The 52,697-nt window shown below is 41.5% G+C and overlaps 1 protein-coding gene across 3 annotated transcripts; it reads right to left on the reverse strand.

Moving 5' to 3' along the window:
- Nucleotides 1-3,027: 3,027 nt before the first annotated feature.
- On the reverse strand, nucleotides 3,028-52,107 carry znf608 (zinc finger protein 608). 3 transcript variants are annotated; one of them, XM_044196980.1, is made up of 10 exons: nucleotides 50,803-52,107; nucleotides 29,481-29,751; nucleotides 18,876-18,963; nucleotides 12,526-14,989; nucleotides 11,023-11,491; nucleotides 9,414-9,583; nucleotides 7,589-7,736; nucleotides 6,325-6,381; nucleotides 4,655-4,713; nucleotides 3,028-4,440 (listed from the first exon to the last, which is right to left on the reverse strand). In XM_044196980.1, the coding sequence occupies exons 1-9, from the start codon at nucleotides 51,724-51,726 to the stop codon at nucleotides 4,700-4,702; spliced, it is 4,605 nt and encodes a 1,534-aa protein (XP_044052915.1). In that variant the 5' UTR covers nucleotides 51,727-52,107; the 3' UTR covers nucleotides 3,028-4,440; nucleotides 4,655-4,699. The 3 variants fall into 3 exon arrangements, with proteins under 3 accessions (XP_044052915.1, XP_044052912.1, XP_044052914.1); XM_044196977.1 differs by having other exon boundaries at nucleotides 4,655-4,736; XM_044196979.1 differs by lacking the exon at nucleotides 4,655-4,713 and having other exon boundaries at nucleotides 50,803-52,106.
- Nucleotides 52,108-52,697: the final 590 nt, after the last annotated feature.

The raw sequence follows: 52,697 nt of genomic DNA on the forward strand, positions 1-52,697 counted from the left end.
TTAATCAAGAAAAAAACAGCTGATCAATTAATTGTGAAAATACCTTTCAGCTGCAGCCCTACAGTCAATCATTACAACCTTTTCAACCTACTGCCTAACCAAATCTAATGGTAATTCTTGAGTCGTAAACCTTCTGTGACTCTGTTTTTTTTAAGGCATACAGACGCAAAATTAGTTAGTGTCCGAAATCTCAATTTACTGATTACTAATGAGTAAACTATTGAGTGTCCGTTATATAGGGAGCGAGCCTAAAATTAGTGGCTCTGCTAAACGATCCTGCTAACTAGTTAGCTAGCTGACAGTTATTTCCACAAAAATACCGCAAACAGCTTTGTTTATGTTACTTGAAAGAACTTAGTTAGCCCATTAAACTGGCAGTATACGAATTTAGCATGTTTGTGTCGAACATGTTGTGTTGTGAGCAAATATCAGCTGGATAGTGCAAGTAACAATGTCAGTGCCGGATGGAGGAACTTCAGAGTTGCAGTGGGAGAAAAGGACCAACTCGGAAAAAAACCAACCAGCCAATCACAGGTAGCGAGAAGGACTTGCCCCAACATTGGTCTAAATGTTGCAGGCCTGGTTGCTGGGTCCATGATGAATGACGCACCAGAATCAGCCCAATTCTTGTTGCTAACGCTTTGACATTTCTTTGTTTCAGAGATGAGGCAGTGGCACCGATGGTAAAACCTGACTGTCTATCAGAGGCTCTGCAGTGAGCTAGTTAGCTTGTAGGAGGCATGGGAGCAGGGGCGGGGCAAAGGACTGTGGGTCTCCTGACAAGTATGCATCCCCACTGGCATCCCCGTCAGTAAAAATGTGGGCATTTTACTTAAAAGACAATTCCAGTGTGATCAGAGTTTCTACTGAGTTCTTACCACCGCTTTTATCCTGTTAAATTATATTTTTATTATTATCTTAGTTGTTAAGAAACACCATCTTATAGTAAGTATAGTGAGAAGAAAGCATCAATTTGGAGCTGTGTACTCAAAACTAAATTGAATTTAGCATGTTCTCAAACTACTGTTGTTGAATATGACACTGCAAGAAAATGCTTTTATACACAACTTGTAAGTTCCTAAAAACAAGACATAAACATACGAAAACTGGTATAACTATGAAGTAAACTAAAAATATATTGCCTAAGTTTGACTGACGAACAATGAATCCTCTTTTTGGTCATAAAATTCACTATTGTACCTGAGCAAGCACACCTAATTCCATTTAGTTTTGAGCGCAGTGCCGGCTTTAGAGGTAATAATAAAGAAATGGATGTAGAAAATGAGCAAAAACTCATGTTAACACTAGAATTGTCCTTTAGAGGTAGTGTGACTAGAAGTTTAACTGGCTCGTGTCTTTCATGTCTGTAGCACGCACTCACTGGCATCCATCATTCATTCACCTTGCCCCAGGTTGTACCTCTGACTTGAGCACAATTTTTTACATTAGAAATCTCTGCTGATGATTGTTGATCATATTCAAGTCAAATAATAAGAAATAAGACTCTGTTTTAGTGAAAACCCAACCAAACCAAACCCATATCCAAAATCCTCGCACTCTCTTTTATTCTATATTTTCTCTGGTGTACACTGAATGTGACACAAGGTGAGTCTCCCTTCTTTGACCTAAACAAAGATGGCAACTGTAAATGATAGCTGGTTCCAGTCCCACCCCAGTTGCCATCTTTGTTTGGGGCAAAGAATAAAGGAAGGGGTCGAAATTCTAATTGTGCACCAAAGCCGACATCTGTGTACTGTTGATTCTAATCATCATGCAAAAGTCCAACAACAAACTAAACAACAAAATATGTTGTTTCTCATCTATACGAGCCATATTAGCGTTTCCTGATCTTGTGCCACAACAATCAACAGGACAACACTGTTCGTCAGTGCCTTCCGAAACTGATACAAATCACTGTTGATTCATTTGACCATTTCCACATCTGACAGCTGTGGTTAAGGTTTAGGCACAAAACTACTCAGTTAGTGCCGCGGGAAGATCAAGAGTTGGGTGAAAATTACCGACTTGGTTAATGTTAGGGAAAAACAATCTCACCATGAGGTCCATTTAGTAGCTGTTCTGTAGCTTTCAGTCATATCACACAACACCCGGTTGCCATGAAATTGTAGTTGGACCGCAAGCTCCATTCAGAGAATCAACTTTCAATCTCAACTTTGCTGCAAACATGGACAAGAAGTCCTTAAAGTGCTCAGAGGGATGGAAATTTGAATATTCACAGTTCCATGCCAACCGGGCAAACTCCATCTGCTGAGGAAGATGGTGTGATTTACACTCCATCTGTTTACAGGAAGGGCCAGAGCCGCCTCTATTTTCTGAGGAGGTTGAGGTCCTTCAACATCTGCCGGACAATGCTGAAGATGTTTTATGAGTCTGTGGTGGCCAGTGCTATCCTGTATGCTGCTGCATGCTGGGGCAGCAGGTTGAGGGTAGCGGACGCCAACAGACTCAACAAACTGATCCGTAAGGCCGGTGACATTGTGGGGGTGGAGCTGGACTCTCTGGCGGTGGTGTCAGAGAGGAGGATGCTGGCCAAACTACACGCCATCTTGGACAGTGTCTCCCACCCACTCCATGACGTGCTGGTCAAGCAAAGGAGCACCTTCAGCGAAAGACTCATCCCCCCACAATGCACCACAGAGCGCCACAGGAAGTCATTCCTGCCTGTGGCCATCAGACTCTTTAACTCCTCCCTCTAAGTGTCAGTCTGTATGACCCAAGTCACTAAACTGGACATTGATCATTACATCTCTGCCATACTTGAGATAATTGTGCAATATTCTCTGTTTTCAGTTTAATTTATTGATATTTATTCATACTTCTATTACTGCTGTGCAATATCCACCAGCTCATAATCATCTTAATAAGCTACACTTAACTTGGCAGTTCATGCACTATTACTTTATACCGTATTATTATCATCATCAACAACCAGTAAACCCACTTTGTACTTCACACTTATTTTAATTTTATACTTATACCCACTTGGTACTTAATTCATTTTCTGACCTGTATTATAGTGTATTATATTTTTGGTTAGTACTTCTATTCCTGTGTGCACTGACGTAAAGGCAAGCTGCTGTAGCAAAAGAGTTTCCCCTCGGGGATCAATAAAGTATTTCTGATTCTGATGATTGAAAGCTCTAGATCAGCTACTGAATGGACCCTATGGTGAGATCGTTTTGCCAACTGCTGTACCAACGTTAACTGTAGCAGTCTCCTGTGTCAGTAAGCATGCTTTGTTTGTCCATCCCAACACTGTCTCTGAAGTTTTGAGGCTCTATATCAACATCACGCTACTTCCACCTTTGCTCCTGATAGACAAGAGTCATGAATCACACAGCCACTAGAGGTCGCTTGTCGGTTACAACTGAACATCGATCGCATTGGATTGTTTGTTTTTCGCGAGGACAGTCTCCAAAAGCCGCCAATCTAAAAATGCTGCTTACACAAGAGGCACAAACTGGGGCTAACATTCACTAAATGACACACTTACCCTTAGCTCTAACCACATGGGATACGTGCAGCAACATCATATGTCCAAAATAAATTACGTCACTGGAACATGTGCCTAAAGGACAAACTGCTGCAGATGAACTGAAGTCAGCTAATAAAGAAATGGGGGTTCTGCTTCTGTTGCTGTTTCCCGCTCTGCCCGCTGCTCCACTGCATGGCTGATGGAGATCAACATAGAGTACGATAAAGCATGTTAGTGCTCTGCCATGAATCTGTACAGAATATATACACCACTGGGTTCCTACATGGCACTGGGCAGGTCGATGTGAAGGTTTACTCTCACATAAAGACAATACAATCAACATGGTTACGCTCAAGTACAGGTTAGTAATACAAATGTAGCGTCAGCACTATGGAGGGAGGAGGACCACTTCAATAATCATAATATAAGAATAATAAGGAGCTTCCTAATGCTGTTTCCCAATAGGAGTTTAAAAAAACGATCAACACTATTAGGAGCATGTAAGTCATCATCAGTACATTCAGTCATATCATCATCATTATAACGATAAATGTGCATTTTATAAAGTTAAACACCACCGCTGCGGCTGGGCTAAGTGCATGGCGCTCTGGGATGTTGAGTTTTATACGCGCTGCCTGCTTCTGTCAAAATCCTGCAAAACTGAAAGCTTCAAAAGTCAGTGATCTGGATTTGTACAGATAGTTCCTCCTTCAAAAAGGTCCCGATCCTGCTTTCTGTCCCTCTGTCGTCCCGTCTGCTCCTCGATGTCGTGTTATAAAACAGGTGGTTGTCATTAGTAAGAAATGAAAGGAGGTTTTATAATTTTTGTTCTCTGCCTCTCAGCGAGGCGAAGCTTATTCAACACCATGGAATTGATGTCTGATAAATCTGCCACTCCTCATGTGAGACGTGGTCACATGGTCCTTACTTCTTCCCTTCACTGTCTGTGGAGACAAGAGGACAAAACACAGGCTTTCAGAACTAGAGTCAAGACTTTTGGTGTGTTCAGACTAGAAGTGGTGCGATTGCTTACAAAATCAATCAAAAGACAGAAGTGCTTGTGGTTTTGCTTTAAGCAGGGCAAATTGAAAAATGAAACAATGAAGCATCCATACAAGTTGAAAATGTTTGAACTTGAGTAAAAAAATTCATCCAGACCTCTGAAGAATCACCCACATCTTCAGTGTTCAGTCTGAACACACCTTAACGCTGCATTCCTGACAAATCAATCCAGTTCCAACTTGTAAACATGGGCAGAATTTGGGAAAAGTTTGTTATATAAGACTCAGAAGGCACTAAGAGTATGTAAGTACATGCTCAGCGTAAACACGCCCGCAAGTTTCAGGCTCATGAGATACAGGAGACTTCCTGCCTCTTAGACCAGTTATCTAGAGTGCTCGTATTCAACTTTTAAACCCATTTTCACGACATACTGTAATGATTTCATTATAACATTAACAAGACACCGAACATTGTTTTCTTGTGATCGCAACATGAATGTCATTCCTTTAAGCCTTCAGATAAAGTGACCCTCAAATGCAAGATGATAACATAAACAGGCCTACACATACATTAATATAACCGTTATGACCAACCTTTGTTATTAAGAGATAATGAGATAATTAAGTTGCAATTGTAAGAAAACGGTTTGTTCACAAGATAGGAAGATAATTCATTAGTGATCTTCAGATAGCAGGTCTAAACATTAGCAGCCAGTGCTGCTTTTGGCTCCCATAGAAAACTCCTGGTATTCTTCATTCCTCGCCTGTTGTGTGCTTCCACTGTCAGCATCACTGTTAATCTCCTCTATTTCACAGCAATTGCCATTTATAGATAACTGCAGTCTTTGCACCAGTAAGGTAATCATCACATTACGCTGTTAAACTGCCTGGCAGGTTCCCTCTGCTTTATTTCACACATTCAAACAAAGGCAGTGATATATGGCCTATGAAAATATATGGAGAACACTGCAAAGTGGGTAATGATCTACTGAATGATAATTTAGGCAACAAGGCACGAACCTCAGAGAGGTGATTACGCAGTGAGCTGTTATTCTCAGGAGAGACGGTTTAGATATTTGATTTATTGACCCACCAGACGGCCTGAAGACGAGAAAATTCTCCGGCTTATTCTGCTCCCGGTTTGCATTTTATGAAAGAAAAATTTTGCCATTTCACTTCATGAGATGTAAACTTAGTGGATAATCTATGAGTCTGTGATCCACACTGAGAGCACACCTGAGCTGAAGAAGATATTCAGCACAGAAACTGACAAATCATTTACAAGTGCGTGTGTGTCATGGTTTTAGCACAGTGCAATGCATGTTAGGGGAGCACAGCATGCTGCATTTACATGCAAGCTAATTATTTCTTGATTACTTGATTAAGTGAACACTATTGAAATTGACATTTTAGAAAATACCTTTATTTAATGATCTTAAGTAACGTGACACAGCTGCATTTATGCTCAATTTATCCAATAACTGAGGCATGAAAAAACCTTTACCCCATTTTTATTGTTTATTTCACATGTTTTTTAACACATGAAAAATGTAAAGTTAACAAAAGAACTCCAGATTTTGAATTGACCAAGATACTAACATTGCAGGGGCAATGAATTCATGTAAACCAGCTGTTATTTACCAGGTTAAATGTCTAAGCTATCTAAACATAATTCAAATATTGCCTTGACGCACAGACTCTCCCTGGGCTCCTAAAATATCTTTAAGGAACAACGGGAAACTAGAGGAGCAGCAGACGATTATGCATTAAGCTCTGACTGTCACGGTCTGGTATTAGCAGCACATAGTTTCAGTGTTTCAAACTTACCAGTAGAGGAGTGTCCTGACACCTGCTGACTGGAGACCAGCGACCTGGAGCTCAACCCTTCAACACAGAGCGGTAAGAACAGAGGGAGAAACTCAGCTGTGAAACATCTAATTTCAACAGAATAATGTCCTGTAATGAGACAGTGCCACGGTTATTCGAACTGTTAGCAGCGGCCGGTGTGTAGCTGCTGGTTCAAAGAGAGCTAAAGTCCTGTCTGCCTTTTAAGATAGATTCTGTTCAGCTGGCCAGAAAATATATTTTGTTTTTCACTGGTCTTCCTGACAAGCTGAATGATATGATGGTTGTTCATATTAAACACCTTGTAATTTAAAAAAAAAAAACCCTATTATTTTGTTAGCATTCAACAACAACATTCCCCATGACCCACAAAAACGCTTTCAAAGCAAAAGGGAAATTATATATTTATAATATAAATATATACATATATATTTCTTTTTTTGTTGTTATAAATCAAAACTACCAAACCGTATATACAGTTGGAGCTGAAACGATTGGTCAATTCGACTGACAGAAAATTAATTGGCAACTATTTTGATAATGATCATTTTTCATCATGTAAAAATGCCAAATATTCCAGTGATCGAGCTTCTCAAATGTGAGGATTAGCTGCTTTTCCTTTTAATTATTTTAATGTATTGTTAGTAATGTTGAGGTCTGGACTGTTGGTTGGACAAAACAAGCATTGTGAAGGCGTCATTTTGGGCTCATTTTGCTCATTTTGGGTCATTGTGACGGGATTTTCAGAATTTTTACAAGCCAAACCTCTACAACAGTAAAATGCTGCTCAAACATGAATACATCCATATAAGGGACAGTAGACTGCACCGAGTACTTTCACTTCAATACTTTAAGTACATTTTCCTGATTATACTTAAATACTTTTACTTAAGGAACATTTTCAATACAGAACTTATTTATTTATATTTTTACAGTGTATAATTTGTACTTTTACTTAAGTAAAGGATCTGAGTACTAACCAAAAGTATGCGATCACCTGATCATTACAGCCTATGTGATAGCTGAACATGTCATTCTAAAACCACGGGCATTAATCTGCTGCTGTAACAACCTCAGCTCTTCTGGGAAACACCAGCACCTCACTGAGTCCTAAATGTGAAATATATTTCAGCTTCAGTTTCACATATGATTCAGTTCCTTTTCAGTACTTCACACTTGGACACTTAAATTAGCCAGTGCCAGTCAGTTTCACTTGACGCATTTTGGGTTCAGTGTGTCGTCGTACCTTGGTAGATGTCGTACTGTCCTGACATCAGATTGTAGCTCATACCCAGGTGTGTGTGATGGTGTGTGTGGAGGTGTCGGGCGAACGACACGTGGTTCCTCTCTCGCTCCGTCTCTCTCTCTCCCTCGGGGGAACCCTTCTCGCCGGGCTGCACGAACACATACACACATCTGGATTTACATTTTTTACCAAACTTTTCCCTTCTCCAACCCCGCTCCAGCTGTTCCTTTGTGTGGTGCATGTTAATGAAATATCGGAGTCTTCGGCCCTGTAGCATCATTACTTCAAGCCCACAAACACAAAGTCACGTTAAGGACGTATTCACTTACTTGATGATATTGGAAAGTACTGAAAGAAGTTGTAATGTGTAGTCGGTTTGTGTATATTTCTACATGATCCTGTAGTAAAAACTAAACAGCAATGCTGACATTTCTTGAGCTGCAGTTCCTCTAATGTCTGCTTTACGCTGCTCAAAGTGGTGAATGGTGAAACCACAAGTTTGCTCTACAGTTTCAAAGTCGAGACATTTTTTTTCAAGATGAAGTTGGCTCTCTATAGCTGATTTCAAGTCTTATGTTTGTTTCGTTAAGATTTCTAGATGTCATGTGTTTTCTGGCGCTGGTAGCCGAGGTGATGGCAAATGTTCCCAGGCAGAATGCAACTCCGTATGATGCAGTTTGCAGCCACGGCAGTAATAAAACGTCAGCCGAAGTGTCTTTTCATTATCAAGTGGTAGTACGATACATCCACATCATTCACACGAGTAATGAGTCACTTAAAATCTGAACAAATTAAAGGATCATATAAGAATATTTTCTTGTTTTTCTTATCTTTTTGTCAACTGTTTTCCAAAGTGAACTATGGTATGCCAGACCTGTAAAATGTCTTTCCTTCCAGGCAGCAATCAGTTTTGATCTGTTTCACTATGAAAATCAATTTGAAGACACTTGCATACTTGGTACTCAGTCTCAAAAAATGCCACATTGCCTTCTACATTAGCACTGCATGGTGTTGCAGATGAGTGTGTATAAGCATCAGTGTGTATCGTCTGCGCTGCACTACAACAACAAGTGTTTGAATATTTAGCTCAAACAATTCTCAAGTTTCCACAAGTTGAATTTCATTCTGTAGTTAAATGAATAGAAAGCAACAGCTGGCTGGAGAGAACAATACTAAAGGGTTTTCAAACATTGGCAGTGTCTTGTAAAACGGTCAGCAGTGATGTTAAGCATCCTTAACTGGTTATAAATGGACTGATATGTCCCAAAACTCTGGTTTATTTACAGGATACACTTGTGTTTTTGTCAAACATTGGCTAACATTTTTTTTTACTATTTCTACATATTCTGCTAATAACAACAGATTCTGCAAATATCCTCTCTGTAATATTTGTTCCCTCTTGTGATGAGTGTGAAGTCTGAGTTTGTTGTTTGCGTCTGTTTGGGGCTTTGACATTGTATTTATTGATTTGTCCTCATTCTTTGTGTATTAATGTAACAGGCACAGTATGTGAGTGTCACGCTGGTGTATGTGATGTATGTTCTTTACTTTAAAACTAAATAAATTATTTTCGTCACAATTAGAAACATACTTGTCCAGAGAGTGCAGTTACAGCAGTTGTGTATCAAACATTTCGCCTGTAACGTTTACATTACATTATTAAGTTTTGATTCCTGTGTTTGTCTTTAAGCTTCTTTTATTAAAATCTTTTTTGTGTGTTCATCAGGAAACATCAGCTCTGTGTTGTGTGAATGAAAACAAACATCAGAGGTGTGACGCGGTGAGCTGCAGTGTGGATGTGGCAGTAAAGTGAGCGGTGTCTCACAGCAGGTGATTTTCCGTGGTACTGATGGCTCTGCTGCTGCAGCAGCTCCATGGCTGAGGACGAGGACGGGTCGCTGCTCTGCTTGCTGCTCACCACTCCTCCTCTGCTGGGTGGAGTCACCTCCGACTCCTCCCTGCCCGCTGTCTTACCGTACAGAGGGTAGTGGAAACCTGGTGGACACACACACAAACACACACACACACATGCACAATGACTTTACATAGACATCTAAAACAAAAGAGTTGTACTTTTTGAGGCCTTTGCTATATTTAAAGATACAGTCCCTGAATTTGTCATAGTGCCTATGGGCCCAGCACCCTATTGGGTGCTGGGCGCTATATCAACATCAGGGAGTGTATCCCTGTCCTGTTTCCTGTCTGCCTCTTCACTGTCAAACTGTCCAATAAAGGCAAAAATGCCAAAAACATTTCTCATAAAAAGGTGCAAATTGCGGTTACCTAATACATTAATTCATGCTTTATATCATATTAAGGAGTTTTTAAGAAGGTTTGTCAATTAATTAAGGGGATTTAAGGAGTTAAAATCCCTACATTTCCACTGTAATTACAAAATGAACCTCAAGGTAAAATTAAGAGATGGCTTTGATGCTATTTGGTACATTTAAAGTGATCCTTAAAATCTCTTAAACAATGCAGAAACCCCATTAAAAATACAGTACAAAACATATATTACAAAAAGTTGCCTCATTAGTAATGGGGAAATTAATCATATTTAAGGTAAAATATAGACTGCATATTATGTTCGCGGCCACAGGTAGTTTACAGGGTCGTTTCTCAGAAATACTGTACGAGCACAAACTCTTTAAATTCGGCTTTTAAACTGTGACCTTTCCATGAAATACTCACAGCATTTATTTATTATTGTTATAAGGGCCTTACAATGAGCTAAAAAAGGACTGCTTTCAGTGCTTAACCATCGGCTGACATTTCGGCTGCTTTCATCTCTTAATCTTCAAGTGTTAGGTCAACTACTTTCAGCACTCATAAACAAACTGATAATTCAACTGTACACAGGGTTTAAACATGAAACTGGAACATAAAATACTTACACTTTAAATGACATTTCAACTCGTAATTCCTTCGACTTAAACTGCAGCACCAATACAATATTTCACAAACAAATAATATGTAACTATGATATGTATATGACATGTAACAGTTTTTAAACCTGCAAATTTCAGCACATTTACATTTTTTTTTTTTACAGAAAATGTTGCCTTTTCTAGTTCCCTGAGTGTTCGTCACTGTCAGCTATTTTATCTATTGTCAATATAAAAGGTATTGGTTGGTGAAGCTTTAAAGGAATAATTCATTTTGGGAAATACGCTTATTTGCTTTCTTGCTGAGAGTTTAATGAGAAGCTAGCTTGCCTCTGTTCAGAGGTAACAAAATCCACCTACCAGCACCTTTAAAGCTCATTAATTAACACGTTATTGCTCATCTGTTTAAGTCCAATAAAAATCGAAGTCATGAGAGTGGTTATCGATCTTCTCATCTAACTCTCTGGAAGAAAGCAAACATTTGTGTATTTCCCAAAATGTCAAAATACTCCTTTAAAAGTAAACCCAAACCGTTATTTAGACTCTTACCTGGGTAATTGTGGACCAGGGTTGGGGACACCCCTCTGTAGGAGCCCCCGCTGCTCTCACACATTGCCAGGTAGGGCGGGTAGGAGGAGTGTTGGTACTGGATGTAGGGCTGCTGGGGGGTCATGGGAGGAGACACCGCTGCCCGGGCACTCTGGGACTCCTCAGACAGCCCTCCCATTGGCTCCTGGCATTGATCATCCAGCCCCTCCAGCCTGTCTGAATCCTCTGTGTCGATAGTGGCCGGGAGATCGTGGGATCCATGGACCCTGGCTTTTTTAGCATCTCCGCTCACACCTCCTCCCCTGTCTCCTCCACCTCCTCCTCCTGAGGTCATCTTGGCCCCGGCAGGCTCCACGGTAACTCCCCATTCTTTTCCCCTGTCTGCCTCACCCTCCTCGGCCTCCTCCCCATGCAGCTCTGAGTATTTGCTGTGAGCCAGGCAGTGAGCCCAGGCCGGGCCGTCTGAGGGCTAGATCGATGAGGACAAGTGTTGGTGCTAGTTGCAGTGTTTCCCCTATAATTCTTTGTTAACAGTGGTGGGTGGGAGTCATTTTGGGGTCAGTTCAACTTCGGTCCACGTCTCTGTCCCAGTTTTTGTTTATATGGCCAGTTGCAGAGCTAAAACTAAATACCTATTTTATAAGTCTAAATGTTAGCCCTTTAGCGTTTTGTCTCTTTTGTGTTTTTTTAGAGGGAAAGGAAGGCTAATTTATGACTTTCATTTGCACATTTTCTTTTTAGCAGGGGTGGAGAATTTCATGCTGCGGTGGCCCACCGCTGCTGAATGACTATAGAGGAAACACTGTGTGAACAGAACCATAGACAGACCATCTATCACTGGCTCAGGGTGTGATGCTGATGAAGGATGACGACGTTTCAACAGCAGGCGGCCATTCACAGGTGTGATGTGAGGAGTGTGGCGTCCCTCTCAATGATACCAATCAAGACACGTCTCACACATGATCAACTGTAGAATTTAGGCCAAAATGAAGAAAAAAAAACAACCTACCCTCCCAAACACGGCTTTCATTCAATTCATACAACCTTTTTACATGACCCAGCGTGGCTAGAGTTAGTGGTTAAATGCATCGTGAGATGACATGGTTAAAAATCTGTACAAGCTTTCTGAAAAAGCAGCTCATATAAAAACCAACACTTATGTATTAGAAATGTTTCTTTTGTTCCTTTATGTGTTTATGTTTTACATTTACAGCTAAAGTTGGAATTACACAATTCCCCCATTAATTCTTACTCTAAACATTAAAAACATTTGCATCCATCAAATCAAACCGCACAATTTTGATTTCAACCAAAATGACTAAAGTAGTATCTCAAAGTACAGCTACAGCACCATAGAAGCCACACGGTCTTTGTTGTTAGCACCTATTGGTTTGGCTGTACACAATGTGTGATTAATCTCTTTGCGACACTCAACAGTCATTAAAGCACACCAACAACACCATCAGCGGCGGCGGCAGGTTATAGACAGAGGGAGAAACTTACACTGGAATAGGAAACATTTGAGTCCAGATCTGTCTGACTGTTTGGGTTGTGGAGTGATGAAGAAGAGGAAGAGGAGGGTGACTTGATGTCATCACAGTCTTTCATCGAGACCTGGTGCTGGTCCACCATGCCACCGTGCACAGCCTTTACGCACAGACTCTGTCCCCTTTCTCCCCTCTCACTCATCTCCACGTAGGACAGGACGGGTTTGGGACAGCAACCCTTAGCACCATCTGGGCCTTTACCTAGCATGGGTCCACCGGCTGAACCCCCACTCATATGTTTATCGTCCTCACTGTCTCTCACCCCCTGTCCCCTCTCACCCCTCTGCTTGGCACTGTGTGTCTGGTCACAGCATTTGGAGGCCAGTAACAGTTTCTGGTCCATGTACAGTCCTCTGGAGTACTGGCCGTAGTACAGCGACTGGGCCAAGGCGGTCTGGGTCTGACTCATAGCCAGCTGGAGCTGAGACTGAGGTGGCCCGTCGCCTTTCTTTGAGTCTGAGAACTCATGTGATGAGTTTTTGTCATCCTCTTTCATTTCTTCCTTTCTGTCTTTCCCTTTGCCGTCTAGGGCAGAGCTTTTGTGGAAAGCAGCGCTGCTGCTGTTTTGCCTGTCTGACTGCATGTACCCCTGCAGGTAGTAGGGCTCGTAGCTGTGGTAGTATGGGGATTGGGGGTCTTTTGATGATGGGGCCGATGCTGTGGGCGGGGTTTTACCAGAGTTACCATGGTTACTGTTAGAGCTCACATCTGAAGAGGCCGAGGAGCCAGACTTGGATCTGATTCCATCCGAGCGACATTCGGAAGATCCCCCATCGTCCCCAGCATCTGAGATGTCCGAGTAGGCGGGGCTGTTGTTCTTGCTGTCTGCTGTTCCCAAGCAACTACCACTGGAGTCAAGCCGCGATGAACCACCAATGGAGGGACTGGGGGCGTTGTCGGTAAAAGTGTAAACCTTGTCAGCCTCCGCTCGGATACTGGCCATCCTGCTCTCCTGGCTCTCCGTGAGCCCGTTCATTACATCCTGCTTACTGAGGTGCTCCTTCAGAAGGCTTCCAGAAATTTCCTTGATACCCATTTTAGAACCACCACCACCATCTTCCATTTTGATTATGCTGCTGTCGCCATTAGGCGTTCTGGTTGGTGCATCTTTGTTATGTTTGTCCTTCAGCCTCCGTTTCTCTTTCTTCCTGGTCTCTTTGTTGCAGGTAACCAGGGTGGTTTTGACAAGGCTCGGTTCCACAACGATGCTCAGCTTTGGTTTGATGGGTTTCAGGGGAAGGTTTTTACTGGTGAGGCCTACGGCTGCCATGGGTGAGGGCTGCTGTGAAGTGGCAGTATCTGCTGTGCCGGTCGGATATGCTGTGTTGGGTATGGCGATCAACTTGGGAGGAGCAGGAGCCGGAGCGATCGGCCGGTTGGTCCGTGACTTGGACAGCTTCTCTACCTTCCCGTTGGCCTTCTTGCCTTTGTCTAGTGCACCTCCCTTTTTGTCGATCAAACCTTCGGCTTCCAGCTTGGGCATCTCTACCGTGGAGTTCCTGTCTGGCACCATGCAGTTCTCCAGAACCACGGTCATGTTGGAGATGATGGGCAGATTGCTAAGGTCATCAATCAGCCCATCTTTCAGCAGTGAGGTTTTTCTGGTCTTGGAGTTGGCTGTGGGGCTGTGGTCAGTACTGAGGAGTAGCCGTCTATTCTTAGGAGACCCCACCGTGGTCACCTTATACAGAGGAGCAGGTTTCTTAGAGGAGCTGTTGGCATTAGTGCTGTTGTTTGTCTCAGAGAGGTCATATGTCATGTTGCTAATGGTGTCCTCACTGTCTGATAATCGTTCTTCACTCTCCCCATCCTTCATGGGCTCCAGCTCAGGCTTCCTCTGCTCCTCAGCCTCCAGGTGTGCATGCGTCTGGTGGTAGCGCAGGCCGTTAATGTGCTTGTAGCGTTTAGTGCAGTTGGGGTGGGGACAGTCGATGAGGATGGGTGGGGGAGGTGGCGAGGAGGCACAACCTCCTCCAGGGTCCATGAACGAGGGATCGGATTTGCCCTGCGGTGTGGATGGGGCGCTGCGGGATTTGGCTCGGATCCTCTTCCCGTTCCCGTTTTTAATGTCGTCAGTGGAGACCAGGCTGAGGTCCAGGTCAGCTGGCGGTTTGTTCTTTCGTTTCCCAGAGGAGAGAGAGGAGGTGCTGTTGGCAGGTTTCACCTCCTCCACAGTGAAGAAAGGAGGCGTTCGGCAGTTGCTGTTGATGAGGTTCAGGCTCCCTCTCCGTCCCTTGCTGTGGATGGGTGCAGTGGTTCCAGCCACACCACCTCCACGGCTCCTGTGCTGTGATAGACCCCTGACTTTGGCAGCAGGGGCCGGCTCAACGCAGGGCCGCTCGGCCATGGCCATTCGCATCCGTTTCCCCCGGCCACGCCCACCTGGCAACTCAGGGTCACTGGAGGGAGACTCACAAAACCTGGACAGAGGAAGAGAAAAACAATGGATATAAAAGAGAATTCCTCTTAATATTAACTTACTGACAGCCTGGATGTGCTTCAGAGATGAGACAGATTGTGTTGCGTTGTGTTCTGTTGTATTAATACAATATGTATTGTATCCAGTGGCGGCCGGTCAATAGAGGGGGCATGTGTGGCGCCCCACCAGCCACAAAGCTTAATTCAGAGTTAGCTAGCTTAATAAATTATTATTAAATCACAGAAATGAGCAAATTAATTAGTTTATACCGTCCCAGTCATGCAATACACTAATTCAACACTAGCTTCCTCCTGATGCTGCCTCCATCTAATACAAGTGTATGGGTGTAAAAGGACGCAGCCCTAAAATCATTAAAACAATGCGATTCATGAGTGATTAGCTGTGTAACCAATCAAGACCTCACACAAGGGAGGCCGTCCCTGTTCGTATTTCTCGCGCAGTAATTGTGGCTTATCGTTAGAGGAACAGATACTTTTAGCCACTGTATTAAATTGGGTCTTAGACTTGTGTTATCAGTACGAGGGGGAAACATTGTGATAGTTTTAGCCTTGACTTTATTCAACTTCTTCCTGTTTACCACATAGTACGGTAGCTTCATAAGACACACAATAGCCATTACCACAATATTGGCCATTGCTAGCTCTACTGGGCCAGTCCAGCAGATGGCAACAACATGACAAAAAAGAAGCGGACAATCATATCATCACACATTTTTAATCACACTGTATCGTTTCACATTGTATTATATAACAGCATATCATATTGTATGACATCAAATTTTATCATATCACAGCTTATTGTTTCAAATCGTATTGTATCTTATCATATTGCACCTTATCGTATGACAGTGTGTCGTATGACATTGTTTCCTTTTGTATTGTTTTTCATTGTATCATTCTACACTGTATTGTTTTACATCCTATTGTATTTTGTCGTGTTGTACTGAGTTCATGAAAGCATTTTAAATCCTGATGAATAAACTGAAGCCATCAAGCAGAAAACAAGCCTGTTTTTCTTGTTGATGCTGTTGTTCTTGAAAGGTTTCATCCCAAGAATAACTTGTTCATATCGTCACCCAAATTGCACTCTTGTACCATCAGACAAAAACCTAGGAAGATAACCGATTATCATTCAAAGCTCATGTGGACCACTTTACCCAGACGTCAAGGACAAAAATTGATTTTTTTCTGTACAAAGCCTGCTTCTCTTTTGATAACATAAAAAAACCTGTACAATCCACAGTTATCTCTGTATTTGATATTGAGGCATTTTGTATTCACATGCCGTCCCTTCTACTTTGAAGTCTTTTGATGCTGTTTACCAGAGCGCCTCCCATCTTAACACTGGAGATGCTTTTCCACACTCACACATTGTTACGTACATATATCAAAAACTGCTGCTGCTGGGATGATGAAAATGCCTTGCTTTATACTGTATTTATCTACAGACTAAGGCTCTATTTTCGAAGTTGGACCCTGAACCTTGCATCTGTGCTGGCCTTTTAATGCATTAATTATGACACTACATCACAGGAGTGGTTGGTGTTAAATACTCAATGAATAAATTCTGACCTTGGAAAGACTGATTTGGGTGTTAATCACTTTATTAATGGAATGGACTGCAAAGCATGTCGGGACTAGACTTTCTTGTCCCCCTCTGTGATTTTAAAACGATGATATCTCACATTTCCTATGATGTTTGTAATTGCTTTTTTACATCAATGTGTCCCTGAATGTCACTGAAGCTGCTGGAACGTCCAGCTGAAATTTTCTTTGGCATTTCAAGGTTATTTGTTGCTCTCATGCCACATTAAAAAGTGATTTCAATCAATTGAGTGATCTAGCCGAGATGATTTCCTACAATTCAACTTTGTCTAATAAAGCTCAGTCCTGTCAGATGTGTTTTCCATATGTATTTGTTATATTCTGTGATTTTAATTTCATCACTGCATCTTTTATCTTTCCGTTAAAGTTTCATTCAAAGACTGATAATGAATCATCAATAAGGAAGCATTTTATTCCATTGAATTATATAATAAAACAGCATTCAGTCTCTTCTGACAGACGTCCGCAGTGACAGGAGTCCAAATGAAAAAAGCTGTTTAGTTCCTGGTTTCAGAGATTAAGCTGTAATTGCCATGACAACAATCATTTACATACAGGAGCAATAATTGAGAGGCTTCAGACCCGCGAGGAGGGACTGTCACATTTTCCACTCAGCAATTACAAAAACCACTCTCCATTTGTAAAACAGTTGGGATGCAGAGTGGAGAGTGTTTTTGTTAAAGCTCATCATGGAAGAACAGCTGACAGCCCCAGAGCCAATTTAGCCTTTTTTTTTATAATTTTAGCAACATTAAAGCCTTTTAAAAAAAAACCAACAAGTGCTCTTATCAGTTAATCAAATGAACAATCAGCAGTAAATAAAAGCCAATAAGAATAACTATCAAATGGTTAAACATGATAGATCAAACCGGGAAATACACCAAGCGGCCTGTCCTTAAAACATATTTACAGTTTGAATAAGAATTGATTTCAAATATAATTTATAGCCTGATTTCACCAGTCTGAGTGGCGGGCACTCGCAAGATGTCTGACACTAGTGCTGGACAGAAACACGGCTGCTGTACATATAGACATTACTGATGGAAACACGCTGCAAAGCATCAACTCGTCATGCAGCTTGGTTGCTTGTCCTAATTTTTTACTTCTGTGTTGCCCTGTGGCGACATGACGAGCCAATCATAATCCAACTCGAGCAAAATGGTGTCCTATTTTTAAAATTGAAATTCATAGTCAACGGCAGCTGAAACTGGGAACAAACACATAACAAACGTCATGGTAACTGTAATAAGCTGCCAAACAGGAAGCAGTGCTTTCCATATTAATATTTTACCATGACAATGACCTTTCCCTAACCTATAAAAAAAATACTATAGCAAAAACCTATGTTTCCAAATAGACACTGATTGGTTGTAAGCTTGAGAAGTGGCTCTGAAATGTGTGTTACTGGCATAGTTGGCAGTTTACATTTTTCGTTGGCGACCATATCGTGATATTATTTTAGGGCCATATCACCCACCCCTAGTCCTCAGGTTTATTTCGGCATATTTTGGGCAGGGTTTGGTACATATACTGAGCTGCAAACAAACAATGTGTGGTTTGAGAAGTTTCTATGGACATTTTGATGCTGGAATCCATTTTTTACTGTTGCAAATCCAAGCTGATGCTAGCTGCCGTCCTCCGCTAAGGAGCAAAATGCTAACCAGTGTCACTTGTCTCGTACATCAGGGGAGTACAAGGAAACATCACTAATTTTTCAAAGACTTGTTTTTCTGTTTTGGTCTAGAGGACAGAATTACCCAATTTTCTGGAAAAATCTAGGAACTGCCATTGCAAGCAATTCACACTATAGACTGTAGACTGTGGAATCAACTGATAGTTCAATAAAGTGACATATAATTGACTGACTCAGAAAAGTTGATTTATTGTTAAGTTCCTCATCTATGCCTGCACGGTCATCGTCACTGGCGCCATCTATTGGAGGGATTGGGTTTTATGCCCCCCCCCCGAAAGTTAAGGATGAGTGTGTTGAAACAGACGGTGCATTTCATTGCTTATGAACTTTTCATTTGTAAGGCGAAGAATATGTCTTCTTTCAAAAATCTGCTTTAAAAGCACACTGTGATTTTTTTAAAGCGACCAACAGCTCCAACCAAACCTCCCAGCTCACTGTATTCTCATCTAAACTCCACTCATTTGGAGATTTTTGGGAATGCTATAAAATATATTATAGTATGTCTTGTATGCTGTGTCTCTCTGCAAAGAAGCACAGAGGCAGAGAAAGAAAAGAAGGTGTAGCATTACCTTGGAGGAGCCCAGTCGTGTTTGGTGCAGTCTAACAAAGTTCCCACGTAGGTTCTCTTCCTCCACGTCACATTCACCACCAGCACACCTGTCAATCACACAGGGCAGAGACAGAGCGGTTAGCACTGGATCTACTGGGATCGTGACAGGCTTCTTTATCAGAGAGCAACACAGGGTTCAGGACTTAAATAGGAAATACGGTTTGTTAAATGCAGTTTGTTATTATAATATTATAACAGCCTTCAATGACAAAATTATCTTTTGTCGTGCGATTCTTTGGGACATTTACACTTACATACACGTTTTATCCCAATATTTATATCCTTCTGGAACAGAAGCATGAAATGAATTTTAGTAATTAAACAGATGAGAGGAATTCAATCATTTTTAGAGGAAATAAAGTCTTAAAATGCATATTTTTTTATGCTGAGGGATTTTCATATCTATCACAGAATAAAAACAAAAAGTTTGACTATTACAGAATCAGACATGGATGCAGGTGTGTTCAAAGATGCGATTGGTTTGCAGAAACAAAAGACAAGTTACTTTACAACATATCCAAACCTGTCTGACTGTCTGAAAGGAGCTTTTCACCTTTTTCAGACGTTCTGAGCAGCACTTCTTTTCTTGCATATATCATCACCCTCTGGAGCTCTGCAAAAATTCTCATTTCTTTGTTCTCACTTGGATCTAATGAGGACACTAATGAAACACCGATAAAAGACAAATGTGCAGAAACAATAGGAGCACACTGCACCTTAGAGGAAAGGAAAATGAATCTGACGAGCAGACGTCTGAGAACAGAGCTGCGGCAACCTGAAGGATGCAGTTCACAGCTTTAAGAGGCTAAAATTGTTTTTCAATTGGTTCAAACTGTTTGTTACAGCCTGTCAAATTACTCAAACTGATATTGGTCAGCAACTTCTGAGGAGGAAAATACAGTCTTCGTTCCCGTCAGGTTTTTAGTTGGAATGAAAGTTTAGTCTTCAAGGTTTAAACTCTAATCTGGGGATTGACAAACCTTCAGCCATCTGAAATAAATGTCTCTCTCTTCCTCTTTCTCTCTCCCCCACTCTCAGACTGACATTTGAAAACCATTAACCTCCGCTTTGTGATGCGCCAGCGGCAACGGCGAGCAAATCAAATTTTGGATGCATTACAGCTTTAAAACGAGGTTTGACTGCAACATACGACTCCTTTCTCTTCAATTAAGCCTGAAGGCCGCCACCATCACAAAAACACTCTCACAGACATGAGAGCTGGGAACTACGGCTAAGTGTGTCGCTCATTTTAACAAAAAGTGGATGGTGATCTGGCAGATTTTAGTTTAGTTTGGCCCAAAAAATCTCCAATTAATGAGCTGGATGGATTCAGTTAGTCAACAACTTAATATTGCCAATATTCTCATCAAATGCTCCCTTAAGTAGCTTTTAAGTTTGATAAAATACATTTTCTACATTGTATGACAACCTCACATTATTCAGTGAAGCCATAATGACATTTTTTACAGCTGCAATATCACATCAAATGGAAATATTGTACATAACGTTAACACATGTAAACAAAATATCCTGGATAAATATGCTTGTTGGAGCTCTACAACTCCAAACAAACTGCAGCATGTAAACACCTGATCCAGGTTTTTGCTCAATGTCTCCAGTCTGCACAAGTGGCACTAAAACTGAGTCGGCAGTGTCTTCTTAAGTGATTGGCCCTCTCAAGTTTTCTAACACAGTGCCAGTCGAACCAAATTCCAGTAACCATCTTTTGAACTCCTCCCCATGTCTTCAGGGTCAGGCTTGGATGGAGCTGTTGTCGGGTCTGTTTGGTTTTTAAAAAATCCCTCTTGGGTTCTGTAAAGACAGTTGAAGGTCCTTTATGGGTCAGGTACAGTTTCTGGAACCCCAACAAAGCCCTGCAGTGTAGCTGTGCACAAAGCCTGGAGTGTGGTGTGCAATCCAAATGACGATTTTATCACTTACTCGAAAAGGACCTTTGGTTTTCCAAACTAAGTTTCCAAATAAACGCTCACTGACCAACATCCATCACTGCCGGTCTGGCTAACAATGCAGCTGCTGAGATGAGGTCGATGCACGATGCTTCAGTCAAATAAATCAAGCTCAGTTTACAATTTATTGTCATTCTTTCCATATGAAGTATAGAGTACAATACTAGCTTTACTTATTAGATAAAGTGCAACGAATTATGATAGTGGGCAGTCTCACATATAGGGATGTGCACTGGTTTCATTATGTACTTAAAAAGTAGGTCAAATCTGGTTCATTTATGTCTGTTTTCACGCACAATCATTCATTATTGAATCACTGATGATATGAAGATTTAATTCAGGTTCATTTCAGTCACTGTGCAGTAACTACTGTCCCAGTTCAGGGTCAGCAGCAAACAGTGGAGGTTTTCCTCTTCTCTCTCACGCCCCCTAAAGCCTTGTTGAAATGTGACAGTCGCTATTTTTAGTCAGCGTGACTCTGCCTCTTCTTGAAAAGATGCCAACACACTCGATAGCTCATCAGTTTTCGTCTCATTGTCATGAATGTGGGTGTCCATGCCAGTATAATGTTCCTCAGAACTTGTATTGACATTCAGAGCCTGTTTCTAACTTTTAAACCTTCAAATAAATGCCCTGCCTGAGTTTTGCGTCACAGATGCTGCGTAGAAACAAACAAGTCTTAAATGAAGGAGAGCAGCGCTCAGAAAATCCTTGAACCAACTGTCCCGGAATCTGAGCATCTGTATCTCAGTGACTTCAGGGTTTGTTTATCACTGAGTGAAGAAGAAAATGTTCTCTCTCTTCCTTCCTGGCTCGTCTACCTTGTCTGCCTCAAAACAAATTATCAAAACTAATTTAATGAAAAAATTAGAAATGAATGTTCTTTCCTTCAAAGTTCACATTCATTCCTTCTGTAAGCTGATTTTATAGCCTCTCTATTGTCTAGTCTGTCGATTTTCTTCGATTTTCCTGAACTCTGTCAGTAACAGCTGCTGACTCTGCTGCTAAAATGGAAGAAAAAGATCGCAGAAGTGGAGCAAACCCCGCGAGCCAGTTAAGGCAGTAGCTGCTAAATTCACACGCGTCATGCCTCATCTCTGCATCACCTATCCAACACACTCTCTCAATGTGGAGGTCTATTTAAGCTCAGAGCCCATCTTTCCCTCTGCGCTGCCAATGTCGCTGCTGCTTCTTTGCTCTGCAAGTATTTCCACAATCATGTTTTCTGCTGCTGCTTTGCTTTAAGCTCTCAGCCCGGCTAAGTACCCAGCAGGCTCTGCTGCAGGCTCTGCTGCTGGGTACTGGGCTGAAATGAAATTCCCCCCTCCGCTTTATGTGTATATCTATGAATGTGTTTTCGTGAAGGAATTGAATGAATGGGCGTGAATCTAGACATGTCAGGAAACAGGAGGAAGGGGGAGACTCCCAACGGCTGGGAGTTGGCTGGGTACTGGTTCCCAGTCAGCCTTCGGTTGGGAGTGGCTGCCACTGTAAGTGAGGGACACATTTATGTACAATGTATATATGATGGTGGGCGCACAAAGTACAGGACTGTGACACCAGAGACCAGGCTTCACATCCTGAGTCCCGTCTGTGGTCAGGTTTAGGCATCGAAAGCACTTTGGTTCAGATCAGGGAAAGACAGTGGTATCTGGTCTTTCCCTAACCTTAACCAAGTGCTACGAGTGCCTAAACATAACCATAATAGAGTTTAATAATGCTGTTGTTATACGTAGTCAGTGAACATTTTACTGATACGTTCAATATCAACATTTTCGCAACTTTCCTGATACGTTAATAAACAACGTTAATAAACAACATTTCCTCATTATATTCCTAGAAAATGTAATCCGGTTGGCATTATGTCTCCTCCAAAACGGATTTGCAAATTAGCTGTATATAAATGTAATCTCTAGGAGACCGTTTTGATCTACAGCAAGCACCCAGGAAGGCCACATTTACAGTGGCTGCATGTCGCTGTTTGTACGGCATGTTTGCTGTTTTCTGCCTGCCCCCTTCTTGTCTTTAGTTAGTTATCTGTTCGCCGGTGTGTCCTGGAGGCAAAAAGTGGCAAAAAAAAGTTTCAAAAATGTGCGCGTCCGCAGTTACTTCCTGGTTCTTCTCAGCTGGTTGCCTGGCAACTACTCAGAGAAAAAAAATAATTGTTCGGCACAAACCCCCCCGAAATTGGTGAATTCTCAGTTTTACACGGATTCAACTAATGAGATATAACATGTTAATTTGTGAGCTTTAAAGATGCTGGTAGGTGGATTTTGTTACCTTTGGACAGAGCCAGGCTAGCTGCTTCCACCTGTTTCCAGTCTTTATGCTAAGCTAAGCTAACATCTTGCTGGCTGTAGCCTTATATTCACCGTACAGATATGAGAGTGGTATTGATCTTTTCATCTAACTCTCCACCAGAAAGTGAAATTGCTGCACTATTCCTGTAAGGACAAATAACATCAATCAGCTACTTTACAGTGGTTATTACGCGTGATTATTTTATATGTGTGTTTACAAGATGGAAATCACGTTCCAACAGTAATTATTTACAGTCCTCGTCATTGACTTTGTCTCTGGCATCCAGTCAGACAGACAGTCTTGAAGTCAGACAGTCTGGGGAGCTAAGAGTCGAGCCAGTCAGCATCTGATTAGCGCTCATCAGACTCTGGTCTCCTGCAGGCAGGAGGAGTGAGAAGAGGAGGGGGTCTGAAGCTGAAATGGTGGTCTCGTCTTCTCCTTTCCGTCTTCGCAATTAGCATTCTGCTTAATTAACATGCAACCAGCATCTTCCCCTCGTATCCCTCCGCCGTCACGAGGAGGGGGCTCCAGTTGTCCCTCCGCCTCCTGAACGATAGTCCCTGAGCAGCAGGGAGGACTCCTCTGGATGAAAAATACTCTCTCGTGTCTCTTTTTGTCTTTGTCGTTCTTCGTCTCTCTTTGACTCTGACACTGTCCATCGAAATGATCCTTCTTCATCTCTCCGTCTGTCTCTATCTGTCTCCATCTTTACAATCCTCTCCATCCCGCTGGTGGTTTAGAAATATAGACAAAACCTCTGTTGTCATTCTGTCCATCTCCCCACTTCTCTCTCCCTCTTCCATCCATCTACCCGTCAGTCCTGTCAGCCTGTTCAGACACAGACTGAGCACTACATCCATTGTCTCGCTCCTTTATCCCTCTTCTCTTTCTGCTTGTTCTTCATACTCTCCCTGTATATTATGTAAAATACATACTGTACGTTTGCATGTTAGTATTTGGCAGTACATTACGGTGTATCTCTGGGTGTTAGATATATTTGCTAGAAGCAGTGCATATGTACTCCAGATTTATCTTTCATATTATTTATGTATCCTGTTGCTCTGCTTCACTTCACTGATGCTGCTGCTGTTTGTTTACTCACACAAACCTGGAAACACGATGCTTTGATGTTTTCTGTTTCCATTTATTTCCTGCACCAAGGAGGAAATAACAAGTCCTGCTGGTTTGTTTGTTTCTTAGGAGGAAATCTCAAAAATATGTGAACAGATTTGAGTGGAATTTGGTGGAAAGTTGAATATAAGTGATTCGCCTTTTGTGTGAATCCAAAAGGACTTCTTTACATTGTGAGATACATTAGGGCGTTATTGAACAGTTTTCTCATGAACTACTGCTCTTAAATCAAATCTGCCACTGGAATAATCTGAAATAATATTTGATTTGTAGGTCGTGAAAGGGAAAATGTTCCTGTAAATGCTGAAAATGTTTTAATGTATCGCCTAAATATGCTGGTATATTATGAATTTTTGTAATGAAAAAGATCGCCAAATACAGTTTTAAAGTTGAATGTTCTTGAAAATCTTATTTTGAACGTATCAACACTTGAATATTAATGAATATTAAAAGACAGTGAAATGAAAAATACATTTTCCAAGTTTTAAACCTGAGTCCCTGTCAAGTTATGTCTTGCTATATGTCAAATGTTAATCCAGTCAAATCTGCAGGATTTGATGTAAATCCCTCTCATCACGTCACATTACTCATCACTTCGGACACTAATCTGCCTCACGTGTCCCATGATCGACTGTCATGATGTGTATTTTGATGCAAATGAAATATTTTAACATTTTCTTAAAACGGCAACTAACGATTACTTTCATTTTCGACTCATCTGCAGATCATTCATACAATTAATCAATTCATCTTTTACTCTTTAAAATGTCAGTAGGTAGTAAAAAGTTCCCAGAGCCCGAGATGACTTCAAACGTCGCGTTTTCTCTGAGCAACAAAACCCAAAGAGATTCCGTTTACAAAGATATAAAACAGAAAAGCAGCAAATCTTCACATTGGAGAACCAGAGGATATTTGGCTTTTTTCCTTGCTAAGTGACTTAAATGATGAATGAATGATCAAAATTAGTAGTTGATTAATTTCCTGATGATCGACTAATTGCTCAGCATTACATTTTTTGTTATTAAAATTTAGGAGGAGGTTTGCTTTAAATGTTTCGCTTGACTATTGAAGCTTTATTCGAATGATTTCGGTGTTTATCATCTACATTTTGTTCCTTCTTGTGTTTGTTTTTTTTCTTTTTACCTGTTTAAGGTTGTCAAGGACTGCAAATCTAATTTCAGTGTTTTCACTCTGCTGAGAAATTTTATCCACCGTCTGTTTTTCTCTCACTTCAGAGTCTGAAGCAGAAGATGTATTATTAACTGTCTATCTTTCCTTCTCTCCTCTCTCCATCTCTCTGGCCTGTTTAGGAGCACTCTTCGCCTAGAATATATTCCCCTGTGCTGTGTTTGTTTTTTCTTCTTCTTCTCCTGTTTTATTTTTGCCCGGGCGGAGTGAGTAGCTCCAGTTAATTAATACTGGGCCTGGAAACAAACGCCTCTCCGCCAAACTCAACACTCCACTTCAGAGGCCCAGCGGCTGGCAGAGCGAGATGGGCACCGAGAGATGGGATTTATTCATTAACAGCCTGCAGTAAGGTATTACACCTCCACTGAGAGGCCGTAGTGCTGAGCGCTGTCCTCGTTAACGGCCTATCAAAGTGCGATGGCGTCGAAATCGGCGGGTGAATCATCAGGCCGTCTGATCCATCGCCCGGTACTCCCATGGTATCATTTTGTAGTGTTGGACGGGTTTCTGGTTCTACTTTTCTTCTTGTGTTGGACTCGTGATTATGTGCAGCTCAACGCCAAACCCGCTCTTGTGAGGATATCCAGTCATATTTAAAAATAAACTAGATTTTGGTTATTTTTTTTGGAAAGTACAAAGCGTCTGGAACGATAAGATAAGAACCATCTATTTGTTCTGTGGCATATGTTTTTCAAACCCACACTAGTTGTAAAGACGCCCAATTGAAATTCGCCAAACAGTGAATCTTTTAAGGAGGCAAACTGAGTTGAAATATAGATTTTTAAACCCACGTTTTCTCTACAAAGAGGTAATATTGCAAGGTGATGTTCTGGCTGTGGTGTCCTGTAAAGGCTGAATGAAGAAGTAGATGTAACACTGTTGTTTGGGCAACAAGTCCTCCAATGACAAAACACAACATGGGAGCATATCGGCAGGACCACACGGTTTGTTACTGCCTTCAAAAACTTCTGATCAGCCACCTCCATGGTTAAGGTTTGGTGAGATTTAGATACAATAACTACTTGGTTAAGGTTTGGAGAAAGGTGGTTGGTCATCTCACCAACATCAGCTGATGCTCAAACACACATGGCACAGCATGTCATGCAGACAAAAGAAGAAGTCAAGGTAAAAACACTGCGGCATCTTGCGGGCTTGACAGAGTCTTTAAACTTCCCACTGATAAAATACAGCCAACATTCAGAAGGATAAACAACAGAAAGCAGCTGCTTAACAAATTAAACGTGACTCACCACTTTGCCTTAATGTGAGACGAACAGATGACAAAAAGCACAACAATCTCCAAAACTTCATCAGCGTTAAATCCATCAGTAACAAAATGAAAAAAAAAAAAAAAAAAGGAGAAAAGGAGACAAGACTATTAAATTAATTGATAGAAACAAAAAATATGGAAAATTAAACTAAGACTGTAACTTAAAAGAAAGTACAAATAAAACAAAACATAACAGAGGACTAAACAAAAACCTACAAGAAGGAAACACAAACCCAAGATCAGGAAATTAAATTTGGTAAAAGGAGGCTCAAAACAGCCCCATGATTTAGCAGAGAGGCAAAAACGATATAGATATATAAATAATCGGGGCTGTTAACAGTATTTTACGATAGACTAACCATCTGTAACGCTGCTGGGACCGGGGGGCAGTTTTACTGCATCTGCTTGGCTCGTCACCCGTAGTACAGAGGCCAGGATGTGCAAATGTGGTACAACTGCTTTTCTGGAGAGTTCACTTGGGAAAGCAGGACAGTGGCATATCCTGATCATTTGACAGCGTCAACCAGCAATGACTCGAGAAGCCGTCGCTGTGAAGGCCTACACAGAAAACAGCGGGTGCACGTCACCCGCCGCTGGTGTGGTGTCGTGGTGCTGTAACATAGTACACTACCTCATCCCTTGCTTCTGACACACCAGAGTCAGCATTTGCATGGCAACAACAGGATGCTCGACCGATCGATCGATGCTATCTGCAAACACCAGAGCCAAACCACCCACAGCACATCAGTCATCAAGCAGGAGGCAGCTCAAGGAGGACATTCACATCTGACTCCAGAGACATTTGAACAGAGACAGGGGTTAACATCTTCCCTCATATACGCCCACCCGTTATCACATGACCAAAGTTCCATATTTGGGTCACATGATAACAACCGAACCAACTCCATCCACTGATTAAGACTTTGAAATGCGGATAAAAGCTCCGGAAATATAATAGACTTAAGATAATTTTGTCAAACAACCAGTGGTGTTGTTTTTATAGTAAGGCCAGTCTCATTTTGGAAACACAGAACAGTCCAGTGAACCTGAAAAGCACTTCTGAGGAGGTAGAAATATTTACTCAGAGTCCAGACACACTGTTTCCCGGGAGCTGTCAGAAATTTGGATGCTGTCCTGCTACAGCTTCTAAATGAAGAGTCTCCAATTATTGTCTCCCTTGTTGAATTTATCCTGCAAACAACACTGTCTTTAGTTTAATGAGAAGGACCAAAACAAACCATTTGTTGGAAACGGAATTTTCACACCTCTCAGATTTTGGGGGAATGGCCAAAGTGCAGCTTTCACTCAGCCGGCGTTGAGTAAAAAATAGTTTCATCCATCAGTCTCTCAGTCTGTTTGGAGTCAGAGATTAAACGAGCAGGACAAACACTGATCCTCAAATGGGAAAATAATGGAAATAAAAACATAAAAAAAAAAACGCTGCACCTGGTAGAGTGCAGTCAATTGTAAATCTGGGCTTTTCAACACATCAAGGCAAAAAAAGTCTTTTGTCAAAGTCAAGCCTGCGGATCAGAAAAGCTGCTGATGCGTTTCCACCATCTTGGCTTTCACTGAGGCATGACAAAAGTATTTTATTTACCCGTGTTTGACAGAAGACCCTTACCATCACAGACCGCTTCACTGCAGACACTCAGACTCACCACACAGCTCAGACTTTCGCGTTCACTTACTTTCTGTTTCAAGACGTTCACTTAGTTCAAATCTCTGCTTATTTCTACACACACACACACACACACACACACACAGTGAAACAGTTGAAATAATATCACTGCTTCGACATATTAAAAGGACATTTAACCAGCCATTTGACCGCTGACCTCTATAACTTTATTTATGTGGCACTTATAATAACATAGTTACCTTCTTACGCAAAAAGTAATAATAACAAAATAAAACAAACAAAATTTTAAAAAATAGGGAAACTTTAAGACTTTTAGAATGCAAATCCACTTTTAGAGCCTTAAAGTTTTAAGAGTATGAAATTCATCATAGTGAGCATCATGTGCGCTTTTAATCTTTGTCTAATTTTTGTCATTAAAATGTTTTTAAACAGACATTAAAGGTAGTCAGCCATGTCGTGCCCATTGCAGATTGTGGATTCAGAATCGGACTGAGAACCAGTTTCCCTTAAAAGCCGTTGGGCCGGGTTTTGGGCCAGTGTCAGCACCCAAAATCAGACTTGTATATGAGCTCGTTTGGCAACCCAGCATGCCAGATTTATGCCACTGTTGGGCTCAACTTTTTTTGCTTCCTGGGATGACGTTCACCATAATCACTTCATTTAATTTGAAGCCTCCGCAAAGCTGTTTTTATTACTATAGAGATGGAATGAATGGAAGCCGGTGGCTATCTGGAGGACGGGAAAACACACTCAGGAATCTAAAACAATACTTTTACGAACGGCAGTTATGAAAAGTATACATGCAAAAACACTAGTATAGTCCTTTAAGTCCTTGACGCCTTAAAATCAAAAGGTATGCACTATTAATGCCCCAGTTTACTACTTAACTTTAGTATGATTTAGCCATGTAGATAGTTCTGGTTCTATATGGAGACGTTTTGCGTTTTTTGTAATTTTGGTGAACAAACCCTTTAAACTTGCTACCAGAGTGTTCACTAGTGAGATATCGCCATTTACAACCCAGGAGGATCTTGCATGCCCCACTTTTCAGATTATGCTCCTCACCTTCCTCAGTCTCGTGCCAGACGATGCCCTCCAGGTTGACGCTGGTGCCGGGCTGGCAGGGCCCCAGACAGGCCGAGTCGCCCTCCAGTGCCCCTGAGATGGCTCCATCCTGGGTGTTGGTGCCTATAGACCTCGTTCTCACCGCCAGCTGCTTGGGGTTAGAGGTGGGCAGGGCCGGAGGGGAGAAGGAGGGGGCCAAAGGCAGAGAGGATCCGGGGGCCCCGGGGTGGCCTGGAGCAGGGGGAGCTGGCACCATGAACATGGGGTCCACCTAGAGGGAAAAGGAGAGGATTCTTAAAAATCAGAGAAAGAGAGTGCCATGCATGGTAATATGTAATTTTACTTCAGTTTCACTTTATGTTTGGTATTAATCAGTTCTATTGGGCCGTGGCTGTGCTGAATACTTCTCCAGAAAAAAAGTGGAGGAGGAGAGAGAGAGATTATTAATGTTATCTTAATATTACTGACGTGAGTCCAACTGACATTTGATTATTTGAATGTTGAATCCCACTGTACAATGAAAGGACATTTCAGAAGAGGAGACATTTTCTTTATTCCATCTGCAGTCTGCACTCTGCAAACTTCCTAATATTGAGTGGCAGCTAATCATCTCTCAACTATATCCAGATTATATATTAGAAAATCTTTTTTTCACCCCGTCTATTTTGATTCATCTTCATCTCTCTATCATGACTGGTGGAGTCCGCAAGAGGCAAAGCTTTCACCCTCGTTTACTAGTTTCTGGGAGGAGAAACTGTTTCCAACCTACATACACACATATAGAAGATGCACATTATAATTAGCTGCCTCTTTTGCACAGAGCGACTTGGCAAAAATCTGCAACAGTATAATAAGGCAACATTCCCGGAGCTCATCCAGTGTGACTATAACAACATAAATGGTTTCTCTGTTGACACGTGAAATGAGATTTGTATGCTGTTTAAGTCTGCTGTGGGGATCAGCTTCTCCAAAATGGGGTTCAGCAATATGCAGATTATGTATTGATTTTTGTGGTCTAAAGCTTTAACAAGACATTAAAGGGAAACTCAACCTGGCTGTTATTCTCATATTTTTGTCCTTTGTGTCAATTGTTCATTAAACATTTTACTCATCACCTCCGTTTGGGAAATGCAGGAATGATGATTTGGGAAAGGAGCCTCTTACAGCTTTCCAAAAAAACAAACAAACTATGTAACAGACATCATGTCATACAGCAGCTGCAAGGATTTCCAGTGTTTACTTTTGATTGGACTAAAAGACAAGATCATTTCTGTTACATTGATGTTTTTCGGAAAGCTGTGGGAAGCACTTGCTCCTCGCCACGATCAGCGTATTTCTTGTTGGGGTCCACTTTATTTAAAAATAAGTCAAATACCAGAATTTCCCTTTAAAGTGAGTTTATGTAACTTTTACTGAACACTGGCCCCTGTGGCAAAAATAAAATGTAGTGTAACTGTAGCACAAGCTGTAGTCAGTGAACGGACTCGTTAATGTTTGTTACTCAGAAATATCTACTTACATTTTGCTATTATTAGCTAACATTAGCCACCATAAGCTACTGGTCATACCAGACCGAGTGAGGCTGTATCAGCAAACCCCCTGTGTGTATTGAATTGTGCAACAGTGCAATTTATTACTTATGAATTAAACTTTTCATTTGCAAGAGGAAGAATATTATTTCTTCTTTCATAAGTTACACTATCTTTATTTTATTACAGGGAGAAACAGTGGGCAACAACTAAGTCAAAGAAGAAAAACTGCAGATCGTCCCAGAGGCTATGAAAAACCTGACTTCAGTTAACCTAAACAACTGATTCAGGACTGGTCCACATTCATGATTTCCTGTTTAATGAGGAGACGACAGAGATCTTTCCTTGTTGTTGAAAGCCCTAACGACTGGACGGCCACACTGGGCGCCGTTTAGGAGGGAAGCTGCAGGAGAATATTAGGTTTCTCTAACTGAAGATGTGCTGTCCACGAACATAAATGATAGGAAAAAAACATTTTTTAGCCGGGTGCAATGAAAACGTTGAAATTAAAGCTGCATTCTTTGGCATCTAGAGGGCAGAAGAACTCGACAACAAGCAGAAACACACAGCGCTGACATATTGTCACCTTATAGAGTTGTTATGGCTGTTGTGTTGGCAAACGATTAACTGTTTATGCCTCCGGCAGATACAGAGCAACATTGCCATGCCTTTGGAGGAGTGGTGTTGGATTTATTATTAATATAAATAAACTGATTAGTTGAAAGACAAAAAACAAAGTGGAACAAGATGTATTTTCCAATTCCACCTACGTGTAGGATATTAAATGACCTTTCTACCATCTTATCAAAGACATTTTGCTGTGTTCGTAAGTGCTGTCTTATCATGTAGTTCAGCATTAGCGCTGATAGGGTTTGAAAATACACTCACACTGCAGTGATCAATGATACATTTTCATGCACTCATGGCAGAGGTCTTCCGAAAGGGAACCAGGGGCAGTCAGACCTCGTTCGAATACCCCCGAAGATAATTAGATCCGATCCAAAATGAGGTCCGTGAAGACGTCTAACTGATGGTACAGACACTGCGTGCAAACACTCACTGCACGTAGGTGAGAGGACCGGCGTCGTATCATATTTCCAGTCTCCAGCGGTGTTTCATAAAACCAAGAACAATGTTTTCAGTTTTCAAAGTGTGTGAGTGATCTTAACCGCTGTCATCGCCATGGTTACATGTAATGAAATACTAAGTCACTGGTGCCTGTAAGAGCCTCACTCTTATCTTCACCACTTATTATGGTCCCAATTACAACAGCTCTGGGAAATAATTCTGCTGAGAGAGCAGCAGCAATCAGCAATCTAGGACTTTTCTCGCCGTTATGACTCAATAAAGATTACAGGCTTGACAGATATCTCACTGCACGATATTCTTGAGTGATTTCCCAGTTTGAAAAAACTTTCTCGCCAAGCCGAGGCTGTAAATTCTTGAGAAAACAGCAGCTCTTTGTCAAGTCCAACGCAGAGCTCGTCTGTGGCGTTTGGTTGCCCAGATAAAGGAGTTGTGCTTCTGTTGTGTTATTATGAAGATCAATCAGTTACTCACACAGGTCGCTCTCGAATCTGACGAGAAAATTAGTTTTGTTCTTACTTCTTTGGAGAGAAAAACAAAAGACTCAGGGGTGCTCTGTGCTTTTCTTTATAATCCCTCTGCTATTTTTCTCCTACAGCAGCTTAAACTGACGGGTTACTGCCAAGGATACAAGTGCAGCTCCAGCTGTGGACTGGAGATCAGCACATATGCAATATTGAAGGACTAGGGTCAGAATCAGGGCCAAAAAAACTGTGCTGCTTTCCATGATTATTTTATTGATCTGCCGTGCAGCTGTTTGTCAAAATGTTAATGAACGAAACATGTGACAGCCTCTTATACTTTCAGGGAGTTAATTTAGGGGGACAAATACTTTATGTGAATTTATTTGGGGTGTTTACCATGTGTGACTACAAAGTTACACCTATGCATGCGAGTTGCAAAACAATTACCTTTCCCTCCTCTGGTCCCTGTGTGGCTCAATAGGTAGAGGGAACTCACCAATACTTCAGGGTTCGGGATTTAGTTTCTACTCTACGGTCTCCCGTGCTGACAGTGTCTGTACTCCAGGTATTATGAGAGCTTTGTTTGTTTCACGAGGATTTATGTTAAAACCTTGATAAACAATGCAAATTTATCATGCAGAATAGTAATAAAACAAAAGACAGACGATCCCCTGTGCTTCCTGAAACCGTTTGTTAACTCCCACACAGCTGCTGACAAAGACCACCCAGGACTTCTTCCACCATACCGCAAAGCAAATTAACTATAAAAGAAGAATCATGATCCCCGGTGATTTCTGTTGTGCCGTTAACGCCTTTTCCTCCCTCAAACACCCAGAAAAACAACGCTCGATCGCAATTCACATAGCAGCTATAGTCAGCCAGGACGCAGTCACACAGCAAAATAACAATAAAAACACAAGCGTGCTCTCTGGTGTGCTAAACGCTTCAAACAAATCATCCTTTCTCACTCTGTTTCTTAATTAAAAAAATCGTACAATACACACAGAAAAAGCACAGCGACACAACAGAACTGCAGGCAGCTTTGGCATTAAAGGAACATGCATGTGAATGTTGTCAGTTCAAATGCCAAAACTGAAGCAGTGGGAGAACAGCATAACCCAGTCACTGAGCAAGGCAGTCAAAGCAATAATCAGTGGATATATTTCTTTTATAGGACTGCATGTTTTGATTATCTGTGGCTGACTGTAGAGCTGAACATTAGATCTTCAATTTATTATCACAATACCTGGACAAATGTACTTTGATAACGTTATATGAAAATGTTTTAACCCTCATTCAAAAAGACAAATTAGGATATAAGACCGTCCCATTTCCCAGAGCTGACGTGCATCAACTCTCTAGAAAAGCAGCATCTGTATCACACCTGACTGCCAGCTACCAGACGCCGTTTCTGTCTGGGTGAAGCGTCTGTTGTGTGGTAAAGATGTCAAACGACATGACGTTACGTGACACTGCAGATGAGTCTCTTTGAGGCTGTACTTACTGTGTGTGGTGCTTTGAGCTAAATGCTAATATTAGCATGCAAACACGCTCACATTGACAGTGTTAACATGCTGATGTTTAAAATGCTTCACAGAACAGTTTGACAGTTCAATGGGAAATATGCTTATTCGCTATCTTGCAGAGAGTTTGATACCACTCTCATGTCTGTACAGCTAATACGAAGCTACCGCCAGCAGACGGCTAATTTAGCTTAGCACAAAGACTGGGGAAACAGCTAGCCTGGCTCTGTCTAAAAGGTAACAAAATTGTTCACAACAATTCATAGTTTTATGGGGGATAATGTGCCAAACTATTTCTTGGTCAGGACCAGTTGCCAGGCAACCAGACTTAAGGAAGTTACTGCAAAGAGCCAAGAAATAATCGGACACCTAACCCCATGTAACCCCGCAACTTTTTTCCACTTCGATTTTGGACACATTAAACAAACAAGACACAACGTGTTAATTAGTGAGCTTTAGAGGTGCTGGCAGGCTAGCTTCCCCTTGTTGTATTCTTTCTCCAATATCTTGTTTTGTGATCCTTTCAGTATCTAAAAAAGAGAGAGACTCAAGTATCACTGCTTTAACTAAACCACAAAGGAGCACGAAATACACAAAGACCCAAATAACACTAAAAAATGCATGGACCCTGGAGCTGTGCACAAACTGAGAATCTGCCTTCCTCAATTTCTTTCAGATAAAATCCATTCCCATCCTTCCTCACAGACTCAGTTACAGAATCAGCAGACAAACTACCAAACCTTTGTGTTATTCTACAAAAAAAAGAGATGTGTTAGTGAATTTCTTATTTCTAGTTCTCCCTTGCAAACAGACAGTAATGTTCCAAAGCAAAATAATAAAAGGCACTCAGCATCGTTGCAATAATTGTTTTCATCCTGTTATCTCAAGATAACAGAATAGTTAATTACAGTTATTTAATTATCAAATTATCTCAGTATAGCACAATTGTTTTGTCGTGATAATGGGATCAACATCTCAAGAAAACTAAAGGTAATTTTCCCATGATAACAAGGTAATTATCTCAGAAAAACAAATATTGTTATCCATTAACAAAACTACCTTTTGTTTTCTAAAGACAACAAGATAATTAAACCATGAGCACGCCAAGAACACAGTAAAAAAGGATAAAGGGAAGCCGCAAACATGGCTACTTAGTTTTTTACCAACAGTAGCTACCTGACGTTAGTGCTACTTCCAAGGCCAAGAGTTAGCATATCATAAGCTAATTACAATGTGTTATGGCCTTACAGGTTAACATTAGAAAAACCCCATTCAGGACTGGACCATCCACCGTGTGGGAGCTGGTCCGGGATCAGATTTAGTTTAACGTTAGCAGCTCTGCTTTGTATTTATTTGGGGTTTTACCCAAGATGACTTTTTCTTATGTAAAAGTGAAACATCATCGCATACGTCATCATAACTTAACTAAGCCACAAATATTCTCTTCTATCAACTTTTTAGCTTTAATCTAAAAATGTCTACACCATTCAATCCTCTCTGTCTGTCTGCTGTTATTACAAACATGTCTGAGCTCGCCCAACCCCTCGTCCCATCCATGGACTGAGCTGTGACATTTAAGCCACGATGATCTGGTACATAATGTTCGTTAAAGGCTGCTTAAAGCAGAAATATTAAGTAAACAACAATATTAGATGTTTTTTCAAACAATTACCATCTCTGTCTAGACAAATGAAGTGAGCCACAGTACATATGGTTATGTTAATGCTGGATTTTTAGTTAGTTATGTTGTTAGAAATGTCAATGTGATTTTGAATGAGGTTTTCTTACCTCTGAAACTGGAGCTGCAACGATTAATCGATTAGTTGTCAACTAATAAATTAATCGGGAACTATTTTGATAATCGATTAATCGGTTTGAGTAATTTTTTAAGAAAAAAAAATTCTGATTCCAGCCTCTTAAATGTGAATATTTTCTGGTTTCTTTAGTCCTCTATGACAGTAAACTGAATATCTTTGGGTTGTGGACAAGACAAGACATTTGAGGACGTCATCTTGGGCTTTGGGAAACACTCACCAATAATCGATCAATTGAGAAAATAATCGACAGATTAATTGGCAATGGTAATAATCGTTAGTTGCAGCCCTATCTGAAACAGAACCTGGAAGTTTGGGATTCACTTTGGCTCTCTAATAGCTAGCTAGCAACAGCTGGAAAAATCTGCCAGTGACAGTCGTCATTTCAGCAAAAATGTCGGGTAAAAACGCGAAGCTGGCCTCGTCTATGGTGGACAAAAGCACCTTCTCATTTGCGGCAATGGACCAGTTGCTTCAAAGAGCACCTCAAATTTCGAGTGGCAAATCTACCACTGTTATTATCATTAAACTGCGTCCGTGCAGGGCTAGACTGGAAAGATTGACAGGTGTAGCCACAGTAACTGAGGGGCGGGGCTTCAGTTGCAACCTCGGCCTCAAGGCTAACTCAGACATTAAAATGAAACTTTAACAAATGAAAATGGAAAGTCTGTTTTCACAATACTTGCAGATCTAGATAAAAGCTGTCCGTTTAATCGATTTCACCCTTTAAATCCACTCCAGTGGTGGAAGGCAGAGGATGCAGTGGGGGGGAGGAAAAATCTGCTGCAGTTCAACCCAAAGCCGGTTTGACTTCAATGTTTCCTCCCACACGCTGGAGCTTTGTGTTGAGGTTGAATCACAAATAGCTGTCCTAACTTGCATACAGAGCTGGATTTACCCAAATTAATCAGGAGAGGGAGGGGGTGGATGGGGGGTGTCAGGGGAGCCAGCTGAGTTTTCCATTAATTCTGCCTCTAAAATCTATAATTAAACAAAGAGACATTTTTTTCATCTTTGGTTTTTACGCTTTATTTTTTATTTTTTATCTTCAAATCACATTTTTATGCGCCTCAGACTACAGAGGAATCCTGTTGTATGTGTTCAAAAATGCCAATAAAGAATTTTAATCAATCCAATGATCCAATTATCCATCCATCTTTTCATTTTTCCATCCATCTATCCGCCCCTCATCCAGCTCTGTTAATGGATGGAGTGTTTATAGAATCTGTAAAACTGAATTTGGTCGACTCGTTTGACGAGAAAACGCTGCCTGAGCTGCATTTCTCTCTTCTTCCTCTTTCTCCTCGTCCTCTCCTCCTATTTTCTGTCATTTGTGTCCCTGATCATCCTTTCCTCTTTGTTTTACTGTCTTGTCTTCCTCCATTCCTTCAATGCTCTGCTTGTCTTTCTTGATCATCCCACTTCCTTTCCTCTTTCTCCCTTTGCTCCTTCGCTTTTCCTCTTATTTTTTTCACCTTGTCCTTCTCTTTCCCCGTTGTTTTCCACCTTTCTGTCCTCTTATTCCTCTACATACTCTTTCCCTTTTCTCGCGTCCTCTTATCCTCTCATCCTTTCTTCCTCCTCTTCTTTGTTCCTTTCTTCCACCTTAATCCACCCCCTCTCCCCTTTTTTCTTTTTATCTTCCTCCTTTTCTCCCCTCTTCTTTTCCTCCTCTCTTTTCCTGTCCTTGCCTCTTGTCATTGTTTCCTCTCGTCCTTTCTTTCCCCTCTTCTTTCCTTCTTCTCCTCCTCATCTTTTTGTCTCTCTTCCCTTTCCCCCTCCCCTTCCTCCCTCCTCTCCTTCCCCCATCTTATGCCCTTCTCCTCCCCTTTTCATTTCCTTTATTCTTGCCCTCATGTCCTCCTCCTCCACCTACCTTTCCTTGCCTACCACTTTCTTTTCCTTCCTTCCTGTCCTTTCTTTCCTCTTCTTCCTCATCTTTTCATTTTCCTACACTCCTTTCCTCGCCTCACATCCTCCTTTCCTCCCTTCATTCTTCTTCCTATTTGTTGTCTTTGCTTCTTGTCATTGTTTGCTCCTCCTGCTCTTCTTTTCCTCTCTTCTTCCTCCCTTTCTCGCCTCTCATCCCCCTTTACTTTCCACCTTCTTGTCATGTCCTTTTGCTTTCTTCTCCTCTTCCTTTTCCTCCCTCTTCTCTTCCTCATCCTTCCCTCCCTTTCCCTTCTTCTTGTTCTCATGTCCTCCTCCTCTCTTGCCCCTCCTCTCCTCTCTCCTCTTCCTCCTCCCCTCCTATTAAATCCCCCAGTGAGCAGCCACACTGACAGTTTTTTTCCCAGACAGAAATCATCCCTGTCTTTATTGTCAGGCTGCTGAAAGAGGAGGCATTGTGAGTGTGTGTGTGTGTGTGTGAATGTGCAGACAATCTGTGGTTTGTGGAGTGTGTGTTTGTGTTGCACGTGTGTGTTTTTGCGAATGGTAGCCATCTTTTTTTCCCCATTTTCTCTCTTCAGCCTCTCATCTCTCTGCTCTCTTTTTCACTCCCTACAGTATCACCATAAGAGCGCGCACACACACACACACACACACACACACACACACACACACACACACACACACACACTTACCTTCCTATTAAATGACAAGCTCTAATGGCATGACATTACTCACTGCCATAATAACTCTGGCTGCTGCAAAACATTCGAAAACTAACAACCACTTTCTCTTTCCTTCAGCATCACCGCTGCTGCACAATCAACCATTAACAGTAATTATGTTAGCCCAATTCTGCATAAATTAATCTTCCAGAGTTGCAGTGTTTGCAAGCAGCGTTTTCATAATGATGGAATTATAAAGCATCTGAACTGAGACAGACATCACAGGCTTTCAATCTGGCAGCTGATGTAACACCAGAGACAGTTTTAATATACATGCGACTCAATCAGGTTACTGCAGGGAAATCTGAAACCTTTAAGATGGCAGAGCTGACCGGCCGATCAGCATAACTGCCACAGAAACGTTACTTACAACATACAGAACAATTTCAAGTGAACAGCAAGTCGTTGGGACCGATTATCTTTTCGCAATGGCATTTTAATAACACAGTGACCCCTGATGTGACTGTTAGCTCCCAGATGTGAGCTAGAGAAGATGTGAGAAGATGATGTTTATATACAACTAATTTGCAAGAGCAAATACATTTTGAAGGAAACGTAATGCCTCCCAGATTTGTTTGAGGACATGTTAATTAACATATTTTCCATAAGGTTCGCCAAACATCGTGGCAGTGGTTAAATATTGAAAAATTCTAAAGAAACTCTAAACACGAGACAGGACAAGTTTATTTTATTAACATTTAACTGAAGTCGTAAAAGTACCTTTGTTTCCTAAAAACCTTTGTTTCCTACTCTTACTACTTCACCCACCCCCTCCATGAATGTACCACAGTTTGAAAATGTAGCACTTCCCACACTAGAAAAAACAATGCCAACATAATGCAGGCAGCAAAACGTTTCTCCTCAAAACATATTAGGCCAAATGTGTTCCACGGTCCAGCGGTCAAATTTGCACCTACGACGTGAGGTGAAAATTTGCTTTGCTTCTAAACAAATTTACATCTTTCAAAAAGTCTTACATCTCTCCTACATGAAAGATTCATCATAAATAGAGTTAAACCATTTTGAACCTTTTGACAGTAAAAAAACCCCACAGAACATTGAAACTGTGCTGAAACCGTTTATGCCAAAACACAATTTCAGAGTAACACACTACACCCTTAACAAACAGGGATGTTTGTATCCCATTATGATGTCCAACAGAATCTCTGAAGAACAAAATCTGAGAAAATCTTTCATGCTGCGAAGAACACTTTAAAAAACACATAAAATGTTCCAAACCAGCAGCTCTTAACCACATCTCCAAAAACACTTTCGACTTGGACTAAATTTCCCCATTGATTCATTCCCCATTCCTTTTCCACTATACTGGCCGATTCAGATGAAACAATCTTTTATCTGATTTTAGAGGAGAGACACTCGCTGTCTGAGCAGAAGAACTAGAACCCCCCTGTGTGTAAAAAGGAACAAGATGTTAGGAAAGCTGCAGTTAAATAAAATATGAAAGGCAGGGGAGAAGAGGACATGAGGTGATTCTTGGCAGGTAATGACAGATGCTGGGCGGTGATATTATGATGCATTTTCTTTATTTTAGTGTTTCCTTCAGCAGTGCAGACTGTGGTGAATGAATGCAGAGGAAAACCTACCAGCCTGCAGAGCACGTGGGCGTACCGTCGTACCATGAAGCCCTTTCACACTGGTTGGCATTGATACCTAATGGACTCTCAGTCCAGCCTCCACATGAGCTGTACTGCTCTGAAAAACACACTTCTGTGCCTCGAGTAGGGAACAATACTGTCAGCTGTGCCGTTTACTCGTCATGCACTTGTTCTTCTCTTGTATTTGAGCTTTTGTCTAATTATCAAGTCAAATGGAAAATAATTTTTCTAATTCTAGAGTTAGACCAATAAATCAAAATGCCAATATATTGAGCGAATATTGGCATTTTAGTTGGTATCACCTAGCTCTGATGATGCAGATGATTGATCACATATTTATTGTGGCACTAATCAATTTAGCACTGCTTACATTACACCTTGTTATGAACCTTTTCTAATAACTCAGTTACCATATTTTATTTTTATATTCATGTATTTATTATAACAGGTTTCACAGTCAGCCCATGTAACTTCATTACATAGAGGTGATAGAAACGATCTAGATAATTACAGACCAATTATCTTGTAAATAACCAACTCAAGGCATTTCTTTCTAGTCACTCTGTATTAAGTCCGCACCAATCTGGATTTAGAGGTAATCACTATTTCAGCTATTAGTTACAAATAATATAGTATCCGCTTTAGACAATAAGAAACATTGTGCTGCTCTTCTTATAGAGCTGTAAAAAGCATTTGATAGTTGATCATCCTTTGCTCTTACAAAGGTTGCAGTATTGGCTTTGATGAAAAGGCTTGTGATTGGTTCCAAAATTATTTGTTTGAGAGACTTCAGTGTGTGAAGTCGGGGAGTGTCCAGTCTGAGTTCTTGCAAAAGGAGTAACAAAAGGTCTTCCGCAAGGCTTTTTGGGTCCTATCCTCTTCACCATTTATATTAATGATATTGTCTCTTCAGAGTGGCTGTCAAGTCCATCTTTATGCTGATGACACTATTGTGTACTATACTGCTGATTCTGTACAACTAGCCACTGAGAACCTGCAACTTTCCTTTAATGCTCTACAAGATGGTCTTATTAATCTTCAACTGGTACTTAATGCAAATAAAACAAAAATCATGCTGTTTACCAGAGACAGAGATATCGATTATAATAGAGTGCATTAGCGCTGCACAACTATTCGAAATATTATCGAAATCGCAATATGGCCAAGTGCAATATCCAAATTGCAGAAGCTGCAATATTTTGATAAAGGTAAAATGTGTGACAAAACAGCATTATAATGAAGTACAGCAGTGCTGCAGAGACGCCCCGGCTTCACATCTTGTTTTCCAGATGTAAAAAAACGTGTTTGTTTGGTACAGATCCCAACAAATCGCACAACATGATTTTAGTAGTTTTTTCATTGAAAATAAAAATTGTGATGCAAAAATGATCATTCCCACTAATCGTGAATCATATCACAATCATAATATCTGTCAAAATAATCGCAATATGATTATTTTTTTTTACCATATTGTGCACGGTGTGAATTTGGAAAGTCAGCCTTTTCATTTTAGTGTCCCAAATTCTTGGAATGCTCTTCAACACACACTAAAAATCAATACTCTACCAACATATGGACATATTTAAAACCATAATCACAAACCTCCCTGCTTCAGAGTGTAACTGTTTTAACTGATTTTTCTTTATTCTCATCTGTGTTTTGTCCTATTTATTTTAACTTGTATGTAACTCAACATCATGGCACCCTCAATGGTTCTTCGAGTTTAAATAAAGGTTTGAAATGAACCAATAGATTTTTTCCTCTGTCTAAACATTTGTCTGCATCCTATAGAGAATTATTTTTTCTGATTTGTATGCCCGCTGTAACATCACTGATGGAGCTGCACCAAGACGTGCAAAATGACTGACAGTTTTAGCTCACATGTTGAATCATTTCCTACATTTGCAAAGCCTTGCTGTGGCATGCAGAGAAGCAGGAATGTGAACATTTGATTTTATATTGATTATATATTGATTTTATATATTTTTAAATTGTCATGATGGTGCAGCTAGAGGAAAGTTCAGGGGGCCACCAAAATGATTAGGGATCTTACTCTGGGGACCATACCAACAGCAGTGTTCTTAGAAATCTAGTCTGTGGGTGTTGAGATACGGCAGATTATATATCAAGACGAGTGTTGGATGGACCAACGAGCCACAAATACACAGAGACAGAAGATGCTTGGTATTTTTATAGTTGTCATTACATATTCATTTGACTGCAATTCAGTGCACAACAGTTACAATTTAGTGTTCAGTATATTGAAAGCTGTAAGCCTCTATGTTCACAGCATTAAACTGGTGGTAAGAGCAAATAACACGGCAGTGACAGAATCTACGACACTAGCAGATTTAAAACCCTTTGTTTTATACTTGCAGATCTCCCTCACAACATTTTCCTCAGGATGGCGAGAGGAACTGTGGCATACTGATGAAGTTAGGTGTTAAAGACAAAGATCAAGTACTTTCAAGGTCACATGCTCGTTTTGAAAAACTTCTGAAGCTTCAGATTTTTCTCACATTCACCAGGGGGGCTACTTTTACCTTCTGCCTGTCTGATTTTCATGTTTTAAACCAATAATCTCCTGTCAATCACAGCCCAGAGGAGCCGACAGACAAGACTAAAGCACAACTCTTCCACCAGCACCAGTTTGTACTGTAGCACAGAAATTAAGCTGGATCTTACACTGACCTTTAAATTGATGCTTTTTGTCTGTAGTAAGAGAAACTAGGAATGAAATGAAGGAAAAATAAATATTCCCCAACAAGGTAAAACATAAGTAAATTGTCTTTGGGGAAGGAAAATGTTTTTTTGTGTGTGTTAATGATGTTGATTGAGCAATCTCTCGTTTCTAATACTGAAGTCATTCTGTCACACGCATCTTCTAGGTGCTGGGCAGAGCAGACGCCTCTGCTCACTAGGCTCCAAAATCACTTTAATTACTAAAAAGCCAACTTCAAGTCCTGAGGAGAAACATGATGTAGAGAACAGTGTTCAGATTCTAAGCGTCTACAATATTACTGTTTGCAAAATGTCCACAGAACGGGGTGGGTGCTCTAAAGTGCATTCACCAACCCATGCGCCTGCTCTCAAGCTCACAAAGGATTGTGTGTGATTGTTGATACAGAAGCAATGTACTTAACCAAATTTACTGTTGCTGAGAATGTAACTGATTCATGAGTTAATGAGATAATCATACACCAAAACACTGCACAGCAGTTTAAAAAACTATGAAAACAGGAGATTTTACAAGTCTGGAAAGCAGCTGTTTTATCCTCAGTCTCGGCCCAGTATCCCTGATATTCACTCTCTTAATCGATGATTCCACAGTGCACAATTTACATCCAGTGCCAAAGTTCAGTGCCAATGCAGGAAGTAATGTGCTCTTTGTGTAGCGAAGTGGAAAGTCAGGGTGTCGGGGTTAATTGTTAATGCAAGCTTCTTTTAACCAAAACACAACCTTTACCTAAACCGCTACCTTTAATGTGAAAAGGTTTTGTTGTAGTGACGATCCACCAGTTCTCACCATCTCTGCAGCTCTACGGAGCATGAATGTGTAAACAGTCACATCAACTTTAAGGTGATAATATGTCACTGTTGTGTTTACATCCTGAACTGATACGGCTGTAACACTGTGTTTTAGTTACTAACACTAACTACGCCTTAGCCGCAGTTTATTTTCCATAACCATCACCTTTCCTAACCTTAACCTACAGATACCTGTACAGGAAAAAGTAAATTGATAAATGTTGGTATTGGACGTTAAATATCAATGTTCTAGTCTGGCACAATCACATATTCACGTTACAAAGTATTCTACCTGGAATGCGGGCTTGGACGCATCTGATTGGATGATGGCAAAGTTGAGCCGGATATCCCTGCATTTTCTTTTGGTCTGAGCTTCTGCACATACCTGCTGTGCTAATGCAGTGGTCTCATTGTAAAGAAAGATGGCTACATCTTTTCATTCAGTGTCTGTCTGTCTAAATGCAATTTGACTGCTCTGAATGTTGAGATTCGTTATTGTATTACACAGAGATGCACAGTAAACTGCAGTGGATGTGACTCAGTTGAACAGCTGTAAATGTGAGTCTTTGCGCATTTCAGATCTGACGTCTCAGCAGACGTGAGTCAGATCCCCGGTGGTTTGTCCATGTTTAGAAATCCACATCAAGAGTTCGGAGTCAGACATTTTGTGCCTTTAGAAAATGTGCTCAGTGTTTTGGAAAGACGTCTGACTGGCTGGCTGCTGGATACCTGTCTGACCACGCTCAATATTCTTTGAAAATGAAATGCATTAACAACATCAAAGTGCTGATGATTTTCAGCCTCAGGTGCAGACTGGACACATGTGATGTGAGCTTGGATCCTGCTGAGGACCAGTGAACTTTTTCTGATGGTAACACCCTAAATAAAGAGGATGGTCCACTATCATCTCCTGTCAGTGATCATCGGCAGGTAAACAACTGCTAATAAACATAAAAATGATGATTACATTTTATTTTTCTCTTAAAATCTGCCTGTTTTCATGTTATTTAAATTTGTTTAGTGCTACTTAGATGCTTATAATGAATGTAGCGGATAAAGAATGTTTTCAGCCTAAAAAAGCAAGAAAACAGATTTTAATTCACAACATCTCTATCTTTGTCACACTAACAGTCCATTTTGAATGGAGAGGCATCATTAACACTTCTTTTCCCTCCTTTTTATCATCATTAACACATTGTAAATGTAATGTGGTGAACGTGAACAAGGTGCATTAAACCTGCAACAGCTGCTCTACAGCTTCATCATTTACAGGCTGACGGTTTGGAGCAAAATACTTTAAGTGACAAAATGAAAATCTGTTTTGACAGTCTTTTTCTTTAATCTCAATGTGTTCACTAATATGAATCTGATAATTTGACTAAAAAAAAGATGCAGTGGCTTTTTCTTCTCAGCTGTGAAACTGAGAGAAGCTTTGGCCCGTTGCCTCAAAATGTTTAGTGAAAAAACGGTTACATCACTGCTCAGGAAGCATCGCTCCAGGCTGTTGTTCACTGACGCAAACACAAAACTAAAATCATTTTAATAACCTGACATGCATCGTCTTTGCATTATATTGCAAATGTACAGACAGTGAAGCTACAGTAGATGCACCTTTGTCTGAATGGATGTAATTAATGATTGTAATGTGTTATTAATCTCACAGTTTGCACACTGAATGAAACAATATGGTTATTTTGAATTAAAAAGCATTGATAATGAGCACATAATAAGGTTATTAAGCAGTGTAATACCTCAGACAGTAATGTGCATCACTAACACAGGTTTAATTTTTTCTGGTTGATGTAAAGACAGGCTATATATAATGGACACTGTCCTCAGATGTACTGTGCTGCATACAGTACAAACACTGATTATTAATGACTGCTATGAATTTGTTTTCTGTCTTTTTTTAATGATATGATCTCATCTTATAACACACTTTGGTCAAATCAGAAATAAAGTACCTATAATGTGCCTGTAATAACGAACAGTGTTAATTTTGTCAACAGGAACTATGACGAAATTCGTTGACAACCTGTTTTTCAGACGAAAACGAGAGTAAAACTAAATAAAAAGTTACCTTTGAAAACAACAACTACGACAAAATGTATTACATTTTTACTAAGTGAATAAAACCTAAATGATAATGTGAAAGACGGACGAATGGACAAATGAATTAATAACTGTGGAATCACACACTGTATCCAGGACATTATGTTATTTATTGTTATATCCATCCAGCTATGCCAATGAAAACATAAAAACTGCGGAATGGCATTACACAGATAAATCTCATTTGACTCATCATTGCATTGTTTTTTCACCTGGATAAAGGGGTGGACCATTATTAACATTACTGTTAGATAATTACTGCCTTGTAATGATCTGCACTGCCTCCATATTCATCATAATAACCAACAGCTGAAGTTTACTTTTTGTTTTATTGGTCCATGTGATGATAACAATCACTTTTCCAACATGATTATGAAAGACAATTTTCTGAACCTGATGTAACCGTGTTGGGATATATGACATCACATTCTGGTGAGATGAATCACAACAGCTGTGATGCTGTTATGCGGTTTCATAATTCACGAGCCTTTTCCCTTCAGTGTTGCGTGTTTTCCGACGCGCACCTCTCCTGATCAATCTCCATACTGATGCTCACTCGCTCGGGATCAGCCGTTTACATGCGACATCACACCCCGATCGCAACTCTCCCTGAATAAACCAAACGCTGTCAAGGTCGCCAAGGAAACCGAGCCTCTGCAAACCTGTTAAAAACCCACCGGGTAAAAAGGGACGACTCGCAAGGTGCCGGTTTCACAGCATCTCGGCTCAGCCATCCGCCGAGCTCAGCGCGGTTACAGTAAACAGGATATGATGTTTCCATGCAAACAAATAAAACCACTCAAGAGTCCTGAGGAATAACCGGATATTGATGGGCATGTTAACACTCCTGTGAGGCGATCAGAATTCAAGATAAACCAATAAAATCCAACAGGAGCAGAGTGTGTTTGTTGTCTCATCTTCACCCGGCCTGCAGGGATCCACACTGACAGACAGAAAGTGATAGCAGAGCAGCCGCTGTCATTCACAGACAAACTCAAGTGCATCTTATTGTCTTGCAGATGACAGTTTGAGCTTCAGCAGCCGCGGAACTGCTTTTATTTCTGTCAACAAGGCTGGATCAGATAGGTAGCTTAAATCGTTTCAGCCGTTATTAAAGATCTTTACGTGTGGCCCTTTTTGTGTGTACTTTGAGCTCCAAAGATGGCAATGTCGGTCAGCCGGTTCGCCGCTTTGGTCCAGACTGAAATATCTCAACAGTTATTGGATGGAGTGCCGTGAAATTTGGTTCAGACATTCATGGTTCCCAGAGGATGAAGCCTACAGTACTGACTTCGGTGATCCTCTGACTTTTCCTCTAGCGCCACCATGAGGCTGACATTTGCGGTTTTAAGTGAATTCTCTCAACAGCTATTGGATGAAACACAAAATTTAGTTCATGTTCCCGTCAGGATGAACTGTAATAACTTTGATGATCCTCTGACTTTTCCTCTAGCGCCACCATCAGGTCAGAAGTACTCCAGTACTTTGGTTTCTGACCAAATACCTGCAGATCTAATGACATTCCCATCAGCCTCAGTTGGACTTTGTGTTTACTGCTAATTAGCAAATGTTAGCATGCTAACACGCTAAACTAAGATTATGAACATGCTACACATCGTACCTGCTAAACATCAGCACGTTAGCATTGTCATTGTGAGTATGGTAGCATGCTGACGTTAGCATTTAGCTCAAAGCATCGCTGTGCCCACGTCCAGCCTCACATGACTGTAGACTCTTATGGTGCGTGTCCACAGGATCCGTCATTTCCACGCTTTCCATTCATCATCCGTCGTGGCACGCCTATCAAGCGTCCAATGCTGGGAAACGGTGCGACCCCTCGCGTCCAAAAGCGCTCCTGTGAACACGTACCAGTACCGTGCGCTCACACCAGAAGCTGCAGCCGCCAGTCATTCGTGCTATACGTATAGCACGAGTAAAACGTGAGCCGGTACGCCGCCTGTGTAGACAGCTGAACTGATTCAAATAGAGGCGTAGCCTATCGGTTGGAGATTGTGCGTGAGACGGACAGAAAAACATGGCTGAAATGCCTCCGGTGTAAACACGCTGTAAGATATCGGTTTTTAACTAAGCACACAAGGACTTCCGCCTTCTCTGCAAAATATATTTACATGGTTATGTGTAGTAATCTTCTTTAATTAGAATGTTATTTCTAAGCTTTGTGTATTTATCTAGGCTGTGTACAACTACTTCATATATTCAGTGCTTCCACAGTTGTTCCCGTCAGCAGGGGTGTAACTATTTAATCCAATTTTGATTCAATTTAATATTAAATGCATCATAAAATTTCACATTCTGCTCATGATTTGAGTTGATTCAGTTAAATCTTCCGACAGCTCTGAAACTGTAAAATGGAAACAGCAATTTAAGTGTTTGATTGAAGAATAATTAGTTTGCGGTCGGCTACACGGGCGAAGGAAGATGAGTGCAGACAGGAACGTGTCAGAGCAGGTGGACAGCAGACAGTTTCAGCCGTCATACATTTTTGCTGTTTTATAATCAGAAGCAAAGATGACAGCGTAGCGAGCAGTGCGTTCAACCAATCAGGTGTAGGAAGGGGTCATGTTGACGTCTGGGTGAAAGAGAGAACTGTCAATCACGCATCATCCAGTTGACTTAAAAAGGCTGATTTCCCAAGCAAATATCATTTAAGCCTTTTCTGACAACAGCCCTTAGCAGAGATTTTAACTTGTCAAAAAATCTTCTTTTATAAAAAAAATAGTGTTTTGGCCCAAATGCATTTCACAGGTTTGGGCATTTTTCAAGAAGAGTCTGTCATTTTTCCAAACCCCTAAAAGTTTCATACAGACACAATCTGGTCCTCAAACAGTACAGGTCGTGTGTCAGTGCCTTCCAGAAGGTTTGGCTAGTTTTAGACAGCTAAAATGAGTTGGTTACGATTAGGGGAAGATGCCGGTCGTGGTTAAAAGACACCAACATTGACTGTCGGTGGACAACAGAATGCAAACAGAGGTCTCAGAGGTCAAAGTCAGACACTTTGTACACCCCAACCATCCACCCCGACCTCCTCCTTAAGAGGTTTGACAGTGCCATAACAACATCACACTGACACACAAGAGTAAATTGTAAGTTAGGGCTTTTTTATGTTTTTGTGGTGAGGACAGTCTCTCCTATTCAAGATCTTATACTTGTTATGTAATCAAACGGCCATCGTTAATATTATTAGTTCCACCTGAGCTTTTCCTGTCACAAACAGTTGTGAGAAACGTCTGTAGGAAAAGTAAAGTAGTCTTCTCAATATAAACTGTGTTTTAGCCGAAATGCATTTTTAAGGTTTTGACATTTTTCGGAAACAGTGTCACATCTTAAAATCCCTAAACGCAGTTTCATTTGAAGAAGCACTTCCCTGTTTTTCAATTGCCAGGGCCAATACAATATCTGAGTTTTAATACTGATACAAAAACTATCATCTACCTTTTTTAGATATCTTACTTTGAGGAATATAAACTTTTTTTTTTTTTTAAACTTAAATAAGTCAAACTCAAATGTATCTGCGGTAATATCCGAAAAGTGCTAAGGTTCAAATCCGCCCCTGTAGGCACAGGTAAGCGCCTCACTGTCAGTGTGAGCCAAAATGGATTATTATTGATCGTGTCACCAGCTAACCATCGTTTGTGCCAGCAGTCACTTGGTTCTCTTTATTTTAATGTCAAAATGAATCTCAGTTTTTAGAATTTCAGGTTGTTAAAGCCTCTGGAGCTCCACTACAACCATCGCAGGACTCTACAAGTCTTCAGTGGAGCCCAGATTACTGCCGACAGGGAATGAATTACAGTCACCACAGAGCTCAGGGTGTGTGTGTGTGTGTGTGTGTGTGTGTGTGTGATTCACCGCCGAATGGGAATCCTTCAGATCAACAAATAAACAAAGCAGCCGGGGCAGGCCAGCGTTCCTCCTGTCAGCAGCATCTGCCAGCAGCAGGGAGGACGCTTAGTTTTTCCTGCCTCATCTAATCCTGCAGCCACGAACAAAATTACCCAAATAACTCCCTCCGAACATCCTCTATCGCTTTCCTTTTTCCTGTCTGTCAGGCTCTTTCAGCCTGCGTCCTCTGCTGTCACGTCCAATCCCTCCTCCTCTATCAAACATCTCTCTCCCGACTTCACCTCTCCACCCATCGCTCCATCTTCCTCCATCTTTGTCTCTCCTTCGGATGACTTGTTTAAACCCAGAAATGATTTGACATGTGGCAACATCCCCGTTTTCCCCTTAAATGACTACAAAATGGACCTCAGAGTGGCTCGTTATAAACCTCAGCAGTCCAGCCTGTCAACCTGCAGTATTTATGTCTTATTTAAAAGGATTTTGACCCACACTCTCGCACCAGATTCATTTTGAGTAGTTTCCCCAAATGAAATGAGCAAACAAAGCCAGTGCAGATGCAACATAAAGGAGCATTTTCAGAAGAGGTTCATTCGTATTCCCTCACGTCTTTGCTGAGTTGCCGCTGCACATGTAAACAGTTGCTTTCTCCTCTAATCTCCAGCAAAAACAAGGAGGACTGGATTAAATGGTTCTGAAAGGAGGAGGAGGAGGAGGAGGAGGATGGAGATGGAGGACACACTGCTGCTACTGCTACCTCCCTCCTCCTCCTCCTCCTCCCCCTCCTCCTCTTCCTCTCCCCTCCAAAAGAAATAAGACCAAAAAAAATAAATAATGTCATCCCTGTACATCAGCATGGCAGATATGAGCAGACTGTGAGGCTGGGAACAATGACACCAGCTGAGCAACAACAATAGGAAATAAATATCATGTGGCAGGCAGGCGGTCATCCCTCCATCCAATCATCCATTTAAACATTCCTGCTGTGTTTCTGCAGCCGTACAGGTTTCTTTGTGGCCTGCACCTGCATCTGACTGACTGTGTGTGCTCTGAATACCAAAAAAAAAAAATATTTCATTCCTCTCCTTTTATTGAAAATATTTCATATAAATCAGCAGCTGCAGGTGTGACGTGATAGTCTGTTGTCCTGTTGTTGATTATAAACGCCGCTTACCTTCTCGGCTCCTCTGTGTTTCTTGGCCGCCGGCGTGTCGTCATGCTGCCGCCTGACAACAATAGCGCCGCCGCCGCCGCTTTTAACTCCACAATCCAGCGCGGTTTTATTGGCGGCGCCGCCGCCGTTACTCCCGCAGTTATTGTTATTGTTTACGTTGTTAGTGTTGCCGTTATCTCCCGTGATCCTGGAGTCCGGCGCGGCGCAGTGGCAGTGTCCGGGGCCGTCGCGGCACGGATGATGCTCGGGCAGCAGGGCGGGCGACGGGAGGAAGACGGAGGGAGGAGGAGACGAGCCATCGCCGGGCTTCTCCTTCCTCGTCCGGACTGGAGGAGCGGCGGAGTCCCTGTCCCTCTCCCTCTTCCAGCCCCGGATCACGTTTTTCCCCTTCCTCTCCTCCTTGCCTTTGGCGCACGTCGCAGGGGAGGCCGTGGTCACTTCGGAGACGCCGTTGCTGTTGTTGCCGCTCCCGCCGCCGCCGCCGCCGTCCGCGTCTCTGCACACCGCTGAAATCATCTCCAGACCTTCTCCACCGACGCTGCGTCCTTGAGCCTCCCGACGCTGCTGCTGCTGCTTACCGACTCCGACGCACAACTCGCCGCCGCCGCGCACCGCGACGGCAGCCGCTGAGTGATCCGCCGCCCCCGGTTCCTCTCTCCCCTCCCGGCCGGCTCGGCTGCGTTTAAACGCGGATCTCCTCGGCTCCGACCCGCCGCCGCTGCCACCGCCGACAGGTCCCCGGGTCTGGAGCGAGGGCAGGGCCGCGTGTCTGTCGGCTGAGCCAGCGGCGCTGCAGGAGGAGGAGGAGGAGGAGGTGATGGAGATGGAGGAGGCGGTGGAGGAGGAGGCGGTGTGGTTGGGTGACAGCTCCCTGCAGTCCGTCAGCAGCCCCCCATTCTCCCCAGCTCTCAGGAAACGGTTCATCTCCTCCTTTCCTTGTGTCCTTTGTCGATCTTCACAATAATCAGCATTCAAGTCATTGTCAGCCCGCCGCAGTGTGAGAGCACCGAGCTGTAGGTGGACACATGCAGGTCTGTTATAGGCTGCTGGATCAGGCCTGCTCCATCACAAACTCTAACAGGCTGAATGACAGCTGAGAAGTCCTGACAGAGACCAGAGGTGCTCGGTGGATAGCCTGTTAGCCTGTGTCCCATTTGTAATTCATATATAGCTACCCCTATTTAAAAGAATAATAAAGTTTAAAAAAAAGCACATCACACCCCAGAGACACTGCAAAATGAGCATATTTCTGTTTTCAAATAACAAATATAATATCATTTTCTAGTATGTCTTAATGTTTATTTTCTGTAATAATAATAAAAATAAATAATATTCTAGAGAGTGATTGCATTGTGTTATTTTATTTCTCTCCCACCGTGGATATTATCTTGATAAATATTTCAGAAGCCACAAATTTGATTTGGGGAAAAAAGGAAAATCTGATGCCTGAATTACACTGGCTGACCACACGGGGGCGCTGCAGCGTTTGCTTGATTGTTTAAACAGCCACTCAGGTGTAACTGATTGGATGTCCACGAAATTCCTGTGTACTTGTTCTTTCTCAACATGATGGGGACAGTTTAAGTTGTCTCCAATGGCGACAACATTCACCTGCTGTGATCAGCAGCGACCTCAGGAGTCTTAATGGTATTTTGGGTAAAACTATAATAGGCAGGAAATTATAACTCAGGTTATTGTACTTTTTCAGTCAAAACGCTTGTGCTTATTTTTAAATTCATTAATAAATATATATATATATATATATATATTTACAGCGGCTGAATTATATTTGTAATGTCGTGAAAAAATACACAGAATAGTGCCGAGTTCTCCAAAGCAGGTGTGAGACTCGAGTTTACAGTGAGTTACATGATAAAACAGAGGCTTTATTTACA

Source organism: Siniperca chuatsi, linkage group LG5, assembly GCF_020085105.1.
Source record: "Siniperca chuatsi isolate FFG_IHB_CAS linkage group LG5, ASM2008510v1, whole genome shotgun sequence".
Classification (NCBI taxonomy): domain Eukaryota; kingdom Metazoa; phylum Chordata; class Actinopteri; order Centrarchiformes; family Sinipercidae; genus Siniperca; species Siniperca chuatsi.

Excerpts from the sequence above, each read along its gene's own strand:
- znf608 (XM_044196977.1), bottom strand. The coding sequence starts at position 51,726 with ATGAACCGTTTCCTGAGAGCTGGGGAGAATGGGGGGCTGCTGACGGAC. Across the intron at positions 11,492-12,525 it reads CAAATGTTTCCTATTCCAGT|CCCTCAGACGGCCCGGCCTG; the intron begins GTAAGTTTCTCC and ends TCATCGATCTAG. Across the intron at positions 6,382-7,588 it reads ACAGTACGACATCTACCAAG|GGTTGAGCTCCAGGTCGCTG; the intron begins GTACGACGACAC and ends TCTGTGTTGAAG.